The 72,089-nt window shown below is 47.7% G+C and overlaps 1 long non-coding RNA gene across 1 annotated transcript; it reads right to left on the reverse strand.

The window, feature by feature from the left end:
* Window positions 1-38,265: 38,265 nt before the first annotated feature.
* On the reverse strand, window positions 38,266-39,401 carry LOC123041317 (uncharacterized). The gene is made up of 3 exons (XR_006418472.1): window positions 39,229-39,401; window positions 38,904-39,142; window positions 38,266-38,326 (listed from the first exon to the last, which is right to left on the reverse strand). It is a non-coding gene; the product is annotated as an uncharacterized lncRNA (long non-coding RNA).
* Between the last annotated feature and the right edge of the window lie 32,688 nt (window positions 39,402-72,089).

Here is a 72,089-nt window from a genome sequence, read left to right on the forward strand (position 1 = left end):
GCCCGTACCTGGACACAAGGGGCTTAGGGCATTGTTTTGCCCGCTATTGTAAAGACCGAACACCTTCGGGAGTGTTCGGCGTCTCGAGTTAGGCCTTATATGCATCAGCTCCGAATCATGTCTTTGGTCAAATGTTGGGTTTGCCCGGCTCCGGTGTTTTGCTGCCTTACGTTCCGTATCATCGGCTAACGCGGCACCAGGAGAACTACTGTGATTGTGCCCCAGTTCGGCTGGGCGAGCACCTTAGTAGAGAAAGCCGAAAACTGACTGTCATGATGCAGCGAGAGACTGGTCAACCACTCGATCGACCATGGGAATGTTTAGAATTCCTCCACTTTGACGAAGGGCCGTTTCTCGGTCAGGCACATACGCGCCCCAAATTCGGAGAGCGCGATGCCCCCAGGGGCTATGTCGTAGCCCCACCCTCGAACTCCATGGCTAAGTAAAGTGATAAAGCATTATAGTCCGGTTGCCTCGTTTGCTACGCTACCACCTCCTTTACAGGACCAAGACGTCGGATTAAGTGTGAAAACGTGCTATTTTTTGCGAACACCCCCGCACCTTGTGCGTGGGGGCTGAAGCCGACGACTGCCATCTTTCAGGTTATACACACGTATACATGAATGGCCGCATAGGAGATATTCTATTACTTGAACGCACAAGTATAAAAGGCGCTTACATCATAAATATTGTTTTACATCATAAAAACTTTCATTCGAACGTAACATTTTTTGAGCACTGCGACTCTATTACACGAGCACCACGCAGCACTTCACCAAAATAGTGCTCGCCGGGTAACCGGTTATCGTCCGAACCCGGGGTCGCAACAGCGATGGCATCCATCTCTGTCCAATGTGTCTTCACACGGGCGAGTGCCATCCGCGCACCTCTATGCAGGCCGACCGCTTCATTGCCTTCATATGCGGCACCGCCCCAAGAAATTGCTGCAATAAGCCAAAGTAACTCTTCGGCTTGGGCCTATCCGGCCAGACATGGGTCACTATATCCGTCATAGCAAGCCCGGACAACCTATTTAGCTCAGCCCACTCGGCCAAACGGTCGGTCAGCGGAAGTGGACACTCCGGACTATGGAATTGAGACTAAAACAGCTCTTCCGTCTTGTGATCCTTCTGGCTTCGAAAATGCACAACGGCATCCGCCGCACTCGCTGCTAAGTCCATATAAGGGTCCTCTGGACCCCACAGTTGGCCCAGCTGAGCATACTTTGGATCCGTAAACCTTCGGCGCAGCAGAAAAGGCTTGCCAGCTACAATATCTTCGGCCTGGCGCAGCTCTTCCTTTATAGCCCGCATTGCAGAGCGGGCATCCTTGGCTTCGGCGGTGGCCTTCCGCAGGTCTTCTTGCCCCGCTAGGCGCTCCTTCCCAAGAGCCTCATTGCGGTCGGTAGCATCCTTTAACTTCACGGCCATTTCGGCCATCTCTTCCCTGCTCCGGCAGTGTGCGACCCTTTCGGCCGCTAACTCCTCGGCCGCCCTCGAGGCCGCCGCATTACTCCTTCTCGCCTGCTCCTTGGCTTGAGCAAGTTCGGTCCGAAGGCTCTCCACAGCAGCGGCACTATCTGCATTTCACACACATGTTGTAAGGAGCTGGCTTCGGCTCCCTTACCAAGTGACCGCATTAGAAACACTTACCTTGCGACTCATCAAGTCGCCTGTTGACCAGCGTGATGTCCGCATCCGCAATAGCGAGTTGCCGCTTTAGTTTAGCAACTACATCAGTCCGGCTGGCCCCCAGACGACCCGCCACCTGCATCGGCACGGCGGAAATTTAAACCTGCGATTTTGATCCTCGGCACGCTGTCGATTTCGACAACCTACCGAGTCTCAGGGGCTACTATCTATACAGGGCACATTCTATATGCAAAACTGTTAAAAGGTGTGTCATTTTTACGTACCTCAAATCCCGCTAGCAAACTCCTGACGGCATTATGCAACCCGCCTTCGGCGGACGAAATCCTTTCAATCACCATGCTCATCAATGCGTGGTGATCTTCTGAGATAGACGCCTTCTCAAGCAGATCCTTCAGCCGTACACCAGTTGGCGCCGAACTATCCGGCTTTGCCAAACCCGGGGGCTCCCTCCGTGACGACACTTCAGGCTCGTCCGCCCTATCCGATGGTGCCCCGGACGGAGACGTCTCGCTCTCCATCATCTTCGGACGAAGGTCCCCCGAAGACAAGCTCATTTGCGAAGGACGGAGATCCGAACTACAAGGTAAAAACTTTAGTTATCCTCAGAAGCACAAATAGGGATGCCCCTTATTATAAAACTCCTTTCTTTCTACTTACGGCTCGTTGGAGGGCTGATTCTTTAAGGGAGATTGTGCGGCCGGGGACTCCCCGGACGCAGGGCCCTCTGGCGAAGATTTCTTCCCCCGTTTAGGGGCTTTTGCCCCCAGGTCCTCGGAGGCAATCCTCTTCTCCCCTTGGAGGGAGGGATTCTCGATCCCCCCTCTTTCAAGAGCCTCCTTAGGTGAGGCAGTAGCTTTCCTGCTTTCCCCTTCGCCTTCCTCTGGAGGCGCAACCTCAAGCATCCGGACCAGCACAGAATCCGGCACGGTCTTGGGGAGGGGAGCCGGACACGATATCAATTTTTCTTCCGCTATCCACTCCTGTGTAGAAGGAAGTTGGTCATAAGGCAAATCATCGAAAGGCAAACAAACGGTATGTCTGGACTTGGAACTACTTACTTGAGTATCCGGGGGATTGCAGCTTAGGCCAGCATCCTCGGTCAATTCCGGACGCGCCTCTTGCGATCCGAAGAATAATTTGTACATCTCTAGGGGTGTCATGCCCATGAAGTGTTGAAGAATCTGTGGGCCCTCCGGATTGAACTCCCACAGCCGGAGAGGGCGGCGTTTGCAGGGCGGAAGACGCCTAATCAGCATAACCTGCATTACCACCACCATATCAACCTCCCTCGTTTGGAGATCTCGAATCCGGCCCTGCAGTAGGGGCACGTCCTTTGACGGCCCCCAGTTGAGCCCTTGGTTGACCCACGACATCAACCGTCGTGGAGGTCCCGGGCGGAATAAGGGCGGCGGCTTTTGTCTGCGGCCCCTCGGAACGGTAATATAGAACCACTCTTGCTGCCACGGGCCTAGCTCCTCTTGGAAGGAGCCAGCGGGCCACGGGGCATCGGCCCTCCTACTTATGGCCGCCCCGCCGCACTCCGCTTGACGCCCCCCGATCATCTTCGGTGCCACATTGAAGGTCTTCAGCCACAGGCCGAAGTGAGGGGTGACACGGAGGAAGGCTTCGCAGACGACAATAAATGCAGAAATATGGAGGATGGACTCCGGAGCCAAATCGTGGAATTCCAACCCATAGTAAAACATGAGCCCTCTCACAAAAGGATCCATCGGGAAGCCTAAACCCCGACGGAGGTGGGATACAAAAACGACATACTCGCCGGGCTCGGGGGTGGGGATGGTCTGCCCTTCGGCAGGCAACCTGTGCGAAATCTCATAAGCCAGGTACTTGGCCTCCCGCAGCTTTAGCACGTCCTCCTCCGTGACGGAGGAGGGCATCCACCGGCCCTGGAGGTCAGAACCGGACATCGTTGAAGGTCCGAAGCGCTCGAATCTAGAGCTCTAGGTGCTGGAACTTGGAGCGGGGAGAGGATTCGATGGAGGATTGAAGAAAAGAAACGAGCCTTGGTCCCGTTATAAAGAGGGAGAATACCAAGAGCCGTCTCTATGACCGTTTGGGACTCGCCTTCGATAGAGGGGGCGGGGCGACGGGCGCGGTTGGGTTACCCACGTCCGTATTAATGAGAATCCCGGATTAAGGGGGAACACGATCTCTGCTTCGACAAGACGTGCCAAGGAAACCGCTTCGCTAAATGCATTGAGGTGGTAGAGTAAAAAACGATTCAAGTAATGGCTTGGTAGTGGCATGACGTCATGCGGCAAAAAACGTCAGCAGATTGAACTTGTGTATATATTATTCTCTCTACGGTGGAATGTGGAATTTATTTTGCAGAGCCGGACACTATCCTGGTGTTCACAATCTTCTATCATTCGGAGGAGGAACCCGCCTTGCAATGCCAAGCAATATACGCGCAGGACTTATCGTCGTTGAAGCCTGGTTCAGGGGCTACCGAGGGAGTCCTAGATTAGGGGGTGTCCGGATAGCCGGACTACCATCATCAGCCGAACTATCATCGGCCGGACTATCATCATCGACCGGACTCCAAGACTATGAAGATACAAGATTGAAGACTTCGTCCCGTGTCCGGATGGGACTTTCCTTGGCGTGGAAGGCAAGCTTGGCGATACGGATATGTAGATCTCCTACCATTGTAACCGACTCTATGTAACCCTAGCCCTCTCCGGTGTCTATATAAACCGGATGGCTCTAGTCCGTAGGACAACAACAACAACCATTACAATCATACCATAGGCTAGCTTCTAGGGTTTAGCCTCCTTGATCTTGTGGTAGATCCACTCTTGTAAACATCCACAATATCAATATCAATCAAGCAGGACGTAGGGTTTTACCTCCATCAAGAGGGCCCGAACCTGGGTAAAACATCGTGTCCCTTGTCTCTTGTTACCATCCGCCTAGACGCACAGTTTGGGACCCCCTACCCGAGATCCGCCGGTTTTGACACCGACACCACCCTTGTAGGTGGCCAGTCCAGCTCGAACTGGAACCATAAAGGCCGGGGGAAGGTATCCCTCTGCTTGGGGCATCACTAACTCGCTATGCGGGACTGAGCATCTCCTCCAATCTCCTGGCTGAGGACTGGGAGCGCGAGAAGAGGAGCCGCGTCGACTGTCCATGTTGGAATGGATTTTTTGTCAGATGCGCCTCGATGAGTACTTGCGGAAGGAGGATGGTGTGATTTGGATCTGGATCCTCGCCTCTCTTATAGGCAGCTTATTCTCGCAGCTAGGGGGAAAACATAAGAATACCCTGGCTTTTCGCATTCGTACGACACGTGGAAGAAGGCCATTATTGGACGTAGAAGCCAAGGAGTGCAGCATTTATGAAGCAACCGGACACTATCCGGCAAACACATGGAGCGTGAAGAAGAACCCGCCTTGCAAACACCGAAGACCACATACGCGCCGGACTCGTCGTCATTGAAGCCTGGTTCGGGGGCTACTGAGGGAGTCCTGGACTAGGGGGTGTCCGGATAGCCGAACTATCATCATCGGCCGGACTCCAAGACTATGAAGATACAAGATTGAAAACTTCGTCCCGTGTCCGGATGGGACTTTCCTTGCCGTGGAAGGCAAGCTTGGCGATACGGATATGTAGATCTCCTACCATTGTAACCGACTCTGTGTAACCCTAGCCCTCTCCGGTGTCTATATAAACCGGATGGCTTTAGTCCGTAGGATGAACAACAATCACACCATAGGCTAGATTCTAGGGTTTAGCCTCCTTGATCTCGTGGTAGATCTACTCTTGTAACACACATCATCAATATTAATCAAGCAGGACGTAGGGTTTTACCTCCATCAAGAGGGCTCGAACCTGGGTAAAACATCATGTCCCTTGTCTCCTGTTACCATCCGCCTAGACGCACAGTTCGGGACCCCCTACCCGAGATCCGCCGGTTTTGACACCGACAATGACCATCCGCACGTGTCGAGCGAATGCGAGGAGTCGAGGTATTTTTGCATTTGCCACCCTCGATCCTCCGAGCCAACCATATATTTGAAGGGACAGGGGTTCTCAGATCCAAACCTCACTCTCCCCCCTTGAGCTTTCATCCTAGAGCGCTTCACGAAAAGCCATTCCAGCATGGCCGGCCGTCGCAACTCTTCTGCCTGCCCTACTCGCTCTAAGTCGGGGGATTGGGGAGAGTGCTCAGTTCCCCACAGCCGTTTGGTAAAGTTACAAACTCAAGGGTTTCTTCCACCGGCATTCATGGTCTCCGTCCGAGCTGTAATAGCTACTTACGACGGAGGGGAACAAGCGGATGGATTTCCTAACCCATCTCCAGAGGAACGAATATGCCTCATCTCGCATCTGCTGAGGGGCATCGGGTTCCCTATCCACCCGTTTCTCCGTGGGCTCCTGGAGTTCTATGGCCTCCAGCTACACCATCTTACCCCAGCCTCCATTCTGCACATAGCGGGGTATGTCACCCTTTGCGAGCTATTTTTAGGCTACGAACCACACTTCGGATTGTGGAGGAAGCTGTTCTGCCTTGTCCCCCGCGCCCAGGGAGAGTCCTTGTATCAAGTGGGCGGGGCCGAAGTATGTCGCATTGCCGAGACCAGATACCTGTCCGGTACTCCTAAGAATGCACCAGAAAACTGGCCTTCAGAGTGGTTCTATATAAATGACATTCCCCTTCCGGATCCAGTCCGGAGGGGTCTCCCCAAGTTCAGCAACGCCCCATCGAAAGCACGCCTAAGCTGGCGTCCCCGGGGCCCTCAAGAAGAGGACACAAGGGAGATATTCCTCCTGATGAACAGGATAACACTGTTGGCCAAGTCCATACTGACGATTGTTGAGGTCATGGCAATATGCATAAAGTGAGGAGTGCAGCCGCTCCAATATCGAGGGAAGCCCATGTGGCATTTCAACGGGAAAGACGACGCCACCCGCTGCAGTCGCAAGGGTCCGGACTCCGCTGCCGCTTTGGCAAGGATACTGTCCGATTTGTACAAAGGGGAAGAAGAGGAATTCCTTCGCATAAAAACGCGGGACGGATTCTCCATGCACAACCCCCCATCATGGGTAAGTTGCTATTCTTCTCCCAGCTGCACTTACTCCAACATTCTCCTGCTAAGATTACTTGCATCAATGCTTCTGAGCAGGAACTGAGGAGGGTCGTAGAAGGAATCTTCAGCCCCTCCCCGCAACCAGAGGACCCTGGAAGGGCCCTAGATCCGGGACTCAAAGTAGATCCAGATATTACTATGGAGTTTGTCAACGGAGTATTTTATCAGGCGAACTGGGACGGCGCCCTAGTGGCCATTACGGCCGACTCCCCTGGACTGCTTCCCACGTCGCGTGTAAGCTGAGCTAAAAAAACTATCCTCCGAAGAGGACTTTCCCCAGGTATTGTAATTTACCTTTGAGGCATCGCTCTATTTGCAGAAACGACGGCCAGAACGAGGGGCCGAGCCCCTAGGGACTCGTCAACCACGGGCGTCCGGATCAGGCAGGCTCAAGAGGAAGGCGGTGAGGGCCGACACACTGTTGCAGAGGTAAAGTCATAGCCCGTCCTGCTGTCATAGAACTCGAAACCTGACAGCGCCCTTTGTGTCTGGTAGGAAGAGGAATAACCGGGCTATATCCGGAAACCCCACCAACCATGCCTCCACCAGCCGGGTTCCAGAACCGGCTTCGGGGGCGGAGGCGGACACAGGGCCAGCGCCGCATAGCTCCCCGACGGAGGATGCGGATGTGTGTTCGGCCACGAACTCCGAAGTGGAGAGCGCCATGAACCACCGGCGCCGGAGAGCCGTGCTCCGGCACAACATCTTTTCCGAAGAGGCTTTTAATGCCTTCAATTCGGCGGACGCATATGTCCGAGCCACTCAAGGCGGGCTTGCCCAAGCGACAAGCCAGTATACCAAAGACATACGGGTAAGAGATTTTGATAAGTATGCCTAGCAGTAGCCCCTGAGACTTAAAATAGTTGGGTCAACTGTTTGAAGGATCCATATATCCGCAGGTCCTTGTGGACAAGAATGAACAATTGGCGCGGGAGCTGGAGGCCTGCAAGGCCCAATTATCTAATGTGGTAGCCAAGTTAGAGGGATCCCAAAAGGCCCCTGCCGGTAATGTTTGTTTCCATTATACACAAATGTGCGAGTTAGTAGATGGCCGGTGCAGTTAGTCTAACAATAAGTTCTGTAGACAATCCTGGAGTGAATCTGGATGGCGTAGTGGGTGACGACTCACATCTCCAACGGCAACTAAAGGCCGGCGAGCGCATCCTTACGCAGGTGACACAAGAGAAGAACAAGCTTCATGATGCCAATATTCGTCTAGACGTGGAATTAAAGGACATCCGCGCACAACTGGCGGACTCCGTGAAGGAGAACAAAAAACTTCGTCGCGGCATTTATGGTAAGAGTGGCAAGCGAACTGTTTGATAGTTCCGCGAGGAAGTTCATTAAAAAGATTTTTTCTTGCAGGAATGTTAACGGGTCACCTCGAAGAGGAGATGCCCTCATCTGTAGGTGATTTTCTCCAAGAACTATCGCAGATGCACGAGCGTGCCCGGCAGGTGATGCACGGCATTGCTCAGGCCTTGTGGCCATCAAGCCTACTGACGAATGGCATGGGAGAGCTTGAGGACCTGCTCCAAGGAGCCCGGCGGCGCTTTCGTCTGTTGAAGAAATCAGCCTGCCGGCAAGGAGCAAGAGAAGCCTGGGCGATGGTGAAGACGCGCTACACCAAGCTGGACCCTAACCATATGGCCGAAGTGGGACCGGCGGGGCCCGAGAAGTTCCCGTGAGCTTGGTGTATGACCAGGTAGCATTAGCCGCTAAGTATTCTCAGCAGGATTGTAGGTTAGATAACATGTTAGATGGTATAGAGGAGGAATATAGTCATTCTCAGTGACTGTGTAAATTGATTGGCATAAGTAGCCTCTAGCCGGATTGAAATCATTTGTCATGGCGGACCTTTTCGCTTCAGCCCTCGGACCCTATAGTCCGGGGTGTGTCTGAATACCCGCTCGGTTATGCGAAAACCGGGGCATGCTTGGAGACCAGGCGTAGGGGTCATAGGTGCTTGAACAGACAAGTACCCAACTAGTTATGTTATATTGCATGTATAGCAAGAAACATCTTCTAGGGAGAATAGTTCCGTTAGGGGTTCCTTTCCCTAGGTATCCATGTGTCGATGCACATGTCCGGACTACGCGCGATGGCGCAGGATACAAAGCTTTTAGGGTTCTTTGTTGTAACCAACGAATACATCCTTTGTTCACCGATCGAATATTCTCTTAAGGAAACTAGCTTTCGGCTTCACCCAGTCTGAGGTACACATCCGGCTCAACCGGCAGTAACAATCGCAGAGGTGCTCCCCTTATGCCCTAGCCGAATTAACGGGAACGTAGGGCATAAACACAAGAGCTAGGCAACCCAGCTTGGCCACATCTGAAGTCATATCGATGCATATAATGGTGAAGAAAAGGCACATATGGAGAAAGAACGCATATGTGATGGGCAAAAAGCCATTAAAGTAATTATATCTAGCTTCCGAACAGGAAGCCCCCAGATAGAGCTTGCACACATGGTACGGCCGGGATAATCCAGGAATCCGCATTGTATTAAATACTTTGTGTGAATGGAAAGAGGGTCGAGAAAGGAGAGAAACAGTGGTGGAGCATAATTAAAAAAAGGAGGGGTGAGGAGACGAACACTGCGTTCGGCGTTAGGCGTAGAATCTACGGAGTCTAGCCGCGTTCCATGGGTTCAGCTCCAGTCTGTTGTCAGATGCATTACGTAGGCGGTACGCTCCTCCGGTGAGAACTTTGTCGATGACGAAGGGACCTTCCCATCTGGGTTTGAGTTTGTCCTTCTTCTTCTCCGGTAGGCGTAGAACGAGCTCGCCAATATTGTAAGTTTTGGCCCGCACCTCTCTGCTTTGATATCACCGAGCCTGCTGCTGATAGAATGCGGAATGGGCTTTTGCGACATCGCGCTCCTCCTCCAGGGCGTCCAAATTATCCTGCCGATCTAACCCGGCTTCCTTCTCTTCGTACATGCGTACGCATGGCGAATCATGTATTATGTCGCAGGGTAGTACTGCTTCCGCACCATATACCATAAAAATGGTGTGTATTCGGTGGTTCGATTCGGTGTGGTCCGGAGCCCCCAGAGTATGGAGTCGAGCTCCTCTACCCAGTGCGTATCCGATTCTGTTAAAGATCGCACTAATCTGGGTTTTATGTTGCTCATGATAAGACCATTTGCCCGTTCGACCTGGCCGTTTGTTTGCGGGTGGTAGACGAAAGCGTAGTCGAGCTTAATGCCCATTTTGCTGCACCATGCTATTACTTCATCGGCTGTGAAATTTGAGCCATTATTGGTGGTGATGCTATGGGGGACACCGTACCGGTGTACAACCCCGGATATGAAGTCTATTACTGGTCCGGATTCGGCCGTTTTAACTGGTTTGGCTTTGATCCATTTGGTGAATTTGTCCACCATGACCAACAGATATTTTTTCTTATGGCTTCCCCCTTTAAGGGGTCTGACCATATCTAGCCCCCAGACCGTGAAGGGCCAAGTTATGGGGATTTTTTGGAGAGTGGTAGGGGCATATGACTCTGATTAGCGAAGAGCTGGCAGCCGATGCAATGTTGGACAAGGTCCTGTGCATCTGCTCGGGCCGTCGGCCAATAGAAGCATGTACGGAAGGCTTTGCTGACTAGAGCTCGAGCTGCGGCGTGGTGTCCGCCCAATCCGGCATGTATTTCACCCAGGAGTTGCCGCCCTTCCTCTTCGAAGATGCACCTTTGGAGCACTCCGGTCGCGCTTTTCTTGTAGAGTTCCCCTTCGTGGACCTTGTAAGCTTTAGAATGCCGGACTATGCAGTGTGCTTCATTTTGGTCTTCGGGGAGCTCCTGCCTATTTAGGTAGGCCAAGAACGGCTCGGTCCATGGGGCGATTACGGCCATTATTTCGTGGGCCGAAGGTGTTATTTCGGTGGCAGAGCCTCCGATTGGGTCGGATGGTTCGGGATCTGTGGGTGTATTCGGATCCGTGCTGGTATTGCCGGATGTTGGGGAACGTAGTAATTTCAAAAAATTTCCTACGTACACGCAAGATCATGGTGATGGCATAGCAACGAGAGGAGAGAGTGTTGTCCACGTACCCTCGTAGACCGTAAGCGGAAGCGTTAGCACAACGCGGTTGATGTAGTCGTACGTCTTCACGATCCGACCGATCCAAGCACCGAACGTACGGCACCTCCGAGTTCAGCACACGTTCAGCTCGATGACGATCCCTGGACTCCGATCCAGCAAAGTGTCGGGGATGAGTTTCGTCAGCATGATGGCGTGGTGACGATGATGATGCTCTACCGGCGCAGGGCTTCGCCTAAACTCCGCGACGATATGACCGAGGTGGAATATGGAGGAGGGGGGCACCGCACACGGCTAAGGAACGATCCGTAGATCAACTTCTGTGTCTATGGGGTGCCCCCCGCCCCTGTATATAAAGGAGCCAGGGGGAGGAGGCGGCCAGCCAAGGAGGGCGTGCCAAGGGGGGAGTCCTACTCCCACCGGGAGTAGGACTCCCTTCTTTCCTAGTTGGAATAGGAGAAGGGGGGAAATAGGAGGAAGAGGGGAAGGAAAGGGGGGCGCTGCCCCCCTTCCCTTGTCCTATTTGGACTAGGAAGGGGAGGGGCGCGCGGCCCCCTCCTGCCTCCTTCCCTCTTCTCCCTCGAGGCCCATGTAGGCCCAATAACCCCCCGGGGGGTTCCGGTAACCTCCCGGTACTCCGGTAAAATGCCGATTTCACCCGAAACGATTCCGATGTCCAAATATAGGCTTCCAATATATCGATATTTATGTCTCGACCATTTCGAGACTCCTCATTATGTCCGTGATCACATCCAGGACTCCGAACAAACTTCGGTACATCAAAACTTATAAACTCATAATAAAACTGTCATCGTAACGTTAAGCGTGCGGACCCTACGGGTTCGAGAACTATGTAGACATGACCTAGAACTATTCTCGGTCAATAACCAATAGCGGAACCTGGATGCCCATATTGGTTCCTACATATTCTACGAAGATCTTTATCGGTCAAACCGCATAACAACATACGTTGTTCCCTTTGTCATCGGTATGTTACTTGCCCGAGATTTGATCGTCGGTATCCAATACCTAGTTCAATCTCATTACCGGCAAGTCTCTTTACTCGTTCCATAATGCATCATCCCATAACCAACTCATTTGTTCACATTGCTTGCAAGGCTTATAATGATGTGCATTACCGAGAGGGCCCAGAGATACCTCTCCGACAATCGGAGTGACAAAACCTAATCTCGAAATACGCCAACTCAACATGTACCTTCGGAGACACCTGTAGTACTCCTTTATAATCACCCAGTTACGTTGTGACGTTTGGTAGTACCCAAAGTGTTCCTCCGGTAAATGGGAGTTGCATAATTCTCATAGTTACAGGAACATGTATAAGTCATGAAGAAAGCAATAGCAATATACTAAATGATCAATTGCTAGGCTAACGGAATGGGTCATGTCAATCACATCATTCTCCTAATGATGTGATCCCATTAATCAAATGACAACACATGTCTATGGTTAGGAAACACAACCATCTTTGATTAATGAGCTAGTCAAGTAGAGGCATACTAGTGACTATATGTTTGTCTATGTATTCACACATGTATCATGTTTCCGGCTAATACAATTCTAGCATGAATAATAAACATTTATCATGATATGAGGAAATAAATAATAACTTTATTATTGCCTCTAGGGCATATTTCCTTCAGTCTCCCACTTGCACTAGAGTCAATAATCTAGATTACATAGTAATGATTCTAACACCCATGGAGTCTTGGTGCTGATCATGTTTTGCTCGTGAGAGTGGCTTAGTCAACGGGTCTGCAACATTCAGATCCGTATGTATCTTGCAAATCTCTATGTCTCCCACTTGGACTTGGTCCCGAATGGAATTGAAGCGTCTCTTGATGTGCTTGGTCCTCTTGTGAAATCTGGATTCCTTTGCCAAGGCAATTGCACCAGTATTGTCACAGAAGATTTTCATTGGTCCCGATGCACTAGGTATGACACCTAGATTGGAAATGAACTCCTTCATCCAGACTCCTTCATTTGCTGCTTCCGAAGCAGCTATGTACTCCGCTTCACATGTAGATCCCGCCACGACGCTTTGTTTAGAACTGCACCAACTTACAGCTCCACCGTTTAATAAAAACACGTATCCGGTTTGCGATTTAGAATCATCCGGATCAGTGTCAAAGCTTGCATCGACGTAACCATTTACGACTAGCTCTTTGTCACCTCCATATACGAGAAACGTATCCTTAGTCCTTTTCAGGTATTTCAGGATGTTCTTGACCGCTGTCCAGTGATCCACTCCTGGATTACTTTGGTACCTTCCTGCCAAGCTTATTGCTAAGCATACGTCAGGTCTGGTACACATCATTGCATACATGATAGAGCCTATGGCTGAAGCATAGGGAACATCTTTCATTTTCTCTCTATCTTCTGCCGTGGTCGGGCATTTAGTTTGACTCAACTTCATACCTTGTAGTACGGGCAAGAACCCTTTCTTTGCCTGATCCATTTTGAACTTTTTCAAAATTTTATCAAGGTATGTGCTTTGTGAAAGTCCTATTAAACGTCTTGATCTATCTCTATAGATCTTGATGCCCAATATGTAAGCAGCTTCACCGAGGTCTTTCATTGAAAAACTATTATTCAAGTATCCCTTTATGCTATCCAGAAATTTTATATCATTTCCAATTAATAATATGTCATCTACATATAATATCAGAAATGCTACAGAGCTCCCACTCACTTTCTTGTAAATACAGGCTTCTCCAAAAGTCTGTATAAAACCATATGCTTTGATCACACTATCAAAGCATTTATTCCAACTCCGAGATGCTTGCACCAGTCCATAAATGGAACGCTGGAGCTTGCACACTTTGTTAGCACCTTTTGGATCAACAAAACCTTTTGGCTGCATCATATACAACTCTTCTTCCAGAAATCCATTCAAGAATGCAGTTTTGACATCCATTTGCCAAATTTCATAATCATGAAATGCAGCAATAGCTAACATGATTCAGACAGACTTAAGCATCGCTACGGGTGAGAAAGTCTCATCGTAGTCAACTCCTTGAACTTGTCGAAAACCTTTCGCAACAAGTCGAGCTTTATAGACAGTTATATTACCATCAGCGTCAGTCTTCTTCTTAAAGATCCATTTATTCTCAATTGCTTGCCGATCATCGGGCAAGTCAACCAAAGTCCATACTTTGTTTTCATACATGGATCCCATCTCAGATTTCATGGCCTCTAGCCATTTTGCGGAATCTGGGCTCATCATCGCTTCCTCATAGTTCATAGGTTCATCATGGTCAAGCAACATGACTTCCGGAATTGGATTACCGTACCACTCTGGTGCGGATCTTACTCTGGTAGACCTACGAGGTTCAGTAGAAACTTGATCTGAAGTTTCATGATCAATATCATTAGCTTCCTCACTAATTGGTGTAGTTGTCACAGGAACTGGTTCTTGTGATGAACTACTTTCCACTAAGGGAGTAGATACAGTTATCTCATCAAGTTCTACTTTCCTCCCACTCAGTTCTTTCGAGAGAAACTCCTTCTCTAGAAAGGATCCGATTTTAGCAACGAAAATCTTGCCCTCAAATCTGTGATAGAAGGTATACCCAATAGTCTCTTTTGGGTATCCTATGAAGACACATTTCTCCGATTTGGGTTCGAGCTTATCTGGTTGAAGTTTCTCCACATAAGCATCGCAGCCCCAAACTTTAAGAAACAACAACTTTGGTTTCTTGCCAAACCACAGTTCATAAGGCGTTGTCTCAACGGATTTTGATGGTGCCCTATTTAACGTGAATGCGGCCGTCTCTAAAGCATAACCCCAAAACGATAGCGGTAAATAGTAAGAGACATCATAGATCGCACCATATCTAGTAAAGTACGATTACGACGTTCGGACACACCATTTCATTGTGGTGTTCCGGGTGGCGTGAGTTGCGAAACTATTCCGCATTGTTTCAAGTGTAGACCAAACTCCTAACTCAAATATTCTCCTCCACGATCAGATCATAGAAATTTTATTTTCTTGTTACGATGATTTTCCACTTCACTATGAAATTCTTTGAAATTTTCAAATGTTTCAGACTTGTGTTTCATCAAGTAGATATACCCATACCTGCTCAAATCATCTGTGAAGGTGAGAAAATAACGATACCCGCCGCGAGCCTCAACATTCATTGGACCACAAACATCAGTATGTATGATTTCCAACAAATCAGTTGCTCGCTCCATAGTTCCGGAGAACAGCGTTTTAGTCATCTTGCCCATGAGGCACGGTTCGCAAGTACCAAGTGATTCATAATCAAGTGATTCCAAAAGCCCATCAGTATTGAGTTTCTTCATGCGCTTTACACCGATATGACCTAAACGGCAGTGCCACAAATAAGTTGCACTATCGTTATCAACTCTGCATCTTTTGGTTTCAACACTATGAATATGTGTATCACTACTATCGAGATTCAATAAAAATAGACCACTTTTCAAGGGTGCATGACCATAAAAGATATTACCCATATAAATAGAACAACCATTATTCTCTAATTTAAATGAATAACCGTCTCGCATCAAACAAGATCCAGATACAATGTTCATGCTCAACGCTGGCACCAAATAACAATTATTTAGGTCTAAAACTAATCACGATGGTAGATGTAGAGGTAGCGTGCCGACCGTGATCACATCGACTTTGGAACCAATTCCCATGCGCATTGTCACCTCGTCCTTAGCCAATCTTCGCTTAATCCGTAGTCCCTGTTTCGAGTTGCAAATATTAGCAACAGAACCAGTATCAAATACCCAGGTGCTACTGCGAGCATTAGTAAGGTACACATCAATAACATGTATATCACATATACCTTTGTTCACTTTGCCATCCTTCTTATCCGCCAAATACTTGGGGCAGTTCCGCTTCCAGTGTCCAGTCTGCTTGCAGTAGAAGCACTCAGTTTCAGGCTTAGGTCCAGACTTGGGTTTCTTCTCTTGAGCAGCAACTTGCTTGTTGTTCTTTTTAAAGTTCCCCTTCTTCTTCCCTTTGCCCTTTTTCTTGAAACTGGTGGTCTTGTTAACCATCAACACTTGATGCTCCTTCTTGATTTCTACCTCCGCGGCTTTTAGCATCGCGAAGAGCTCGGGAATAGTCTTGTTCATCCCTTGCATATTATAGTTCATCACGAAGCTCTTGTAGCTTGGTGGCAGTGATTGAAGAATTCTGTCAATGACACTATCATCAGGAAGATTAACTCCCAGTTGAATCAAGTGATTATTATACCCAGACATTTTGAGTATATGTTCACTGACAGAACTATTCTCCTCCATCTTGCAGCTATAGAACTTATTGGAGACTTCATATCTCTCAATCCGTGCATTTGCTTGAAATATTAACTTCAACTCTTGGAACATCTCATATGCTCCATGACGCTCAAAACGTCGTTGAAGACCCGATTCTAAGCCGTAAAGCATGGCACACTGAACTATCGAGTAGTCATCAGCTTTGCTCTGCCAGACGTTCTTAACGTCGTCAGTTGCATCAGCAGCGGGTCTGGCACCTAGCGGTGCTTCCAGGTCGTAACTTTTCTGTGCAGCAATGAGGATAATCCTCAGGTTACGGACCCAGTCCGTGTAATTGCTACCATCATCTTTCAACTTTGCTTTCTCAAGGAACGCATTAAAATTCAACGGAACAACAGCACGAGCCATCTATCTACAAACAAACATAGACAAGCAAAATACTATCAGGTACTAAGTTCATGATAAATTTAAGTTCAATTAATCATATTACTTAAGAACTCCCACTTAGACAGACATCTCTCTAGTTATCTAAGTGATCACGTGATCCAAATCAACTAAACCATGTCCGATCATCATGTGAGATGGAGTAGTTTCAATGGTGAACATCACTATGTTGATCATATCTACTATATGATTCACGTTCGACCTTTCGGTCTCTGTGTTCCGAGGCCATATCTGTATATGCTAGGCTCGTCAAGTATGACCTGAATATTCCGCGTGTGCAACTGTTTTGCACCCGTTGTATTTGAACGTAGAGCCTATCACACCCGATCATCACGTGGTGTCTCAGCACGAAGAACTTTCGCAACGGTGCATACTCAGGGAGAACACTTCTTGATTATTAGTGAGAGATCATCTTAAAATGCTACCGTCAATCAAAGCAAGATAAGATGCATAAAGGATAAACATCATATGCAATCAATATAAGTGATATGATATGGCCATCATCATCTTGTGCTTGTGATATCCATCTTCGAAGCACCGTCGTGATCACCATCGTCACCGGCGCGACACCTTGATCTCCATCGTAGCATCATTGTCGTTACGCCATCTATTGCTTCTACGACTATCGCTACTGCTTAGAGATAAAGTAAAGCAATTACAGGGCGTTTGCATTTCATACAATAAAGCGACAACCATATGGCTCCTGCCAGTTGCCGATAACTTCGGTTACAAAACATGATCATCTCATACAATAAAATATAGCATCACGTCTTGACCATATCACATCACAACATGCCCTGGAAAAACAAGTTAGACGTCCTCTACTTTGTTGTTGCAAATTTTACATGGCTGCTACGGGCTTTAGCAAGAACCGTTCTTACCTACGCATAAAAACCACAACGATAGTTCGTCAAGTTGGTGCTGTTTTAACCTTCGCAAGGACCGGGCGTAGCCACGCTCGATTCAGCTAAAGTGAGAGAGACAGACACCCGCCAGCCACCTTTAAGCACGAGTGCTCGTAACGGTGCAACCAGTCTCGCGTAAGCGTACGCGTAATGTCGGTCTGGGCCGCTTCATCTCACAATACCGCCGAACCAAAGTATGACATGCTGGTAAGCAGTATGACTTGTATCACCCACAACTCACTTGTGTTCTACTCGTGCATATAACATCAACGCATAAAACCTAGGCTCGGATGCAACTGTTGGGGAATGTAGTAATTTCAAAAAAATTCCTACGTACATGCAAGATCATGGTGATGGCATAGCAACGAGAGGGGAGAGTGTTGTCCACGTACCCTCGTAGACCGTAAGCGGAAGCGTTAGCACAACACGGTTGATGTAGTCGTACGTCTTCATGATCCGACCGATCCAAGCACCGAACGTATGGCACCTCCGAGTTCAGCACACGTTCAGCTCGATGACGATCCCCGGACTCCGATCCAGCAAAGTGTCGGGGATGAGTTCCGTCAGCACGACGGCGTGGTGACGATGATGATGCTCTACCGGCGCAGGGCTTCGCCTAAACTCCGTGACGATATGACCGAGGTGGAATATGGTGGAGGGGGGCACCGCACACGGCTAAGGAACGATCCATAGATCAACTTCTGTGTCTATGGGGTGCCCCCCGCCCTCGTATATAAAGGAGCCAGGGGGAGGAGGCGGCCGGCCAAGGAGGGCGCACCAAGGGGGGAGTCCTACTCCCACCGGGATCTTTGATTAACACAACCATCTTTGATTAATGAGCTAGTCAAGTAGAGGCATACTAGTGACTATATGTTTGTCTATGTATTCACACATGTATCATGTTTCCGGTTAATACAATTCTAGCATGAATAATAAACATTTATCTGTTGGGGAACGTTGCAGAAAACAAAAAATTTCCTACTCGTTTCACCAAGATCATCTAGGAGTTCATCTAGCAACGAGTGATTAGATGCATCTACATACCTTTGTAGATCGCGCACGGAAGCGTTCAAAAGAACGGTGATGATGTAGTCGTACTCGACGTGATCCAAATCACCGATGACCAGCGCCGAACGGACGGCACCTCCGCGTTCAACACACGTACGGGACGGGAGACGTCTCCTCCTTCTTGATCCAGCAAGGGGGAAGGAGAGGTTGATGAAGATCCAGCAGCACGATGGCGTGGTGGTGGATGCAGGGCGTCACAGCAGCAGGGCTTCGCCGAGACTACAAGGGAGAGACGTAACGGGGGGAGATGGAGGCGCCAGGGGCTGGTGTGAAATCCCTCCTCTCCCCCCCCCCCACTATATATAGGGGTGCCAGGGGGGCGCCGGCCCTAGTAGATGAGATCTACTAGGGGGGGCGGCGGCCAAGGGGAGGTTTCCCTCCCCCCCAAGGCACCTAAGGGTGCCTTCCACCACTAGGACTCCTCCTTGGTGGAAACCCTAGGCGCATGGGCCTATAGGGGCTGGTGCCCTCGGCCCATCTAGGCCAAGGCGCAACCCCTACAGCCCATGTGGCCCCCCGGGACAGGTGGCCCCACCCGGTGGACCCCCGGGACCCTTCCGGTGGTCCCGGTACAATACCGATAACCCCGAAACTTGTCCCGATGCCCGAAATAGCACTTCCTATATATAATTCTTTACCTCCGGACCATTCCGGAACTCCTGTGACGTCCGGGATCTCATCCGGGACTCCGAACAACATTCGGGTTTCTGCATATACATATCTTCATAACTCTAGCGTCACCGAACCTTAAGTGTGTAGACCCTACGGGTTCGGGAGACAAGCAGACATGACCGAGACGACTCTCCGGTCAATAACCAACAGCGGGATCTGGATACCCATGTTGGCTCCCACATGCTCCACGATGATCTCATCGGATGAACCACGATGTCGAGGATTCAATCAATCCCGTACGCTATTCCCTTTGTCTATCGATATGTTACTTGCCCGAGATTCGATCGTCGGTATCCCAATACCTCGTTCAATCTCGTTACCGGCAAGTCACTTTACTCGTACCGTAATGCATGATCCCGTGACCAGACACTTGGTCACTCTGAGCTCATTATGATGATGCATTACCGAGTGGGCCCAGTGATACCTCTCCGTCATACGGAGTGACAAATCCCAGTCTTGATCCATGTCACCCAACAGACACTTTCGGAGATACCCGTAGTCTACCTTTATAGTCACCCAGTTACGTTGTGACGTTTGGCATACCCAAAGCACTCCTACGGTATTCGGGAGTTACACGATCTCATGGTCTAAGGAAAAGATACTTGACATTGGAAAACTCTAGCAAACGAACTATACGATCTTGTGCTATGTTTAGGATTGGGTCTTGTCCATCACATCATTCTCCCAATGATGTGATCTCGTTATCAATGACATCCAGTGTCCATAGTCAGGAAACCATGACTATCTGTTGATCAACGAGCTAGTCAACTAGAGGCTCACTAGGGACATGTTGGTGTCTGTTATTCACACATGTATTACGATTTTCGGATAACACAATTATAGCATGAATAAAGACAATTATCATGAACAAGGAAATATAATAATAATGCTTTTATTATTGCCTCTAGGGCATATTTCCAACAGTCTCCCACTTGCACTAGAGTCAATAATCTAGTTAAATTGTGATGAATCGAACACCCATGGAATTCTGGTGTTGATCATGTTTTGCTCTAGGGAGAGGTTTAGTTAACGGATCTGCTATATTCAGGTCTGTATGTACTTTACAAATCTCTATGTCTCCATCTTGAACATTTTCACGAATGGAGTTGAAGCGACGCTTGATGTGCCTTGTCTTCTTGTGAAACCTGGGCTCCTTGGCAAGTGCAATAGCTCCAGTGTTGTCACAGAAGAGCTTGATCGGCCCGACGCATTGGGTATGACTCCTAGGTCGGTGATGAACTCCTTCACCCATATTGCTTCATGTGCTGCCTCCGAGGCTGCCATGTACTCCGCTTGACATGTAGATCCCGCCACGACGCTTTGCTTGCAACTGCACCAGCTTACTGCCCCACCATTCAAAATATACACGTATCCGGTTTGTGACTTAGAGTCATCCAGATCTGTGTCGAAGCTAGCGTCGACGTAACCCTTTACGACGAGCTCTTCGTCACCTCCATAAACGAGAAACATTTCCTTAGTCCTTTTCAGGTACTTCAGGATATTCTTGACCGCTGTCCAGTGTTCCTTGCCGGGATTACTTTGCTACCTTCCTACCAAACTGACGGCAAGGTTAACATCAGGTCTGGTACACAGCATGGCATACATAATAGAACCTATGGCTGAGGCATAGGGGATGACGCTCATCTCTTCTATATCTTCTGCCGTGGTCAGACATTGAGCTGAGCTCAATTTCATACCTTGTAACACAGGCAAGGACCCCTTCTTGGATTGATCCATATTGAACTTCTTCAATATCTTATCAAGGTATGTGCTTTGTGAAAGACCTATGAGGCGTCTCGATCTATCTCTATAGATTTTGATGCCTAATATATAAGCAGCTTCTCCAAGGTCCTTCATTGAAAAACTTTTATTCAAGTAGGCCTTGATGCTGTCCAAGAGTTCTATATCATTTCCCATCAAAAGTATGTCATCTACATATAATATGAGAAATGCTACAAAGCTCCCACTCACTTTCTTGTAAACGCAGGCTTCTCCATAAGTCTGTGTAAACCCAAACGCTTTGATCATCTCATCAAAGCGAATGTTCCAACTCCGAGATGCTTGCACCAGCCCATAAATCGAGCGGTGGAGCTTGCACACTTTGTCAGCATTCTTAGGATCGACAAAACCTTCCGGCTGCATCATATACAATTCTTCCTTAAGGAAACCATTAAGGAATGCCGTTTTGACGTCCATTTGCCATATTTCGTAATCATAGAATGCGGCAATTGCTAACATGATTCGGACGGACTTCAGCTTCGCTACCGGTGAGAAAGTCTCATCGTAGTCAACCCCTTGAACTTGTCGATAACCCTTAGCGACAAGCCGAGCTTTATAGATGGTCACATTACCATCCGCGTCTGTCTTCCTCTTAAAGATCCATTTATTTTCTATGGCTCGCCGCTCAACGGGCAAGTCAGTCAAAGTCCATACTTTGTTTTCATACATGGATCCTATCTCGGATTTCATGGCTTCTAGCCATTTGTCGGAATCCGGGCCCGCCATCGCTTCTTCATAGTTCGAAGGTTCACCGTTGTCTAACAGCATGATTTCCAAGACAGGGTTGCCGTACCACTCTGGTGCGGAACGTGTCCTTGTGGACCTTCGAATTTCAGTAGGGGCTTGATCAGAAGTATCTTGATCATTGTCATTAACTTCCTCTCTAGTCGGTGCAGGCACCTCAGGAACATTTTCTTGAGTTGCGCCATTTTCCGGTTCAAGAGGTAATACTTCATCAAGCTCTACTTTCCTCCCACTTACTTCTTTCGAGAGAAACTCTTTCTCCAGAAAGGACCCATTCTTGGCAACAAAGATCTTGCCTTCGGATCTGAGGTAGAAGGTGTACCCAATAGTTTCTTTTGGGTATCCTATGAAGACGCATTTTTCCGACTTGGGTTCGAGCTTTTCAGGTTGAAGTTTCTTGACATAAGCATCGCATCCACAAACTTTTAGAAACGACAGCTTAGGTTTCTTCCCAAACCATAATTCATACGGTGTCGTCTCAACGGATTTTGACGGAGCCCTATTTAAAGTGAATGCGGCAGTCTCTAAAGCATAGCCCCAAAAGGATAGCGGTAAATCGGTAAGAGACATCATAGATCGCACCATATCTAATAGAGTGCGATTACGACGTTCGGACACACCATTACGCTGAGGTGTTCCAGGCGGCGTGAGTTGTGAAACTATTCCACATTTTCTTAAGTGTGTGCCAAACTCGTGACTCAAGTATTCTCCTCCATGATCTGATCGTAGAAACTTGATTTTCCTGTCACGTTGATTTTCAACCTCACTCTGAAATTCCTTAAACTTTTCAAAGGTTTCAGACTTGTGTTTCATTAAGTAGATATACCCATACCTACTTAAATCATCAGTGAGGGTGAGAACATAACGATAGCCACCGCGAGCCTCAACACTCATTGGACCGCACACATCAGTATGTATGATTTCCAATAAGTCGGTTGCTCGCTCCATTGTTCCTGAGAACGGAGTCTTGGTCATTTTACCCATAAGGCATGGTTCGCATGTGTCAAATGATTCATAATCAATAGACTCTAAAAGTCCATCAGCATGGAGCTTCTTCATGCGTTTGACACCTATGTGACCAAGGCGGCAGTGCCACAGGTATGTGGGACTATCATTATCAACCTTACTTCTTTTGGTACTCACATTATGAACATGTGTAGCATCACGTTCGAGATTCATAAAGAATAAACCATTCACCATAGGAGCATGACCATAAAACATATCTCTCATAAAAATGGAACAACCATTATTCTCAGATTTAAAAGAGTAGCCATCTCGAATTAAATGAGATCCCGATACAATGTTCATGCTCAAAGCTGGCACTAAATAACAATTATTAAGGTTTAAAACTAATCCCGAAGGGAGATGCAGAGGTAGCGTGCCGACGGCGACCACATTGACCTTGGAACCATTCCCGACGCGCAGCATCACCTCGTCCTTTGCCAGTTTCCGCTTATTCCGCAGCCCCTGCTTTGAGTTACAAATGTGAGCAACTGCACCGGTATCAAATACCCAGGAGCTACTACGGGCACTAGTAAGGTACACATCAATTACATGTATATCACATATACCTTTTGTTTTGCCGGCCTTCTTATCCGCTAAGTACTTAGGGCAGTTCCGCTTCCAGTGACCGCTTCCCTTGCAATAAAAGCACTCAGTCTCGGGCTTGGGTCCATTCTTTGGCTTCTTCCCGGCAGCTTGCTTGCCGGGCGCGGCAACCTCCTTGCCGTCCTTCTTGAAGTTCTTTTTACCCTTGCCTTTCTTGAACTTAGTGGTTTTATTGACCATCAACACTTGATGTTCCTTCCTGACTTCTACCTCTGCTGATTTCAGCATAGCAAATACTTCAGGAATGGTCTTTTCCATCCCCTGCATATTGAAGTTCATCACAAAGCTCTTGTAGCTTGGTGGAAGCGACTAGAGGATTCTATCAATGACCGCATCATCCGGGAGATTAACTCCCAGCTGAGTCAAGCGGTTATGCAACCCAGACATAGTGAGTATGTGCTCACTGACAGAACTGTTTTCCTCCATCTTACAGCTGAAGAATTTGTCGGAGACTTCATATCTCTCGACCCCGGCATGAGCTTGGAAAACCATTTTCAGCTCTTCGAACATCTCATATGCTCCATGTCTCTCAAAACACTTTTGGAGCCCCGGCTCTAGGCTGTAAAGCATGCCACACTGAACGAGGGAGTAGTCATCGGAACGTGCCTGCCAAGCGTTCATAACATCTTGTTCTGCAGGGAGAATGGGTGCGTCACCAAGCGGTGCTTGTAGGACATAATCTTTCTTGGCAGCTATGAGGATGATCCTCAGGTTCCGGACCCAGTCCGTATAGTTGCTGCCATCGTCTTTCAGCTTGGTTTTCTCTAGGAACGCGTTGAAGTTGAGGACTACGTTGGCCATTTAATCTACAAGACATATTGTAAAATATTTAGACTAAGTTCATGATAATTAAGTTCAACTAATCAAATTATTAATGAACTCCCACTTAGATTAGACATCCCTCCAGTCATCTAAGTATTACATGATCCGAGTTTAACTAGACCGTGTCCGATCATCACGTGAGACAGACTAGTCAACGTCGGTGAACATCTTCATGTTGATCGTATCTTCTATACGACTCATGCTCGACCTTTCGGTCTTCTGTGTTCCGAGGCCATGTCTGTACATGCTAGGCTCGTCAAGTTAACCTAAGTGTTTGCATGTGTAAATCTGTCTTACACCCGTTGTATGTGAACGTCTGAATAAAACACCCGATCATCACGTGGTGTTTTGAAACAGCGAACTGTCGCAACGGTGCACAGTTAGGGGGAACACTTCTTGAATTTATTGTGAGGGATCATCTTATTTACTACCGTCGTTCTAAGTAAACAAGATGCAAAAACATGATAAACATCACATGCAATCAAATAATAAACGTGACATGATATGGCCAATATCACATAGCTCCTTTGATCTCCATCTTGGGGCTCCATGATCATCTTGTCACCGGCTTGACACCATGATCTCCATCATCATGATCTCCATCATCGTGTCTCCATGAAGTTGCTCGCCAACTATTACTTCTACTACTATGGCTAACGCGTTTAGCAATAAAGTAAAGTAATTTACATGGCGTTTCTCGATGACACGCAGGTCATAAAAAGAATAAAGACAACTCCTATGGCTCCTGCCGGTTGTCATACTCATCGACATGCAAGTCGTGAATCCTATTACAATAGCATGAACATCTCATACATCACATATAGATCATTCATCATTCATCACAACTTTGGCCATATCATATCACAAACCACTTGCTGCAAAAACAAGTTAGACGTCCTCTAATTGTTGTTGCAAGTTTTACGTGGCTAAATTAGGGTTCTAGCAAGAACGTTTTCTTACCTACGTTAAAGCCACAACGTGATTTGTCAACTTCTATTTACCCTTCATAAGGACCCTGTTCATCGATTCCGCTCCAACTAAAGTGGGAGAGACAGACACCCGCCAGCCACCTTATGCAACTAGTGCATGTTAGTCGGTGGAACCGGTCTCACGTAAGCGTACGTGTAAGGTTGGTCCGGACCGCTTCATCCCACAATACTGCTGAAGCAAGAAAGGACTAGTAACGGCAAGAAAGTTGACAAATCTACGCCCACAACAAATTGTGTTCTACTCGCGCAAGAAGAACTACGCATAGACCTAGCTCATGATGCCACTGTTGGGGAACGTTGCAGAAAACAAAAAATTTCCTACTCGTTTCACCAAGATCATCTAGGAGTTCATCTAGCAACGAGTGATTAGATGCATCTACATACCTTTGTAGATCGCGCACGGAAGCGTTCAAAAGAACGGTGATGATGTAGTCGTACTCGACGTGATCCAAATCACCGATGACCAGCGCCGAACGGACGGCACCTCCGCGTTCAACACACGTACGGGACGGGAGACGTCTCCTCCTTCTTGATCCAGCAAGGGGGAAGGAGAGGTTGATGAAGATCCAGCAGCACGACGGCGTGGTGGTGGATGTAGGGCGTCACAGCAGCAGGGCTTCGCCGAGACTACGAGGGAGAGACGTAACGGGGGGAGATGGAGGCGCCAGGGGCTGGTGTGTGAAATCCCTCCTCCCCCCCCCACTATATATAGGGGTGCCAAGGGGGGCGCCGGCCCTAGTGGATGAGATCTACTAGGGGGGGCGGCGGCCAAGGGGAGGTTTCCCTCCCCCCCAAGGCACCTAGGGGTGCCTTCCACCACTAGGACTCCTCCCTGGTGGAAACCCTAGGCGCATGGGCCTATAGGGGCTGGTGCCCTTGGCCCATCTAGGCCAAGGCGCAACCCCTACAGCCCATGTGGCCCCCCGGGACAGGTGGCCCCACCCGGTGGACCCCCGGGACCCTTCCGGTGGTCCCGGTACAATACCGATAACCCCGAAACTTGTCTCGATGCCCGAAATAGCACTTCCTATATATAATTCTTTACCTCCGGACCATTCCGGAACTCCTCGTGACGTCCAGGATCTCATCCGGGACTCCGAACAACATTCGGGTTTCTGCATATACATATCTTCATAACCCTAGCGTCACCGAACCTTAAGTGTGTAGACCCTACGGGTTCGGGAGACAAGCAGACATGACCGAGACGACTCTCCGGTCAATAACCAACAGCGGGATCTGGATACCCATGTTGGCTCCCACATGCTCCACGATGATCTCATCGGATGAACCACGATGTCGAGGATTCAATCAATCCCGTACGCTATTCCCTTTGTCTATCGATATGTTACTTGCCCGAGATTCGATCGTCGGTATCCCAATACCTTGTTCAATCTCGTTACCGGCAAGTCACTTTACTCGTACCGTAATGCATGATCCCGTGACCAGACACTTGGTCACTCTGAGCTCATTATGATGATGCATTACCGAGTGGGCCCAGTGATACCTCTCCGTCATACGGAGTGACAAATCCCAGTCTTGATCCATGTCACCCAACAGACACTTTCGGAGATACCCGTAGTCTACCTTTATAGTCACCCAGTTACGTTGTGACGTTTGGCATACCCAAAGCACTCCTACGGTATTCGGGAGTTACACGATCTCATGGTCTAAGGAAAAGATACTTGACATTGGAAAACTCTAGCAAACGAACTATACGATCTTGTGCTATGTTTAGGATTGGGTCTTGTCCATCACATCATTCTCCCAATGATGTGATCTCGTTATCAATGACATCCAGTGTCCATAGTCAGGAAACCATGACTATCTGTTGATCAACGAGCTAGTCAACTAGAGGCTCACTAGGGACATGTTGGTGTCTGTTATTCACACATGTATTACGATTTTCGGATAACACAATTATAGCATGAATAAAGACAATTATCATGAACAAGGAAATATAATAATAATGCTTTTATTATTGCCTCTAGGGCATATTTCCAACATTATCATGATATGAGGAAATAAATAATAACTTTATTATTGCCTCTAGGGCATATTTCCTTCACCGGACTCCTTTTCCCATGCTACAGATGGCTTGAACAGCCTTTCCAGGAATATATTAGGTGGGACAGGGTTGCGTTTGGTGCCGATGCGGGAAAGGACATCCGCCGCTTGATTGTTTTCCCGAGCCACATGGTGGGATTCGAGCCCCTCGAACCGAGCTAACATTTTGAGGACGGCATTACGATAGGCCGCCATTTTTGGATCCTTGGCATCAAAGTCTCCGTTTATTTTTGATATTGCGAGGTTCGAATCCCCGCGCACTTCCAGGCGTTGGATGCCAATAGAGACTGCCATTCGAAGACCATGTAATAGGGCCTCATATTCGGCCGCATTGTTGGAGTCTGTGTATAATATTTGTAGGACATACTAGACCGTGTCCCCGGTGGGAGACGTCAGGACTACCCCTGCTCCTAGTCCGGCCAGCATTTTGGAGCCGTCAAAGTGCATGATCCAGTTGGAGTACGCGTCGTACTCTTTAGGGAGTTCGGCTTCTGTCCATTCGGCGACAAAGTCAGCTAATACTTGCGACTTAATGGCTCGCTGTGGTTTGTATGTTATGTCGAACGGCAGGAGCTCGATAGCCCATTTAGCAATCCGGCCCGTAGCATCGCGGTTATTAATTATGTCGTTGAGTGGTACTTCGGAGGCAACGGTAATAGAACACTCTTGAAAGTAGTGGCTTAGCTTCCGAGATGCCATAAAGACTGGGTATGCTATTTTTTTTATAGTGCGGGTATCGGGATTTACATGGGGTGAGGACCGTTGATACGTAGTAAACCGGCTTTTGAAGCGGGAATTTTGTATCCGTCCGCCTCTCATTCGACGACGAGCACTGCGCTTACCACTTGAGGTGTTGCTGCTATGTATAGGAGCATAGGTTCGCCGATGTTTGGCGCTTTTAGGACCGGATTACTGACCAATAAGGTCTTTATCTCATCGAGTCGGCCGCGGCTGCATCCATCCATACAAAGTGTTCGGTGCGCCGAAGGAGGCGGTAAAGAGGCAACACCTTTTCTCCTAGCCTGGATATAAAGCGGCTCAAAGCGGCCACGCATCCCGCTAGCTTCTGGATGTGCTTGAGGTCTGTTGGTATGGCCAACTGCGACAGGGCTCGGATTTTTGCTGGATTCGCTTCTATTCCTCTGTTGGAAACAATGAAGCCCAGGAGCTTCCCCGAAGGGACACCAAAAACACATTTTTCCGGATTCAACTTGATGTCGTATGTCCAGGGGTTATCGAATGTGAGCCTCAAGTCGTCTATTAGGGTTTCGACGTGTCTGGTTTTTATGACAACGTCGTCCACATATGCTTCCACTGTTTTGCCGATTTGTTTCTCCAGGCATGTTTGGATCATGCGTTGATAGGTTGTGCCGGCATTTTTGAGCCCGAAGGGCATAGTGTTGAAGCAAAAAGGGCCATATGGCGTTATAAAAGCTGTTGCAGCTTGGTCAGACTCTGCCATCTTTATTTGATGGTATCCAGAGTATGCGTCGAGAAAACACAGCTAGTCGTGTCCAGCTGTGGCATCGATGATTTGATCGATGCGAGGGAGGGGAAAGGGATCCTTGGGGCAAGCCTTGTTGAGGTCTTTGAAGTCGACGCATAGGCGCCAGGATTTGTCCTTTTTTGGCACCATTACCAAATTCGCCAGCCAATCCGGATGTTTAATATCTCTGATGAATCCGGCCTCAAGTAGCTTGGCTAGCTCTTCCCCCATGGCCTGCCGTTTGGGTTCTGAAAACCGCCTTAGGGTCTGTTTGACCGGTTTGTATCCCTTTAGTATGTTTAGGCTGTGTTCGGCCAGCCGGCGTGGGATGCCTGGCATGTCCGAAGGGTGCCAGGCAAAAATGTCCCAATTCTCGCGTAAGAAATCTCGCAGTGCGGCGTCCATCACGGGGCTCAATTGTGTTCCGATGGATGCTGTCTTCGTGGGATCCGTTGGGTGGACCTGGAATTTGGCTATCTCGTCTGCAAGTTTAAATGAGGTGGACTTGGGTCGTTTGTCGAGTATCACGTCGTCCCTGTCCACGGTGGCCCGTGGTGTTGTTAACTCTTCGGCTGCCAGGGCTTCGGATAGTTCTTCCAGGGCTAGTGCTGCGGTTTTGTTTTCGGTGCGGAGTGCGACGTCCGGATCACTGGCTAGAGTGATGATTCCGTTGGGCCCGGGCATTTTAAGCTTCATGTACCCGTAATGGGGTACAGCTTGAAAGCTTGTAAATGCGTCCCGCCCTAGAATGGCGTGGTATCCGCTGCTGAAAGGAGCCACTTGGAATGTGATTTCTTCGGACCTATAATTCTCCGGAGTGCCGAATACCACATCGAGTGTGATTTTTCCCGCGCACCGCGCTTCCTGAGTAGGGATGATTCCCCTAAAGGTGGTGCCGCTTTGCTCAATGCGGCCTTTATCAATCTCCATTTTGTTGAGTGTTTCTTCATAGATCAAGTTTAACCCGCTTCCGCCGTCCATGAGTACTTTGGTTAGCCGGAAGCCATCCACGATTGGGCTAAGGACCAGAGCGGCCGGTGCCCGAACAGTCTGGAATCGAGGTTCATCACTGGCATTGAAAGTTATAGCCGTGTCGTTCCAGGGGTTCATCTTTGCCACATGGCAAATTTCCGTAGAGCTTCGGTGAGCCCGCTTGCGCCTGTTGTTCGAGGCGAAAGTCTCGAAGACTGTTAGTACCGTATTGTGTCTGCGGGCAGGATATTGTTCCGCTTCATGGCTCGCGAGAAGATCCTCGCCACTTTTTGCCACCTGCCGGAGTATCCAACATGCCCTAAGGCTATGAGTTGGCGTTGTATCCGGCGTACTGTGGAGCTTACATAGCCCGTCGAGCCATTCTTCCAATACGGATTCCCGCCCTGGGGTGGGCTTCAGTTTCTTGGGGATTGGATTGGACGTCTTACGAGAGTTCGTCCGTTTGGTTCGGACAAAGGTCTTAGTGAGAGTGGTACTATCCCAAAATTTTGTTTGGGGTCTTCCAAGCGCTCTCCATTGCACAGTACTTACGTACTATGGTTGCCAAGTCCGCGAGACGTATTACCTCGCGGCGGCTTATAGCATTGAGGAGCCCTTCATCTGTGCAGTTTTTGCAAAAGAGTGAGACCATGTTCTCCTCGCGGCAGTCCTTAACCTTGTTGAGTGCAAGGAGGAATCTGGCCCAGTAATGATGTACCGTCTCCTGGGGCTCTTGCCTGATGCGGGAGAGACAGTTTAAGTCCAAATAAGTGTTGTTAGCAGAATCCGGATTTTGATCTGATCTAACGCCCAGGGGCGCGGCCGGTTCCGAGCCCAACAGCTCGGAATCCGGGATGATACCCGATTCCTTCGGCCTGATGCCCGATCCTAAGTCCGGGACCTGGGGCAGGTTGTCCTCTGAGCAGATTTTCGGCTCAAGGAGTTCGGCGACCCGAACATAATTCGTCCTTAAAGCTGGGGGACGATCCGCGCGTGGTTCTTCCACGATCGCTACCTCATGGGTGGCTGGCGGGGATCTGATGTCCCTTCGGTCGGGTCTAAGCCCAATCCGGTCGTAGTTCGTAGCGACTCACAGAGCGGCGATGCGGTCCCAGAGTTCATTAAATGAGGAGAGCTCCATTGGATCCATCTGTTCGGCAAGTTCCGAACTGATCCAAAGGTTATGATTGATGAGCCGAGAGGCCGTTGTCGGCTCTGTTGCCGACGGGGCGGCCATGATAAAGCCGCCGAGCCGGAGCGTCTGGCCTACAGCCAGAGCTCCCTCTGAAGTAATGTCATCCTTGAAGACGAGTCGAGCCATCAAGCCTTACGGTGACGTCACAGAGGACCTCTCAATGAAAGCACCAATGTCGGTGTCAAAACCGGCGGATCTCGGGTAGGGGGTCCCGACCTGTGCGTCAAGGCTGATGGTAACAAGAAGTAAGGGACACAGGTGTTTACCCAGGTTTGGGCCCTCTTGATGGAGGTAAAACCCTACTTCCTGCTTGATTAATATTGATGATATGGGTAGTACAAGAGTAGATCTACCACAAGATCGTAGAGGCTAAACCCTAGGAGCTAGCCTATGATGGTATGAACGTAATTGTGATCGGCCTTCTAAGGACCAACCTCTCCGGTTTATATAGACACTGGAGAGGACTAGGGTTTACATGGAGTCGGTTAAAAGGAAGGAAATATAATATCCGGATCGCCAAGCTTGCCTTCCACGCCAAGGAAAGTCCCATCCAGACACGGGCCAAAGTCTTGAGTCTTGTATCTTCACGCTTCAATAGTCCGGACGTTGTACACAGTCCGGCTGTCCGGATACCCCCTAATCCAGGACTCCCTCAGCCTCACCATCGTCCTCCGCCTTGATTCGCTCACCGCGACGCCGCCCTCCGGTGTTGTCAACATGGTCAACAACCGAGAGGAATAAGGAGATGACTGTACATGGTGAGGATGACAGTAGGGACCCAGCAGCGCGCGCAGTAATTTTGTTTTTTCGGGACGGAGAAGGGTATCAACTGGGTTGTGCGGGACCCGTGGCCCATCTAGCCCAGGCTTTTATTTCATATGTTTAGCACATGACCAGCCCAGTTTGTTTTTTTCCTTTCTGAAAAATGGCTAGCCAGCTATTTTTTGTTTTGCAGAATAACCAACATAGGCCTACTTGCTTTTCTACGCCCTGTTGGGTTGGAAATCTTTCAAGACGAGGAGGGATGCATTTTTCCTGGAAAATGGGCTATAAGTAATAAGAAATGGGTTATAAGTAATAAGAAATGGGCTATAAGTAATAATAAATGGGTTGTAAAATGAAAAAAATACAGCAAACAGGCAATTAGTTCCAAAATACTGTTTTCTTTCAGATTTTGATATTTTAAATTTCATTGTTTTTGTGCGGGTAAAATTTCATTAAATTTAAATTAAGGTATATTTAGATTTAAAATTAATTTGAATCTGGCTAGAAATTTCGGGTTGTATGCTGTTTGGCACAGATTTGGAGGCTGACTTGTGGGCCTACTAGGTTAACGTGTACTTTGGCTTTGTCAACTTAGTCCACAAACGATTCTAGCAGCAGTGACCATTGGATGTTAATCCAATGGCCGTGTTGCTTCTTCTATATCTGATCTTCTTGCTCCAGCCGCCCAAACCAGCTCCGGTGGGACTGCCTGCTCCCGCCTCCCGTGGCCGGCTGTGCTGCCGCACAGGCCGCATCGCCCCACCCTACTTCATTGCGGGCCAGGCCATTCCTCTACTCACCCACACCTCCTGTTATTTTCCGGCGACGGTAGCCGGACCAGTAAACCCTCGTACTCCCCACCGCATGGGCAACCATTGTCGAGTCTTCCCCGGCTCCGTGTCGTTCCCTTCCTAGGACTGGCCGTCGTCCACCGCCATGGTGCTCTCGGTGCGGCCTGGTCAACGTGGTTAACGAACGACATCCATCGGTCGTGGACTGTACGCGCAAAATAATGATTCCTCCACCTGACAGCTGGGACCCACCGGAAGGGCCTCTGTATTTCGTGAAAAAAACGTTCCCTCCGCCGACATGTCGGACCCACCAGATATATCTTCGCACGCAAGGAAGTGCCTCCTTATTACGCACAAAAAAATGAATACCCCCCTGCTAGCTGGGACCCACCCTAGTGGGAGGATGACTTGTGGGCCAACTAAGTTGACGGGGCGGAGGGCTTTGTCAACTTAGTCAATATGAACAATTCTAGCTCCAGTGACCATACGATGTCCATCCAACTGTCGTAGTGCTTCTTCAACCTCTGGTCTTCTTGCTCCATCCGCCCAAAGCAGCGCCGGTTGTGCCGCATGCTCCTGCCTCCCGTGGCTGGCTGTGCTGCCGCGGAGGCCTCACCGCCCCCTACTATTCCCACCGCTGGCCAGGCCCTGCGGCGACGGCAGCCTCACACTGCAGCCGAACCAGTGAAACCTCGTACTCCTCTCCGCGCAGGCTTCCACTGCCGCGTCTTTCCCAGCTCCGCGTCGTCCCCTTCCTAGGCCTCGCCGTCGTCCACCGTCGTGGTGCTCTCGGCGCGGTCTGGTCAACGTGGTCAAGGAACGACTTCCATCGGACGTGGACTGTACGTGGAGAGGCTGACAGCTGGGTCCACGTGTAACGACCCGAACTTGATAAGATTCGATGTCTCTGTGCTTACTGTGCTAGTCCCTGGATCGACTCGCTAGCATACACAGTACATATGAATATCAAATAACAAGTGCATCATTTACTATAACGTATGATCCAGAATTTATAAAGTATTACAAACTGAATAGCACATGGCTCACCTATTCAATAATAACAGCGGAAATGTAGCATAATAGATGATGAGTCCCGTCAATGCCCACTGGCGAAAATGCTGAGTGAAGACTCGCGACCCTACTGTATCTCACTGATCATCTGAAAATGCTGCAACATGATAAGTTGCAGCCACAAAGGGTCAATACATTGAATGTATTGGCAAATCACACAATATGATATAGCAAACCTACATCCACAAAGCAATGTATGACACACAAGTTAGTTTGGAGAAGAATGTCTTCACCTACCTCCACTAACTGAATTACAATCGCCTCTAATTTTAATCGCCCAAGATAACCCAAAGATTCTAAGTAAGCATGACAAGACTTCAGAAGTATCTCAAGTGCGCTCTGTCGGTGACGCATTCTCTAGGAACCATAGAGTGCTCTGCCAAGGACGCATTCACCTGATTTAAGTTCCGAAAACTATACCACGCCTCAAGTGCGCTCTGTCAATGGCGCATTCTCTAGGGACAATAGAGCGCTCTGCCAGTGACGCATTCACCTGGTTGATAATCCCGAGCCTACGGCTATAACACTCACCACTTCCACGGATCACTCGACACATGCCCACGTCTAACATAGCAAGTTGATCACACCAACACATAATACAATCAATAACAAAACATGACAACATGCACATATCAGGCCAATCATATATCATAGCATAAAACCACACACGCATAGCAGAATATAGGATGAGCAAAATCAAAAGTGCAAACTTGCCTTGAACAGTGCTGAAGTACTCTAACGCTCAATTCCGATCCGCTTCACACTCCGGACAATCTATACGATTAACGAATGCACCGATAAATAAACCGTACTCACATAAAAATCACAATAAAGCCAAGAGCAAAGAATTCAAATATAACCTAAATAACTGAACATAAAATTAGGTAAATATTATCTACATGCTAGTAGGATCATAATGCAAAAATAATCAACTAATTTGGATCTATGGTTTGAAAGATATGGCCTGCGAAAGATTGAATTCAAATTTGAGCAAATTCAAATTTAAACAGTTCAAAAATGTGAAGTTTTGGTTCTATGGTATTCTCCTGGTCTCTATGAGTACACAGGAAAAAGAATATCTGAATTTAGAGTTACGGATCTCAAGATAAACCTAAATGAAAATTTGATATGGAATCTGCAAAGCAAAAATATGCCAGGATAGCGTTCCGGGAAGAACTGCCGCGGCTGCTGTGGTGTTGCCACGTGGCACTACGTGAGTGGCCAGATGGTGTTTGCTGCTAGGCTTAAACGACAGTCCGCTGCTATTTAGTGCATACTGCTTCAAAAAAAACCAGAACATGATCTAATCTGGGCTGTCCATCTTAGATCAGACGGACGGGGATGGCTCACCGGAAAACAGAGGGCTGTGTGGTCGCCGGAGTTGGAGAAGAAAGGCGCGGGCGGCTCGGTGGAGACGACGGCGGCGGCTACAAGCAAACTCCGGCGACGGCGGTCCGACCAGAGGAAGAGGCGCACAACGGCAGGGAGATTGGAGGCATCCGGGGCGACGGGGGTGGCCTCTGCTGACTGCGGTTCTCCAACAATGGCTCGGCGGCGTCGGAGAACTCCGGCGGAACTCAGACCTCGTCGTACAAGTCCTCCGAGCAAAGAAACAACTTAGGCTGGCGAGGAACATCAGTAAAGACGAATCTACATCGAGGATGGGGATCGTAACCTCCTGGTGGCGACGGAACACACCGGCGATGAAGCTCCTGGACTGGAACTCCGGCGAGATCGGGGTGACGCCCTAGGGCACGGGAGAGAGGGATTTTGCCAAAAATCGGCAGAGAAGAACCTGTAGAATGTTCATAGAGTGGATACCGTGGCCTAGGGGCAAATACTTGGCCGAACCGGAGAGGATTTGGATCGGCAGAAAGAACTCGTGAATGAACAGGAGTTCGTCCTGAGGAAAGAGACGACCTGGCGGGGTCCAGTGTCAGCGGGACTTGGGTGTGGAGAAGAAGAAAAAAACAAAAGGGAAAAGGGTCGTGGCCTGCGGTGCTGCTGCTGGGCTGGCCTGCTAGCTGCTCGGCTGCATGGCGCGCGAGGGCGAAGGGATAGCTGGGCCGCTGGTCGCGCACAGTGCTGGGCTGCCGCCCAGTAAACAATAAAAACTGTCTAAAATATTTATACCGCACAACAAATAAATATGTCTAAAATACAAAATACCTAATGCATTCCAAAATTAATACAAACACACAGTAAAAAATTATTACCACTATATAAAACAGCTAACGTTTTTACAACACAAATTAAATTTGGGAAAAATATTTTATGCAACAAAAGCGCATAAAGAGCAATATATAACAATTATAAAATAAATTTGAGTTTCTATAAAGACAAAATAATTTAGGTAGACACCAGAATATATTCTTAGTGTTTTCCAAATATAATTAATATGGGAGAAGTCATATAATCTCCACTCCAATTATATTGCCTTGAGTTGGAAAACACTTTGAATATTCAGAAAATTTCAATAAGCATAGAAATCACGATGGCAAAAACAATGACCTATTAACATTCCAAATCTAAAAATTTGGGATGTTACAAATCTACCACCCTTAAAATGAATCTCGTCCTCGAGATTCAAAGAGGCTAGAAAAAAAGGTTTGGTTTGGGATTCTCCTTGAATTTCCATCGATCATTCGAGAGAGTGGGGTGCTACACCCTTAGAATTAGAGTCACCGGGTCTTCGAGAATCCTACTCCTTCGATAATATCATTCATGTGTATGCACTACACTCCTTTGAGATCTTGAATTCCATGTCAAAAGAGTGGTCTTCCATTACCTTCACGGTTGACAGGTCTTGCACCAAAACTAAAGAAAAATCAATACCCTCATGGTGGTCATCAAGAATGGTTCCTGCATAAAAAGAGTCTTGATTTATTCTCACCATACAACCTACTACAAGGGATCAAATATCTTACCATTCTAAGGTTCAGGCTTGACAACGTCGTCACTCTACTATAGGTAAGTCACTCTAGATTTACCATTCCATATAGCAAGAGCGAATAATAAGAGTAAGCCGGCATGGTGATCAATCCATTCCGCACCCAAATCATTACCTTGTATATGGTTTAGAAAATATCGCATTCTAGCACTCGGGCATCCTCACAAGCATTGCAAAAAATTCTCTTATTCACGGACTGGGTTCGGATAATTCCATTGGTTCTGCATGCCAAACAAAACATCTATCATTCTTGACAACTCTCAGGTTTGCGCCAACTACTATAAAACATCTACTAATGAACTATAGCTTCCTCTAGGGTTCTTCCTTCAGCAAGATTGTGCTTTCTTCTTGTCGGATCATGGTGCATGTGGTTAAACTTGAACTCGTCACTGGGTCGCAGCAGAGATTAGGATATACATAGAATAATGATCTAAGGGGAAAACACTACCCATATGCTTATGCTAGCAACTAAAACTCCAACAACAACAAAAGCAAACACTAAATTCACATAAGTCACCCAAACTACCCTAAATTAATCACATCAAAAGAGCACATGTGATCAATCAAAGCACCCAATTGAATAATACAAACAATCCATAAAATATGATAACACGGAAAGCAATGACCAACCAAACATATGACATATCGCACAACACAAGCAAAACCTACAGGTAAGGTCATATCCACAAGAGATATGATCTCATCATACTACCGCAAATCGTTTATTGAACACAACTTAGGAATGGTGGTCTGCCAACTAAACTCCTTAAATAACACTAATATAATTCCAGGGGTCATCTATATTTGAAAAGTAAAGATATGAGTACAAGAGTATGAACTAACAAGTAGACAACAGGTTGTAAAGTAAGTTTTTCACTCTTATGGCTTTTCTAATCCATTTTCTAGGGTCACGACCTACAGTCAACACACTGCTCTAATACCATCTGTAACGACCCGAACCTGATAAGATGCGATGTCTCTGTGCTCACTGTGCTAGTCCCTGAATCAACTCGCTAGCATACACAATACATATGAATATCAAATAACAAGTGCATCATTTACTATAACGTATGAGCCAGAATTTATAGAGTATTACAAACTGAATAGCACATGGCTCACCTATTCAATAATAACAGCGGAAATGTAGCATAATAGATGATGAGTCCCGTCAATGCCCACTGGCGAAAATGCTGAGTGAAGACTCGCGACCCTACTGTATCTCACTGATCATCTGAAAATCCTGCAACATGATAAGTTGCAGCCACAAAGGGTCAATACATTGAATGTATTGGCAAATCACACAATATGATATAGCAAACCTACATCCACAAAGCAATGTATGACACACAAGTTAGTTTGGAGAAGAATGTCTTCACCTACCTCCACTAACTGAATTACAATCGCCTCTAATTTTAATCGCCCAAGATAACCCAAAGATTCTAAGTAAGCATGACAAGAACTTCAGAAGTATCTCAAGTGCGCTCTGTCGGTGACGCATTCTCTAGGAACCATAGAGTGCTCTGCCAGGGACGCATTCACCCGATTTAAGTTCCGAAAACTATACCACGCCTCAAGTGCGCTCTGTCAATGGCGCATTCTCTAGGGACAATAGAGCGCTCTGCCAGTGACGCATTCACCTGGTTGATAATCCCGAGCCTACGGCTATAACACTCACCACTTCCACGGATCACTCGACACATGCCCATGTCTAACATAGCAAGTTGATCACACCAACACATAATACAATCAATACCAAAACATGACAACATGCACATATCATGCCAATCATATATCATAACATAAAACCACACACGCATAGAAGAATATATGATGAGCAAAATCAAAAGTGCAAACTTGCCTTGAACAGTGCTGAAGTACTCTAACGCTCAATTCTGACCCGCTTCACACTCCGGACAATCTATACGATTAACGAATGCACCGATAAATAAACCGTACTCACATAAAAATCACAATAAAGCCAAGAGCAAAGAATTCAAATATAACCTAAATAACTGAACATAAAATTAGGTAAATATTATCTACATGCTAGTACGATCACAATGCAAAAATAATAAACTAATTTGGATCTATGGTTTGAAAGATATGGCCCGCGGAAGATTGAATTCAAATTTGAGCAAATTCAAATTTAAACAGTTCAAAAATGTGAAGTTTTGGTTCTATGGTATTCTCCTGGTCTCTACGAGTACACAGGAAAAAGAATATCTGAATTTGGAGTTACGGATCTCAAGATAAACCTAAATGAAAATTTGATATGGAATCTGCAAAGCAAAAATATGCCAGGATAGCGTTCCGGGAAGAACTGCCGCGGCTGCTGTGGTGTTGCCACGTGGCACTACGTGAGGGGCCAGATGGTGTTTGCCGCTAGGCTTAAACGACAGTCGGCCGCTATTTAGTGCATACTGCTTCGAAAAAAAACCAGAACATGTTCTAATCTGGGATGTCCATCTTAGATCAGACGGACGGGGATGGCTCACCGGAAAACAGAGGGCTGTGTGGTCGCCGGAGTTGGAGAAGAAAGGCGCGGGCGGCTCGGTGGAGACGACGGCGGCGGCTACGAGCAAACTCCGGCGACGGCGGTCCGACCAGAGGAAGAGACGCACAACGGCAGGGAGATTGGAGGCATCCGGGGCGACGGGGGTGGCCTCTGCTGGCTGCGGTTCTCCAACAATGGCGCGGCGGCGTCGGAGAACTCCGGCGGAACTCGGACCTCGTCCTACAAGTCCTCCGAGCAAAGAAACAACTTAGGCTGGCGAGGAACATCAGTAAAGAGGAATCTACATCGAGGATGGGGATCGTAACCTCCTGGTGGCGACGGAACACACCGGCGATGAAGCTCCTCGACTGGAACTCCGGCGAGATCGGGGTGACGCCCTAGGGCACGGGAGAGAGGGATTTTGCCAAAAATCGGCAGAGAAGAACCTGTAGAATGCTCATAGAGTGGATACCGTGGCCTGGGGGCAAATACTTGGCCGAACCGGAGAGGATTTGGATCGGCAGAAAGAACTCGTGAACGAACAGGAGTTCGTCCTGAGGAAAGAGACGACCGGGCGGGGTCCAGTGTCAGCGGGACTTGGGTGTGGAGAAGAAGAAAAAAAACAAAAGGGAAAAGGGTCGTGGCCTGCGGTGCTGCTGCTGGACTGGCCTGCTAGCTGCTTGGCTGCATGGCGCGCGCGGGCGAAGGGATAGCTGGGCCGCTGGTCGCGCACAGTGCTGGGCTGCCGCCCAGTAAACAATAAAAACTCTCTAAAATATTTATACCGCACAACAAATAAATATGTCTAAAATACAAAATACCTAATGCATTCCAAAATTAATACAAACACACAGTAAAACATTATTACCACTATATAAAACAGCTAACGTTTTTACAACACAAATTAAATTTTGGAAAAATATTTTATGCAACAAAAGCGCATAAAGAGCAATATAATAACAATTATAAAATAAATTTGAGTTTCTATAAAGACAAAATAATTTAGGTAGACACCAGAATATATTCTTAGTTTTTTCCAAATATAATTAATAGGGGAGAAGTCATATTATCTCCACTCCAACTATATTACCTTGAGTTGGAAAACACTTTGAATATTCAGAAAATTTCAGTAAGCATAGAAATCACGATGGCAAAAACAATGACCTATTAACATTCCAAATCTAAAAATTTGGGATGTTACATCACGGTCGCAGTAAGGAAGTGCCTCCTTTTTACGCGGAAAATAATGATTCCCCCGCCTGATAGCTGGGACGCACCGGACGGGCCACTGTATTTCGCGGAAAAACGTTTCCCCTGACTGCTGGGACCCACGAGCTTCATCTTCGCATGCAAGGAAGTGCGTCTGGGCAAAAAAAAAAACGATTCGCCCCCCTCACTGCTGGGACTCACCAGCTACACCTTCGCACGCAAGGAAGTGCGTCCGGGTAAAAAAAAGATTCGCCCCCCTGACTGCTGGGACCCACCAGCTACATCTTCGCACGCAAGGAAGTGCCTGACAGTCGGGACCCACCTGGTTGAAGCGTACGTAGCGTTGTCATCCTGGTCGCGAACGTGTATGTATATACTGGTCAATGTAGAGGCGCACACGTGTCGTAGTAGAGGCGCGCACGTGTCGTAGTAGAGGCGCGCACGTAGCATGTATACGTACGTACAGCAGCCAGGGTGCAAGAAAGAAAATACGGCCACGTATGTGTACATACGGGTGGAGTCTCGAACGCCTACTCGTGCATACGTACATGTCTGGGTCAGAACGAAGAAACAACGTCATCGTCGTGTTCATGGGGAGCCAACCGGCTGGGTCGGAACGGAATGCGTGCTCGTGTTCATCGGGAAGGCTTGGAAGGAACATGCGATGGAAACGAGGCCTGGCATACCGCACAACAGAGGAAATGACCTTGTGTTCGACCGGCCACGTTCGAAACGGGATCCTGTTCATCGGGAGGGGTCTGGCGTACCGCAAAACGGAGGAAACAGACCTCCTACGGTCGAAACGGGGGTCCTGTTGATCGGGAGGGGTGTGGTGTACCCCAAAACAGATGAAACGGACCTCCTACGGTCAAAACGGGGGTCCTGTTGATCGGGAGGGGTGTGGCGTACCGCAAAACGGAAGAAACGGACTTGTGTTGGAGCGCTACGGTCGAAACGGGGGTCCTTTTCATCGGGAGGGGTGTGGCGTACCACAAAACGGGACTCCACGGGATACTGTTCATCTCCACCATCGACCTCCTCCAGCCTCCATGGGCTACCGTCGACCTCCTCTAGCCTCCACGGGCTCCTGTTCATCCAGCCTCCACCGCACGCTATTCCACCGGCTACTATTCAACCACCCCTCCACGAGCACCCCTCACCGTCTACTGTTCATCCAGCCCTCCACACTACGGGGTCCTGTTCAACCACCCCTCCATGGGCACCCCTCCACCGTCTACTGTTCATCCAACCCCCCACACCACGGGGTCCTGTTCATCCAAAGGCAACACCATCGCTCACTGTTCATCCACCCCCCGCAACGCTCACTGTTCATCCAATCGATCGGCTTCAGTTAGCAGGAGTAGCGAAGGAATTGCTCGATCGGGTTCAGTTAACAGCCATCGATCGATTGCTCGGGTTCAGTAACGCGTACCCTGCAGTGCAATCGCTCAGGTTCAGTTAGAGCCCAACGCCTCGCTCGGGTTCAATTAGAGCCAACGCCTCGCACATGTACGAGAGAAACGCGCATCGCTCGGCCCCCGACCTCCCACCGTAACCGGCAACTCCCTAAAATTTTCCTCCCCCTCGCTTCTACCACGGTTTTTTTCGTCATGGATGGCCCAAAGAATGTCATGCAACTGCGGCTCCGGCCCGCCCAGGACAAAAAGACCATTTTCTGTCATGATTTTTTGTCATAGAAGTAGGATCCCACCACATCTATGATGATACCGGGTTTTGTCACAATTATCGTCATAGAAGTGTCATATGTATGACAGAAAAAAAATTTCGTTTGGCCGAAAATGTCACGGATGTGTCTTTTTTTTGTAGTGATGTCTTCGCCTTATCCCGTTTCCAGGCACCGGCGATGTCTTACTGGCTCCCACAATGATAAGCCACCCGTTGGCATATGTCGCACCTATCACCCGACAAAGGGCATGTAACACTTTCCAAGAAATAAAAATAAATTGCCAATTGAATCTATTATGAGAGCTACTTACGGATTGCTTACCAAAGATGACAATACCTAGATCTATGTTTTATGCCTAGCTAGGGGCGTTAAATAATAGCGCTTGTTGGGAGGCAACCCAATTTTATTTTTGTTCTTTGCTTTTTGTTCCTGTTTAGATTTGAATAATTCATCTAGCCTATTGTTAGATGTGGTTTTGTGTTTTAATTAGTGTTTGTGCCAAGTAAGACCTTTGGGATGGCTTACGGTGATAGTTGTTTTGATCTTACTGAAAAGCAGAAGCTTTTGCACCCAGGAAAATAGTTTTCATAATTCACAGAAGCATGATTTTGATCTGATTCGTCTTGCACAAGATTGGTACACAAATTTCCCAGGTTTTCCTATTTTTTCAGAACTTTTGGAGTTACAGAAGTATTCTAGAGTTCCAGGTTGCTACAGACAGTTCTGTTTTTGACAGATTCTATTTTCTATGTGTTGTTTGCTTATTTGATGAATCTGTGGATAGTATCGGGGGGTATGAACCATGGAAAAGTTGGAATACATTAGATATTCCACCAATATAAATAAATAATGAGTTCACAACCGTACCAAAAGTGTTGATTTATTTTCTTATACTAATGGAGCTTATGAGACCTTCTGTTGAGTTTTGTGTTGTGAAGTTTTCAAGTTTTGGGTAAGGATTTGATGGACTATGGAATAAGGAGTGGTAAGAGCTTAAGGTTAGGGATTCCCAAGGCACCCCAAGGTAATATTCAAGGACAACCAAGAGCCTAAGCTTGGGGATGCCCCAGAAGGCATCCCCTCTTTCGTCTTCGTCCATCGGTAACTTTACTTGAGGCTATATTTTTATTCACCACATGATATGTGTTTTGCTTGGAGCGTCTTGTATGATTTGAGTCTTTGCCTTTTAGTTTGCCACAATGATCCTTGCTGTACACACATTTTGAGAGGGACACGCATGAATCATGATTTATTAGAATACTCTATGTGCTTCAGTTATATCTTTTGAGCTCGGCAATTTTGCTCTAGTGCTTCTCTTATATCTTTTTAGAGCACGGCAGTGGCTTTATTTTATAGAAAATGTTGAACTCTCATGGTTCACTTATATTATTTTGAGAGTCTTTTTAAACAACATGGTAATTTTCCTTGGTTATAAATTTAGTCCTAATATGATAGGCATCAAAGAGGGATATAATAAAAACTTTCATATAAAATGCATTGAATACTATGAGAAGTTTGATTCCTTCTGATTGTTTTGAGATATAAAGATGGTGATATTAGAGTCATGCTAGTAAGTAATTGTGGATTGTAGAAATACTTGTGTTGAAGTTTGTGATTCCCGTAACATGCACGTATGGTGAACCGTTATGTCATGAAGTCGGAGCATGATTTATTTATTGATTGTCTTCCTTATGAGTGGCGGTCAGGGAAGAGCGATGGTATTTTCCTACCAATCTATCGCCCTAGGATCATGCGTGTAGTACTTCATTTCAATAACTAATAGATTTTTGCAATAAGTATGTGAGTTTTTTATGACTAATGTTGAGTCCATGGATTATACGCACTCTCACCCTTTCACCATTGCTAGCCTCTCTAGTACCGCACAACTTTCGCTGGTACCATACAACCACCATATACCTTCCTCAAAACAGCCACCATACCTATCTATTATGATATTTCCATAGCCATTCTGAGATATATTGCCATGCAACTTTGCACCGTTCCGTTTATTATGACATGCTTCATCATTGTCATATTGCTTTGCATGATCATGTAGTTGACATCGTATTTGTGGCAAAGCCACCATTCATAATTCTTTCATACATGTCACTCTTGATTCATTGCATATCCTGGTACACCGCCGGAGGCATTCATATACAGTCATATTTTGTTCTAAGTATCAAGTTATAATTCTTGAGTTGTAAGTGAAAAAAAGTGTGATCATCTTCATTATTAGAGAATTGTCCAATGTGAGGAAAGGATGATGGAGACTATGATTCCCCCACAAGTCGGGATGAGACTCCGGACGAAAAATAAAAGAAAGAAAAAAGAGGCCAAAAAAATGAGAGAAGGCCCAATAAAAAATGAGAGAAAAGAGAGAAGGGGCAATGTTACTATCATTTTACCACACTTGTGCTTCAAAGTAGCACCATGATCTTCATGATAGAGAGTCTCCTATGTTGTCACTTTCATATACTAGTGGGAATTTTTCATTATAGAACATGGCTTGTATACTCCAATGGTGGGCTTCCTCAAATTGCCCTAGGTCTTCATGAGCAAGCGAGTTAGATGCACACCCACTTAGTTTCTTTTTGAGCTTTCATAAACTTATAGCTCTAGTGCATCTATTGCATGGCAATCCCTACTCACTCACATTGATATCTATTGATGTGCATCTCCATAGCTAGTTGATACGCCTAGTTGATGTGAGACCATCTCCTTCCTTTTGTCTTATCCACAACCACCATATTCTATTCCACCTATAGTGCTATGTCCATGGCTCACGCTCATGTATTGCGTGAAAGTTGAAATTTTTTGAGAACATCAAAAGTATGAAACAATTGCTTGGCTTGTTGCTACCTCTTGAGCTTGCGTTGGTTTTTTCCTTGAAGAGGAAAGGGTGATGCAGCAAAGTAGAGTAAGTATTTCCCTCAGTTCGAGAACCAAGGTATCAATCCAGTAGGAGACAATGCACAAGTCACCGAATACCTGCACAAACAATCAACAACTTGCACCCAACGTGACAAAGGGGTTGTCAATCCCTTCACGGTTATTTGCAAAAGTGAGATCTGAGATAGATAAACAGTAAAGTAAAATATTTTTGGTATTTTTGGTTTATAGATCGGAAAGTAAAATATTGCAAAATAGTAGATCAGAAACTAGTATGATGTAAAAGAGAACTTACATGATGGAAAAGAGATCCGGGGGGCATAGGTTTCACTAGTGGCTTCTCTCACGATAGCAAATATTATGGTGGGTGAACAAATTACTGCCGAGCAATTGATAGAAGAGCACAAAGTTATGACGATATCTAAGGCAATGATCATGAACATAGGCATCACGTCCGTGTCAAGTAGACCAAAATGATTCTGCATCTGCTACTATTACTCCACACATCGACCACTATCCAGCATGCATCTAGAGTATTCAGTTCATAAAGAACGGAGTAACGCATTAAGTAAGATGACATGATGTAGAGGAATTAACTCAAGCAATATGATGAAAACCCCATCATTTTATCCTTGATGGCAACAATACAATACGTGCCTTGCTACCCCTACTGTCACTGGGAAAGGACACCGCAAGATTGAACCCAAAGCTAAGCACTTCTCCCATTGCAAGAAAAACCAATCTAGTAGGCCAAACTAAACCGATAATTCAAAGAGACTTGCAAAGATATCAAATCATGCGTATAAGAATTCAGAGAAAAACCAAAGAATATTCATAGATAATATGATCATAAATCCATAATTCATCAGATCTCGGCAAATACACCGCAAAAGAATATTACATCGAATAGATCTCCAAGAACATCGACGAGAACATGGTATTGAGAATCAAAGAGAGAGAATAAGCCATCTAGCTACTAGCTATGCACCCGTAGGTCTGTGGTAAACTACTCACGCTTCATTGGAGAGGTGATGGTGTTGATGTAGAAGCCCTCCGTGATCGAATCCCCCTCCGGCAGGACGCCGGAAAAGGTCCCTAGATGGGATCTCATGGGTACAGAAGGTTGCAGTAGTGGAAAAGTGGTTTCGTGGCTCCCCTGGATGTTTTCATGGTATAAGAGTATATATAGGTGAAGGAACTAGGCCAGGAGACCCACGAGGTGCCCACGAGGTAGGGGGCGTGCCCTACCCCCCTGGGTACACCCTCTACCCTCATGGCTGCCTCGTTGTGCCTACGACTTCATCTCCAAGTATCCTGGTTTGCTTCTGGTCCAAGAAAAATCATCGCGAAAGTTTCATTCCGTTTGGACTCCGTTTGGTATTCCTTTTCTGCGAAACTCTAAAACAGGCAAAAAAACAAAAACTGGCACTGCGCTCTAGGTTAATAGGTTAGTCCCAAAAATAATATAAAATAGCATATTAATGCCTATTAGACATCCAAAACAGATAATATAATAGCATGGAACAATCAATAATTATAGATACGTTGGAGACGTATCAAGCATCTCCAAGCTTAATTCCTGCTCGTCCTCGAGTAGGTAAATAGTATGCTACCTAACATATTTATCCATGTAATTCTCTTTATTGTGGCATGAATGTTCAGAACCGAAACATTCAAAACAAAATTTTAATATTGACATAAAAACAATAATACTTCAAGCATACTAACAAAGCAATTATGTCTTCTCAAAATAACATGGCCGAAGAAACCTTATCTCTACAAAATCATATAGTCTAGCTATGCTCCATCTTTGTCACATAAAATATTCAAATCATGCACAACCCCGGTTTCAGCCAAGCAATTGTTTCATACTTTAGTATTCTCAAACTTTTTCAACTTTCATGCAATACATGAGCGTGAGCCATGGACATAGCATTATAGGTGGAATAGAATGGTGGCTGTAGAGAAGACAAAGAGAGGAAGATAGTCTCACATCAACTAGGCGTATCAACGGGCTATGGAGATGCTCATCAATAGATATTAATGTCAGTGAGTAGGGATTGCCATGCAACGGATGCACTAGAGCTATAAGTGTATGAAAGCTCAAAAAAAGAAACTAAGTGTGTGTGCATCAACCTTGCTTGCTCATGAAGACCTAGGGCATTTGAGGAAGCCCATCGTTAGAATATACAAGCCAAGTTCTATAATTAAAAATTCCCACTAGTATATGAAAGTGACAAAATAGGAGACTCTCTATCATGAAGATCATGGTGCTACTTTGAAGCACAAGTGTGGAAAAAGGATAGTAACATTGCTCCTTCTCTCTTTTTCTCTCATTTTTTTATTTTTTATTTTTTATTTGGTCCTTCTCCCTTTTTTTATATGGCCTCTTTTTTTATTTCCTCACATGGGACAATGCTCTAATAATGATGATCATCACATTTCTATTTGCTTACAACTCGAAAAATTACAACTCAATGCTTAGAACAAAATATGACCCTATGTGAATGCCTCCAGTGGTGTACCGGGATGTGCAATAAATCAAGAGTGACATGTATGAAAGAATTCTGAAAGGTGGCTTTGCCACAAATATGATGTGAACTACATGATCATGCAAAGCAATATGACAATGATGAAGCGTGTCATAATAAACGGAACGGTGGAAAGTTGCATGGCAATATATCTCGGAATGGCTATGGAAGTGCAATAATAGGTAGGTATGCTGGCTGTTTTGAGGAAGTTATATGGTGGGTGTATGCTACCGACAAAAGTTGCGCGACACAAAATAGGCTAGCAATGATGGAAGGGTGAGAGTGCATATAATCCATGGACTCAACATTAGTCATAAAGAAGTCACATACTTATTGGAAAAATCTATAAGTCATCAAAACCAAGCACTACGCGCATGCTCCTAGGGGAAGGGTTGGTAGGAGTTAACCATCGCGCGATCCCGACCTCCACACAAAGGATGACAATCAAAGAGATACTCATGCTCCAAATTTGTTACACAACGATTCACCATACGTGCATGCTATGGGACTCACGAACCTCAACACAAGTATTTCTCAAATTCACAATTACTCCACTAGCATGACTCTAATAGCACCATCTTCATATCTCAAAACAATCATAAAGAATCAAACTTCTCATAGTATCCAATGCACTTTTTATGAAAGTTTTTATTATATCCCCCTTGGATGCCCATCATATAGGACTAATTTTATAACCAAAGCAAATTACCATGTTGTTCTAAAAGACTCTCAAAATAATATAATTGAAGCATGAGAGTTCATTAATTTCTATAAAATAAAGCCACCGCTGTGCTCTTAAAAAGGTATAAGTGAAGTACTAGAGCAATCTTGCCTAGCTCAAAAGATATAAGTGAAGCACATAGAGTATTCTAATAAATCACGATTCATGCGTGTCTCTCCCAAAAGGTGTGTACAACAAGGATGATTGTGGTCAACTAAAAAACAAAGACTCGGATCATACAAGACGCTGCAAGAAAAACACATATCATGTGGTGAATGAAAATATAGCCTCAAGTAAAGTTACCGATAGACGAAGACGAAAGAGGGGATGCCTTCCGGGGCATCCCCAAGCTTAGGCTTTTGGTTGTCCTTGAATATTACCTTGGGGTGCCTTGGGCATCCCCAAGCTTAGGCTCTTTCCACGTTTTATTCCATAGTCCATCAAATCCTTACCCAAAACTTGAAAACTTCACAACACAAAACGCAACAGAAAATCTCATGAGCTCCGTTAGTATAAGAAAATAAATTACCACTTTAAGGTACTCTTGCAAACTCATTCTCTATTTACATTGGTGTAATATATACTGTATTCCAACTTTTCCATGGTTCATACTGAGGGAGTTCTGGACTAGGGGGTGTCCGGATAGCCGAACTATCATCATCGGCCGGACTCCAAGACTATGAAGATACAAGATTGAAGACTTCGTCCCGTGTCCGGATGGGACTTTCCTTGGCGTGGAAGGCAAGCTTGGCGATACGGATATGTAGATCTCCTACCTTTGTAACCGACTTTGTGTAACCCTAGCCCTCTCCGGTGTCTATATAAACCGGATGGCTGTAGTCCATAGGATGAACAACAATCATACCATAGGCTAGCTTCTAGGGTTTAGCCTCCTTGATCTCGTGGTAGATCCACTCTTGTAACACACATCATCAATATTAATCAAGCAGGACGTAGGGTTTTACCTCCATCAAGAGGGCCCGAAAACATCATGTCCCTCGTCTCCTGTTACCATCCGCCTAGACGCACAGTTCGGGACCCCTTACCCGAGATCCGCCGGTTTTGACACCGACATTGGTGCTTTCATTGAGAGTTCCTCTGTGCCATCACCATCAGGAAGGATGCCTTTTCCCGTCTTTAAAGACGGCTCCGTCGTCAAGGGAGCTTTGGCCGCCGGCCAGACTATCCGGCTAGGCGGTTTTCTCATGACCGCCTGTTCGGCCACCGCCCCGACAATGACCTCTCAAGTCATTAAAAGCGATCTTCACGCCAGCTCGGAATTCGCCGAGCAGCTAGATCCGATTGAGCTCTCCTCCATAAACGAGCTCTTGGATCGCATCGCCGCCCTAGGAGTCGCTATCGACTACGATCAGATTGGGCTTAAAACCAATCCGAGAGAAATTAACTCTCCCCAGGTTACCCACCACGTTGTCGTGGTAGAGGAACAATGCGGCGACTCTTCTTCTATGTTAAAATCCAACTATGTCCGGATTCTGGATCCCCCCATGCCGGATTCCCGCGAAGGGACGGACGCTAATCAAATACTGAACCTAAAGTCAAGCATCGGACCAGATTTGTTGGAAAACGCTCAGCAAACCAAGCTTCCGAATCCGAAAGCTTCTTGGCCTTTGAGCCTCAGATCGGGCGGGGTTCCGAACTTAATTCCACCCGCCCACCCAAACATAAGCGATCTATCTCAAATACGGCAAGAGCCCGATGAAACAGTATATAATTACTAGGCCAGATTCCTCCTGGTTATGAACAGGGTAAAGGACTGTCGTGAAGAAAGCGCGATCTCAATCTTCTGCAACAATTGCACGGACAAGGGAATCATAAACGCCATCAGTCGTCGCGAAGTTTCACGCTTCGCCGACCTAGCGACCATTTACAAAAATACTGCACAATGGAGAGTGCCTGGAAAACCGAAACTAGGTTTTGGGACAATCCGGCCCTGAATACAAACCCAGTCCAAAATAAAAGGGTGCTTCATACTCAAGCACCTGGGTTAAAAACCAAAAAGCAAAAACCCCCTAAGGGGTACGGAACCGTACTGGAGGGATGGCTCAACGGACCCTGCAAAATCCGCAGTACAGAGGGCGCCACTCCAACACATAGCCTTCGAGCGTGTTGGATACTACGGCAGGTGGCCAAAAATGGCCTAGGCTTTTTAGCCCCGGGCAACCAACCCAGCAGTACTAGTACGGTATTAACAATCTTCGAGACTTTCGCATCAAATACCATGCGGAAACGAACAATCCGCAGCCTCGCCGAAGTCTACCAAGTAGCAACAACAAATCCATGGAGCGACACGGCTATCACCTTCAACGCCAGCGACGAACCTAAATTCTGAACAGCTAGAGCACCAGCCGCATTGGTCCTCAGTCTGATAGTGGACGGTTTCCGTCTTACTAAGGTACTCATGGATGGCGGCAGCGGATTAAACCTCATCTATGAGGAAACCCTTCAAAAAATGGAAATTGACTGGAGCCGCATTGAGCGAAGCAGCACAACCTTCAAAGGGATAATCCCTAGTCGAGAAGTACGCTGCACAGGAAAAATCACACTATATGTAGTGTTCGGCTCACCGGACAATTACAGGTCCGAGGAGGTCACGTTCCAAGTGGCCCCATTCGGCAGCAGATATCACGCTTTGTTAGGGCGAGAGGCATTCACAATCTTCCAAGCTATACCCCACTACAGGTACATGAAGCTCAAAATACCCGGACCCAATGGGATAATCACTCTCGCCAGTGATCCAGATACAGCACTCCACGCTGAAAATAAGACAGCCGCACTGGCCCTAGAGGCATTGTCCGAAGCCCTAGCGGCAGAGGAACTAACTACGCTGCGCTCCATGGTGGATAGGGACGATGTGATACTCGATAAGAGGTCCAAGTCCACCTCTTTTAAACTAGCAGACGAAATAGTCAAATTTCAGGTCCATCCAATGGACCCCACAAAGACGGCCTCCATTGGGGCACAATTAAGTCCTGATGTCGAAGCCGCACTACGAGAATTCCTTCGGGAAAATTGGGACATTTTTGCCTGGAACCCTTCAGACATGCCAGGAATCTCACGCAGGCTGGCAGAGCACAGCCTAAATATCCTAAAAGGATTCAAGCCAGTCAAACAAGCTCTTCGGTGATTTTCTGAACCCAAAAGACAGGCAATGGGAGAGGAGCTAGCCAAACTCTTAGAAGCCGGATTCATCAGAGATGTAAAACATCCGGACTGGCTAACCAATCTAGTAATGGTACCAAAAAAGGACAAATCATGGCGCCTCTGCGTCGATTTTAAAGACCTTAACAAGGCCTGTCCAAAGGATCCTTTCCCCCTCCCTCGCATCGACCAAATCATCGATGCTACCGCAGGGCACGATTCATTGTGCTTCCTCGATGCATACTCCGGATACCATCAAATCAAGATGGCAGAAAAAGACCAGGCCGCAACAGCATTCATTACTCCATATGGGCCATTCTGCTTCAACACAATACCCTTCGGACTCAAAAACGCCGGCGCAACATATCAGCGCATGATTCAAACATGTCTGGCTACCCAGATAGGCAAAACAGTAAAGGCATACGTAGATGATGTGGTCGTCAAGACCAAACACGTCGAAACTCTAATAGAAGACTTGAGGGTGACATTCGATAACCTCCAAGCATATGACATTAAGCTCAATCCGGAAAAATGCGTCTTCGAGTGTACCAGCCGGAAAGCTCTTGGGCTTCATCGTATCCGGTAGAGGAATTGAAGCAAACCCGGCCAAAATCCGAGCTCTGTCACAATTGGATATTCCAAAAGACCTCAAGCAGATACAAAAACTAACTGGATGCGTAGCGGCCTTAAGTCGCTTCATCTCCCGTTTGGGAGAAAAGGCTTTGCCCCTCTACCGCCTCCTCTGGAGCACCGAAGATTTCGAATGGACGGATGCTGCCACAGCCGGACTCGAAGAAATAAAGGCCATACTGGCAACAAATCCGGTCCTGGCCGCGCCCAACCTGGGCGAACCTATGTTATTATATATCGCAGCAACACATCAAGTTGTCAGCGCGGTACTTGTCGTTGAACGAGAAACAGAAGGGCACAAATTCCCTCTTCAAAAACCAGTGTACTACGTATCCACTGTTCTAACTCCATGCAAATCCCGGTACCCACATTATCAAAAGATAGCGTATTTGGTGTTCATGGCATCCCGGAAGCTGCGACACTACTTTCAAGAGTGTTCTATAACAGTGGCCTCCGAAGTACCTCTCAACGATATTACAAACAATCACGACGCAACGGGCAGGATTGCAAAATGGGCTATCGAGCTCTTACCATTTGACATAACCTACAAACCACGGCGAGCTATAAAGTCGCAGGTTTTGGCTGACTTCGTCGCCGAATGGACCAAAGCCGAACTCCCTAAAGAGTATGGCTCGTACTCCAACTGGATCATGCATTTCGACGGATCCAAAATGTTGGCTGGCTTGGGGGCTGGCGTCGTCCTGACATCCCCAACTGGAGACACAATCCAATACGTACTTCAAATAATGTACATGGACTCCAACAACGCAGCCGAATACGAGGCCCTTCTACATGGCCTCCGGATGGCAATCTCCATGGGCATTCAACGCCTAGAGGTGCGCGGGGATTCAAACCTCGCAATATCCCAAGTAAATGGAGACTTTGACGCCAAAGATCCAAAAATGGCAGCTTACCGCAACACCGTCCTAAAAATGTCAGCTCGGTTCGAAGGACTCGAATTCCACCATATAGCCCGGGATAATAACCAGGCAGCAGACGTGTTAGCACGCATCGGCGCGAAAAGAGATGCCGTCCCTCCAAACATCTTCCTGGAACGGCTCTTTAAGCCATCCGTATTATGGGAAGAGGAGTCCGGAAATAACAATCCGGAGCCAGCTGCATCACCTAACTCAGACCATTCTGACACAATCGGCGGCTCAGCTAATGAAATAACACCTTCAGCTCACGAAATAATGGCAGTAATTGCCCCGTGGACAGAACCATTCCTAGCCTACTTAATTCGGCAGGAACTTCTCGAAGACCAAAATGAGGCCCCCTACATAGTTCGGCGATCTAAAGCCTACAAGGTCCATGAGGGAGAACTTTATAAGAAAAGCACAACCGGAGTCCTTCAAAGGTGTATCTCCGAAGAGGAAGAGCGAAATCTCCTGGCTGAAATTCACGCCGGACTCGGCGGGCACCACGCTGCAGCCCGGGCCCTTGTAGGCAAGGCCTTCCGTACAGGATTTTATTGGCCGACAGCCCGGGCAGATGCTCAGGACTTAGTCCAACGATGCGTCAGTTGCCAGCTCTTTGCTAATCAGAGCCACATGCCACCCACCGCCCTCAAAACTATACCCATTACCTGGCCGTTCGCGGTCTAGGGGCTTGACATGGTTGGACCCCTTAAAGGGGGAACCCACAAGCACAAATACTTATTGGTCATGGTGGACAAATTCACCAAATGGATTGAGGCCAAGCCGGTTAAAACGGCAGAATCTGGACCGGTGATAGACTTTATATCCGGGGTAGTACACCGTTTTGGCGTCCCCCACAGCATCATCACTGATAACAGCACGAACTTCACGGCCGATGAGGTTAAACTCTAGTGCAAAAACATGGGCATCAAGCTCGATTACGCTTCAGTCTATCACCCCCAAACTAACGGTCAAGTCGAGCGGGCAAATGGTCTAATCATGAGCGGCATCAAACCCAGACTAGTGCGGCCCCTCAAGGAATCTAACACGCACTGGGTAGAGGAGGTCGACTCCGTACTCTGGGGGCTGCGGACCACGCCAAACCGAACTACTGGATTCACACCATTTTTCATGGTATACGGCGCAGAGGCAGTTCTGCCCTGCGATATAATTCATGACTCACCTCGTGTGTGCATGTACGAAGAAAGAGAAGCCGAGTTGGATCGGCAGGACAATTTGGACACCTTAGAGGAGGAGCGGGACGTGGCAAAGGCTCGTTCCGCATTTTATCAGCAGCAGGCTCGAAGATATCAAAGCAGAGAAGTACGGGCCAAAACTTACAATGTTGGCGAACTCGTTCTACGCCTGCCGGACAAGAAAAAGGACAAACTTAAGCCCAAGTGGGAAGGTCCCTTCATCATCGACCAAGTCCTGACCGGCGGAGCATACCGTCTACGTAACGCATCTGACAACCGACTCGAGCCGAACCCATGGAACGCAGCCCGTCTCCGAAGATTCTACGCCTAACGCCGGACTCAGAGTTTGTCTCACTCCCCCGTCCACCTTTTTATATTTTTTACTGTCTCTTGTCCCCCTCCTTCTTCCCACCTTTTTTTCCAATACCTTTGATAGGTTGATTTGCGCTTTGTTCGCACACACTTGATGTGCTCCTAGCACTCATTATACCTGGGGGCTTCTTTAATAGAAGCTTATTCATATGGGCTTCACTCCCAATACATGTGTCATACTTCCGCATGTACCTTTTATTCACCATTGTATGCATCGATATGACTTAAGTTTTGGCCAAGCTGGGTTGCCTGGCTCCTGTGCTTACCCCTACATTCCCGATTGTTCGACTAGGAGGTAAAGGGAGCACCTCTGCGATTGCTACTGCCGGGTCAGCCGGATGTGTACCTCAGACTGGGTGAAGCCGAAAGCTAGCATTCTTAAGAGAATATTCGGTCGGTTACTTGAAAGATGATTTATTACTTACTTATTTATCTGCCCCCAGATGCTTTTTCTGCTATTTTCGCAGTCCGGCATTGCACTTTAGGGCATGCCTCCCAGGGAAAGGAACCCTTAACGGAACTATTCTCCCTGGAAGATGTTTCTTACTAACCATGTAATATAACATAGCTAGTTGGGCACTTGTCTGATAAAGCAATTATGACCCCGACGCCTTGTCTCCATGCATGCCCCGGTTCTTTTATAACCGTAAGGGTATTCGGACACACTCCGGACTATTGGGTCCCGAGGTTGAAGCGAAATGGCCCGCAAAGACAAACGATCTACAATCCGGCTAGAAGGCATTTTACATGTCATTTCAAATTACATCATCAAACCGACTGATTGTACTCCTCCTCAATCCCATCTAACAGGCTGTCTAATTTACAGTCCTGTTGGGAATATTTTGCGGCCAGTTCTACTTGGCCGTATATCAAGCTCACAGGGATCTCCTTCCCATCAGGCCCCGCAGGTCCGACCTCGGCCATGTGGTTTGGGTCAGCCCTCAGGTAACGCATCTTCACCATGGCCCAGGCCTCCCTGGCGCCCTGACGGCAGGCCGATATCTTCCACAAACGGAGGCGTCGCCGTGCTCCCTGAAGCTTCTCAGCAAGCTCACCAAGGCCCTCGGGTAGGGAGACGGATGGCCATAAAGCCTGAACGACGCCACTCATCGCATGCCGAACACGTTCAAGCAATTGCACCAGCTCGGAAAGTTGGTCACCTGTTGACCCAGGCATTTCCTCCGTAGGGCGACCTGTGGGCACACCTAAAGACATATTTCTGTCAATCGACTTCCTCGCCGAATTCTTCTTTTCAAAGGAATTTGCTCAAGCACTTACTATAAATGCCGCGACGAAGCCGCTGATTCTCCTTCACGGAGCCAGACAGCTGGGCCCGAACACCTTTCAGCTCTTCTCCTAGCTGGGTGTGGGCATCTTGGAGCTTGTTTCTCTCCTGCTGCACCTTCATAAGCACCCTCTCACCGGCCTTTAGCTGATGCAGTAGTTGTTGCTTGTCCGGATCTAGTCCGGCGCCCTCTGCAATATTATTGTCAGATTCACGCCGCACTTTGTTAATTAATTATCTTTTCAAAGTACGTCTTACCAGCGGGGGTCTCTGTGGCTCCCCCTGTGGCGGCCAGTGCGGCCTCAAGTTGGGCCTTGCACTCTTGGAGCTCCTGGGACAGATGGGTATTCTTCTCCGTAAGATCCTGCATGATAATTAATCCTTAAATCAGTTATTTTAACTATTTTAAGTCTCGGGGGCTACTGGCATATATAACTATTAAAATTACTTACCCGTATGTCTTTCACATACTGCTCCGTGGCTCTGGTTAACCCATCTTGAGCGGCACGGAGGTGCGCGTTTCCCGCATCAAAGGCATTTAATGCCTCCGGGGAGAAACACGCGTCACGAAGAACTGTCCGGCGACGCCTGTGATTCATGGCGCTCTCCACCTCAGACTGGGTGGCGGACAGCCTGTCGGCATCCTCCGTCGGAGGAGCGTCCGGCTCATGCCTTGTATTCACCTCCCCTCCCGGACCATGTGTTGGAGCATGGCTGGCGGAGGCTTGATTGGCAACCTCTCCGGACACTGTCCGGCGAGCGCTCTTTCTAGAAAAGTTATGAGCATTAATATACCTCCTGGGGATCCTTCCCTTAAAAATAGCGGTGCTTCGTACCGTTGCAGCGACGTTTCGGTTCGCGTCGCACTCCTCTTCCGCCTGCTGGGCCGGACTGACCCTTGTTGGTCGGCCGCCGCGGGTTTGGCTTCCCGCCTTAAAGGCACCTCCTGCGATGCACCATCAGTATGGGATGGTCAGAATTGAGCGCGGATCAAATGATGGTGTCAAGACCTCGGTCGTAGTCACCTGGGAGGCCGGAAACAAACCGGGGTAGTCAGCCGTAATGGCGACTAGGGCATTGTCCATGCTAAGTTGGTGGAACACCCCGTCAATCAGCTCCACCTTTATGTCCGGATCCTCTTTGGAGGTTGGATCAAGGGATCGTTCCGGATCCTCGGGCTGTGGAGTTAGGCTTCGTATGCCCTCCACGTCCCGGCGCAGCTCCTGCGTCGAAATCACAGAGTAAGATACTTGACTTTGAAAGTATGGATCGGGTAGATGAACATCCGCTTACCCAGCTCCGAGGGTTATTCATAGAGAATCCATTCAACGGATTCGTGTGGAGGAAGTCCTCCTCCTCTCCCTTGTACAAGCCGGACAGGATCTTTGCCAGATCGGCTGCCGAGCCTGGCCCTTTGCGGCCATGACGGGTGGCGTCATCTCCCCCGTTGAAATCCCACATAGGGTGGCCCCTATATTGGAGTGGCTGCACCCCTCGCATAATGCACGTGGCCATGACTCCAATCATGGTCAATCCAGAGTGGGCCAGTAACCTAATCCGGCCCATCAGATAATGGACGCTCCTATCATCTTCCCGTTGAGGGCTCCGCGGGCGCCAACTCAGGCGTTTCTTCAAGGGAGCATTGCTGAACTCCGGGAGGCCGATCCGAACTGGATCCGGCAGAGGGGCGTCCTCCATGTAGAACCATTCCAAAGGCCAGTCTTCGGACGCCTTCTTCGGGGTGCCGGATAGATATCCGGTCCCGGCGATGCGCCATATTTCGGCTCCACCCACTTGATATATCGACCCCTCATGAGAACGGGGTACGAGGCAAAACAATCTCTTCCATAGCGCAAAATGGGGCTCGATGCCCAAGAATAGCTCGCAAAGAGCTACCAAGCCCGCGATGTGCAAAATGGAGGCGGGCGTGAGGTGGTGAAGCTGGAGTCCGTAGAACTCTAGGAGCCCCCAAAGAAACGGATGTATGGGAAATCCGAGTCCCCTTATTAGATAGGGGACAAAGCATACCCGCTCCCCTTTGGAAGGGTTGGGGACGCTCTCCGCCTGCTTTCCACCCTTGTAGGTGGCTAGTCCGGCTCAAACCGGAACCATGAAAGCTGGGGGAAGATATCCCTCGGTTTGGAGCGCCACTAGCTCGCTATGTGGAATTGAGCATCTCCCCCAATCTCCTGGCTTAGGGCTGGGAGCGCGAGAGGAGGAGCCGCGTCGACTATCCATGATGGAATGGATTTTTGTCAGAGGCGCTTCGATGAGAACTTGCGGATGGAGGATGGTGTGAGCTGGATCTAGATCCTTGCCTCTCTTATAGGCGGCTCGTTCGCACGGCTAGGGGGTAAAATGTAAAAATACCCTAGCCTTTCACATTCGTACGACACGTGGAAGAAGGCCATTATTGGGCGTAGAAGCCAAGGAGCGCAACATTTATAAGGAAGCTGGACACTATTCGACGGGAACATGAAGTTTGAGGGAGAACCCGCCTTGCAACGCCGAAGAAAATATATGCGCCGGACTCGTCGTCGCTGAAGCCCGGTTCGGGGGCTACTGAGGGAGTTCCGGACTAGGGGGTGTTCGGATAGCCGAACTATCATCATCGGCCGTACTCCAAGACTATGAAGATACAAGATTGAAGACTTTGTCCCGTGTCCGGATGGGACTTTCCTTGGCGTGGAAGGCAAGCTTGGCGATACGGATATGTAGATCTCCTACCTTTGTAACCGACTTTGTGTAACCCTAGCCCTCTCCGGTGTTTATATAAACCGGATGGCTGTAGTCCATAGGACGAACAACAATCATACCATAGGCTAGCTTCTAGGGTTTAGCCTCCTTGATCTCGTGGTAGATCCACTCTTGTAACACACATCATCAATATTAATCAAGCAGGACGTAGGGTTTTACCTCCATCAAGAGGGCCCGAACCTGGGTAAAACATCGTGTCCCTTGTCTCCTGTTACCATCCGCCTAGACGCACAGTTCGGGACCCCCTACCCGAGATCCGCCGGTTTTGACACTGACACATACCCCCCGATACTACCCATAGATTCATCACAATAAGCCAACAACACGCGAAAACAGAATCTGTCAAAAACAGAACAGTCTGTAGTAATCTGTAACTCTCGAATACTTATGTAACTCCAAAAATCCAGCACAATTAGGAAAACCTGAGAAGTTTGTGTACCAATCCAGAACAACAAGAATCAGATCAAAAGCAAGTTTCTGTGAATTATCAAAACTAATTTACTGTGCGCAAAAGTTTCTGATTTTCAGCAGGATCAACATGTTGGGGAACGTAGTAATTTCAAAAAAAACCTACGCACACGCAAGATCATGGTGATGCATAGCAACGAGAGGTGAGAGTGTGTCCACGTATCCTCGTAGACTGAAAGCGGAAGTGAGGGAGTCCTGGATTAGGGGGTGTCCGGATAGCCGAACTATCACCATTGGCCGGACTCCTAGACTATGAAGATACAAGATTGAAGACTTCGTCCCGTGTCCGGATGGGACTTTCCTTGGCGTGGAAGACAAGCTTGGAGATACGGATATGTAGATCTCCTACCATTGTAACCGACTCTGTGTAACCCTAACCCTCTCCAGTGTCTATATAAACCGAAGAGTTTTAGTCCGTAGGACGAACAACAATCATACCATAGACTAGCTTCTAGGGTTTAGCCTCTCTGATCTCGTGGTAGATCTACTCTTGTACTACCCATATCATCTATATTAATCAAGCAGGAGTAGGGTTTTACCTCCATCGAGAGGGCCCGAACCTGGGTAAAAACATCGCATCCCTTGTCTCCTGTTACCATCCGCCTAGACGCACAGTTCGGGACCCCCTACCCGAGATCCGCCGGTTTTGACACCGACATTGGTGCTTTCATTGAGAGTTCCTCTGTGTCATCACCTTTAGGCCCGATGGCTCCTTCGATCATCAACAACAACGTGGTCCAGGGCAAGACTTTTCTCCCCGGACAGATCTTCGTATTCGGCGGCTTTGCACTGCGGGCCAATTCACTCGGCCATCTGGAGCAGTCGAAAGCTACGCCCCTGGCCATCAGGTCAGGTTTGGGAGTTTGAACTACACGACTAACATCCGTGGAGACTTGATCTTCGACGGATTCGAGCCACAGCCAAGCGCGCCGCACTTTCTCGATGGGTATGATCTAGCTCTGCCCCTGAACAGTGTCCTGGAGGTCGCACCAGCGTCCGCCCTGACCCTTAGCTCCGAGCCGACTTCGCCGATCGAGGACGAGTGGCTGGACACCGCCTCGGGGGCTACGATCTCTACGGCGATGGAGCCGAACACCATCCCTGTCCTTTGCAAAGCCCGTGACTCCGAGGTGCCGGACTCCTCTCCGGACTCCGAACCTCCCGCGCCTCTGCCAATCAAATCCGATCGGGCGCCGGTTATGGAGTTCACTGCCGCGAACATCTTTCAGCACTCGCCCTTTGGCGACATCCTGAATTTACTAAAGTCTCTCTCTTCATCAGGAGAGCCCTGGCCGGACTATGGTCAAGAAGGTTGGGATGCGGACGACGAAGAAATTCAACGCCCACCCACCACCCACTTCATAGCCACTGTCGAAAGTTTAAACGATGTGCTTAACTTTGATTTCGAAGACATCGACGGTATGGACGACGATGTAGGAGATAACCACGAACCAGCACCTACAGGGTACTGGACAGCCACCCCATCTCACGATGTATACATGGTGGATACACCTAAAGGAGGTGACAACGAGGAACAACGGGACGCTACGAAGGATAAATCCCTCGAAAAGCAATCAAGACGGCGACGAAAGCGCCACACAAAGTCCCGCCTCGACAAAGACGGCGGCCATACAGACCCAGCCATAGAGCAGGTCGAATTGGTGGTCGATGAACACGCCATTGAACAATCGTTCGAACAGGACAACTTGGATAAACAACCCGTCCCCGGCAAGGATAACAGTCCGGACGATCTCACACCGGACAAGTTGTTGGAGCAGAAGAACCTCCACAAAAGGCTCGTCGCCACTGAGCATAGCCTGAAAAAGCAGAAGCGGAAGCTCAAAACAGCGGAAGATGCACTCAGAATCAGATGGAGCAAAGTACTCAACACCGCAGACAAATACGGCGACAGTCGCCAAACAAAAAGCTACCCTAAGCGCAAACTACTACCCGAATTCGATGAGGAGGCCCTAGAGCCCCCGCAATCAAAGAACAAAGAGGCCGCCCGGTCGGATGGACGACCACATGGAAAGCATAGAGCGGCAAGCGGCGCCGCACACAAACCGGCACACGATCCGCATAAGGATTCACATCAAAAGGATGGCCCAGTTCGGTCCATCTACGGGCCAAGAAAGCAAGCTCTGCAAAGCAATGCAACATGCCAAATATCCGGACATCACGGCACACCCAAATATAGGGGAGCCGCACACCCCCTATGTTTCACCGATGAGGTGCTGGATCATGAATTCCCAGCGGGATTTAAACCCGTAAACATAGAGGCATACGACGGAACAACAGACCCAGGAGTCTGGATAGAGGATTACATCCTCCACATACACATGGCTAGAGGAGATGATCTCCATGCCATAAAATACTTACCCCTCAAGCTCAAAGGGCCAGCACGGCACTGGCTTAAAAGCCTCCCTGAAAATACCATTGGAAGTTGGGAAGAGCTCGAGGATGCTTTTCGGGCAAATTTTCAAGGGACTTATGTCCGCCCTCCGGATGCAGACGATTCAAGTCACATAACTCAACAACCCGGAGAGTCAGCCCGCAAATTCTGGAACAGGTTCCTCACCAAAAAGAACCAAATAGTTGACTGTCCGGACGCCGAAGCCTTAGCAGCTTTCAAACACAACGTCCGAGACGAATGGCTCGCCAGGCACCTTGGCCAGGAAAAGCCAAGAACAATGGCCGCACTAACAAGCCTCATGACCCGCTTTTGCGCGGGAGAGGATAGTTGGCTGGCAAGATGTAGTACTAGCGACCCAAGTACATCCGAAGTCAGAGATGGAAACGGGAAACCACGACGCAGCAAGGACCAGCGCCGGACAAGGGGAAACAGTCCGAAGAGCACGACAGTCAACGCCGGATTCAAAAGCTCTCGGCAGAATCATAAAAAACTGCCCCTCAAGGATAACAGCCATGAGCTATCCAACTTAAACAAAATCTTGGGCAAAATATGCCAAATCCACAGTACCCCCGGGAAGCCTGCAAACCATACCCACAGAGATTATTGGGTCTTCAAGTAGTCCGGCAAACTCAATGCCGAACACAAGGGGCTTGACACACCAAGCGAAGATGAAGACGAACCCCACAAGCAGAGCACCGGAAAACAAAAGAATTTCCCACAAGAAGTCAAAACAGTAAACTCACTTCAAGTGACAAAAGGGAAAATCAGAACGATGCCCATAGAAATACGCGCCGCATGGCCTATCCCGGCGGAGTCCCGACATTGGTTGTCAGAACCAATCACCTTTGATCATCAGGATTACTCCGGACATATCCGGAACGCGGGATGGACTGCCCTGATATTAGATCCTATAATCGACGGACTCCAATTCATAGAAGTCCTAATGGACGGCGGTAATGACCTAAACCTGCTATATTAGGACACAATCCACAAAATGGGGATAGACCCAACCAAAATTCGCCACAACAACACCTCCTTCATGGGGGTAATGCCAGGCCTATATGCCCATTGCACGGGCTCCTTACCGTTAGAAGTTGTGTTCGGCTCATCTGACAACTTCCGCCATGAAAAGTTAACCTTCCATATCGCCCCATTCAAAAGTAATTATCAAGCACTATTGGGACGTGAAGCTTTCACCCGCTTTAACGCAATACCGCACTATGCATCTCTTACACTTAAAATGCCCGGTCCACGCGGCATCATCTCATTAAAGGGAAATATCAAGTGTTACTCGAGCGCGGAAGAATGTGAGACTGCTTGGACAGTCACACACTAATCCGGCTCCACTAAACCAAGCACCCGAACAGGTCATTCGGACCCCGGACACGGCTAGACGAGTCCGGCGTAAACATGTGAAGACCTACTAGCTGCACACCCCCGTACAAGGGGCTGCATGCATGTACAACAAGAGACAATAAAGCTCAATTTTATTCGCTTTTAGAATCATACTCTTTTTATTTAATATAAAGTACATTTTTCGCACGATCTTTCTTCAACTAAGTTCTTCTCCTTTATAGATGAACACCGTGCTACACCCGTCCAGGATATGGCACAATGGAGACACAGGCGCAGACGTGCAGTAGGGACCCATTGCAAGGATTCTTTTCAGATTAAGACCCTGCGTAAACCTTTTTTACTGTCTCTTGTTGATACACATCCCCCGGTTTCTTGCTATAACAGAGGAGGAAGCTGGCGTTTTGGCATCGGCCGCGTCAGAATTTTTTGCTCGTACCTGGACACCAGGGGCTTAGGGCATTGTTCTCCCAGTTTTCATAAAGACCGAATACCTTAGGGAGTGTTCGGCGTCTCGAGTTAGGCCTTATATGCATCAGCTCCAAATCATGTCTTTGGTCAAATGTTGGGTTTCCCCGGCTCCTGTGTTTTGCTGCCTTACGTTCCGTTCTATCGGCGAAAGCGGCACCAGGAGAACTACTGCGATTGTGCCCCGGTTCGGCCAGGCGAGCACCTCAGTAGAGAAAGCCGAAAACTGACTGTCATGATATAGTGTGAGACTGGTCAACCACTCGATGACCCACCGGAATGTTTAGAATTCCTCTGCATTAACGAAGGACCGTTTCCCGGTCAGGCACATACGCGCCCCGAATTCGGGAGAGCGCGGTGCCCCTAGGGGCTATATAGTAGCCCCACCATCGAACTCCTATGGCTAAGTGAAAGTGATAAAGCATTATAGTCCGGTTGCCTAGTTTGCTACACTATCACCTCCTTTACAGGACCAAGACATTGGATTAAGTGTGAAAATGCGCCTTTTGCAAACACCCACGCACTATGTGCGTGGGGGCTGAAGCCAATGACTGCCATCTTTCAGGTTATATACACATATACATTAACGGCCGCACAGGAGGTACTTTAATACTTGAACGCACAAGTATAAAAAGCCCTTATATTATATTGAAACATTATTTCACAAATCATACATGTCATTTGAACATAATACCCTTCGAGCACTGCGTTTCTATTAAACAAGCGCCCTGCAGGACTTCCTCAAAATAGTGCTCGGCAGGTACTCGGCTTTTGTCCGAGTCCTGGGATGCAACGTTGGTGGCCTTCATCTCTGCACAGTATGTCTTGACACGGGCGAGAGCCATCCGCGCACCCTCTATGCATGCTGACCGCTTCATTGCACTAATATGCGGCACCGCACCAAGGGACTGCTGCACCAAGCCAAAATAACTCTTCGGCTCGGGCCTCTTCGGCCACAAATGAGTCACGACAGACTTCATGGCAAGTCCAGACAACCTATTCAGCTCAGCCCATTCAGCCAAACGATCGGTCAATGGAAGCGGACGCTCTGGACTATGGAATTGCGACCAAAAAAGCTCTTCCATTCCGTGATCCTTTTGGCCTCGGAAGTGTTCGGCCGCGTCCGCGGCACTCGCCGCCAAATCCAGATAAGCATCCTCCGCACCCCACATCTGACCCAACTGAGCATACTTGGGATCCATGAATTTTCTTCACAGCAGAAAAGGCTTTCCAGCCGCAATATCTTCAGCCTGACGTAGCTCCTCTTTCATAGCTCTCATTGCAGAGCGAGCATCCTTGGCCTCAGCAGCGGCCTTTTTCAGGTCCTCTTGTTCCGCTCGACTTTCTTTTTCAAGAAGCTCGCAACGGTCGGTCGCATTCTTCAACTTTACGGCCATCTCGACCATTTCTTTCTTGCTTCGGCAATGAGCAGCCTGTTCGGCTTTCAGCTCTTCGGACGCTTTTGAGGCAGCCGCATCACTTTTTCGGGCTTGCTCCTTGGCTAGGGCGAGTTCCGCCCGAAGGTTCTCCACGACAGCGGCACCATCTGCGTCAAGCATACAAGTTGTAAGGCACATACATTAAGCTACCTTACTGGGTGTCCGCAGAGAAGCAACATACCTTGTGACTCGTCAAGCCGCTTATTGACAAGCGCGATGTCAGAATCCGCCATGTCAAGCTGCCGCTTTAGTTCGGCAAATTCATCAGTCCGGCTTGCCACCAGACGCTTTGCCACCTACATAGGAAGAGCGCATATTATACCTGGGATTATGATCCTTGGCGCGCTGTCATTTTTGACAACGCACCGAGTCTCAAGGGCTACTATCTATACAGGGCGCATTCTATATGCCAAACTGTCAGAAGGTACATCATTTGCGTACCTCGAAACCCGTCAGTAAACTTATGACGGCTTCATGCAATCCGCTTTCAGCGGATGAAATCCTTTCAATCACCATACCCATTAGTGCACGGTGATCTTCCGAGATAGATGCTCGCCCGAGCATATCTTTCAGCTCCTCCGACAGGACACCAGTCAGTGCTGGACTCGTCCGAGGGCCTTTTTCGAAGGCCGGACGCGGAGGGCTTCGAGGGGACATACGACTGCCTTCGAGCGCCGCCGGATCCGGAGAAACCCTCCGTGACGACACCTCAGGGTCACTCACCTCGCATGACGGTACTGCAGGCGGAGGCGTTTCACTCTCCATCATCTCCGAATCAAGATCCCCTGAAGACGAGCTCTGCTGAGAAGGGCTGAGGTCCGAACTACAAAGAAAAAAATTTCAGTTATCTTCAGGAATAGAACAGGGATGCCTCTCATTTTAAGAAGACGCCCCCCTTTACTTACGGCTCGCTGGAGGGCTGATCTCCTTGGGGAAATAGTGCGGCCGGGGCAACCCCCGGCGCAGGACCCTCTGGCGAGGATTTCTTCCCCCGCTTCGAGGCCTTGGTCTCCGGACCTTCAGAAGCGGTCCTCTTCTCCCCTTGGAGGGAGGGATTCTCAGTCCCTTCCTTCTTGATAAACTCCTTCGCGGAGACGGTAGCTCCCTTGTTCCCCCCTTCGCCTTCTTCAAAAGGCGCAACCTCTAGCATCCTGGGTAACACAGGATCTGGCGTGGTCTTAGGGAGGGGGGCCGGACACCAAATCAGTTTTGCTTTCGCTATCCACTCCTGTTCAAAGGACAACTCTTTTAAGGGCAAGTTTATTATAGATACATAGATAGCATGTCCGGGTACAAGACTACTTACTTGAATATCCGGGCGATTGCAGCTTAGACCTGCGTCCTCGGTCAATTCCGGACACATTGCTCGTGATCCGAAGAACAGTTGGTACATCTCCACGGGCGTTACACCCATAAAATGTTGGAGAGCTCATGGTCCCTCCGGATTGAACTCCCACAGGCATAGGGGGCGGCGTTTGCAGGGCAGGGTGCGACGAATCAGCATGACCTGCGCTACTATGACCAGATTGATCTCCCTCTCTAGGAGGTCTCGGATACGGCCCTGTAACAAAGGCACGTCCTTGGACGGCCCCCAGTCGAGCCCTTTGTTGACCCATGACGCCAGCCGCGGTGGAGGACCCGAGCGAAAGGCAGGTGATGCCACCCATTTGGTGCCCCTGGGAGCGGTGATATAAAACCACTCTTGTTGCCATAATCTGAGCTCCTCTTGAAAAGAGCCCTCGGGCCATGGAGCGTCAACATTCTTGCTTATAACAGCCCCTCCGCACTCTGCCTGCTGCCCCCTGATAATCTTCGGTTCCACTTTGAAGGTTTTGAGCCACAACCCGAAGTGAGGGGTAATGCGGAGGAAGGCTTCACATACGACAATAAACGATGAGATGTGGAGGATGGACTCCAGATCCAAGTCATGAAATTCCAGCCCATAATAAAACATGAGCCCCCTCATGAAGGGGTCCATCGGGAAGCTTAACCCCCAAAGGAAGTGAGGCAGGAACACCATGCTCTCACCAGGCTTGGGAGTGGGAATAACCTGCCCTTGGGCAGGCAGCCTGTGCGAAATTTTGCTGGTTAGATACCGGGCGTCTCTCAGCTTTAGCACATCTTCTTCCGTGATGGAGGAAGGCATCCACCAGCCTTGCAGGTCGGAGCCGGACATCCTTGGAGGTCCGAAGCGCCTGAATCTAGAGCTTTGGGTATTGGAACTCGAGGCGAGGGGAGGATTCGATTGAGATTGAAAGAAAGGAGCGGGCCTTGGTCTCGTTATAAAGAGGTTGAATACCAAGAGCCCTCCCCGTGACCATTCGGGACCTGCCTTCGATAGAGGAGGCGCGCCAACGGGCACGACTGGGTTACCCACGCCCGTATTAATGAGAATCCCGGAATAAGGGGACACGATCTCTGCTTTGACAAGACGTGCCAAGGAAACTGCCTCGCTAAATGCGCTGAGGTGGGACAGTAAAAACGATTCCAATAAAGGTTCGGCCGTGGTGTGACGTCGCGCCACAGAATACGTCAGCAGATTGAATTTGTGTAAAGTTTATTCTCTCTACGGTGGTATGTGGAACTTATTTTGCAGAGCCGGACACTATCCTTGTGTTCAAAATCTTCTATGAAATATTCAGAGGAGGAACCCGCCTTGCAATGCCGAAGACAATATGCGCGCCGGACTCGTCGTCATTGAAGCCTGGTTCAGGGGCTACTGAGGGAGTCCTGGATTAGGGGGTGTCCGGATAGCCGAACTATCACCATTGGCCGACTCCTAGACTATGAACATACAAGATTGAAGACTTCGTCCCGTGTCCGGATGGGACTTTCCTTGGCGTGGAAGACAAGCTTGGCGATACGGACATGTAGATCTCCTACCATTGTAACCGACTCTGTGTAACCCTAACCCTCTCCGGTGTCTATATAAACCAAAGGGTTTTAGTCCGTAGGACGAACAACAATCATACCATAGGCTAGCTTCTATGGTTTAGCCTCTCTGATCTCGTGGTAGATCTACTCTTGTACTACCCATATCATCAATATTAATCAAGCAGGAGTAGGGTTTTACCTCCATCGAGAGGGCCCGAACCTGGGTAAAAACATCGTGTCCCTTGTCTCCTGTTACCATCCGCCTAGATGCACAGTTCGGGACTCCCTACCCGAGATCCATCGGTTTTGACACCGACAGGAAGCGTTAGCACAACGCGGTTGATGTAGTCGTACGTCTTCACGGCCCGACAGATCAAGCACCGAAACTACGTCACCTCCAAGTTATTGCACACGTTCAGCTCGATGACGTCCCCCGTACTCTGATCTAGCAGAGTGTCGAGGGAAAGTTCCGTCAGCACGACGGCGTGGTGATGATGATGATGTTCTACCGTCGCAAGGCTTCGCCTAAGCACCGCTACGATATTATCGAGGAGGACTATGGTGGAGGGGGGCACCACACACGGCTAAGAGATCAATGATCAATTGTTGTGTCTATGGGGTGCCCCCCTCCCCCGTATATAAAGAAGTGGAGGAGGGGGCCGGCCAAGGGGGGTGGCGCGCCCTGGGGGGAGTCCAACTCCCACCGGGAGTAGGACTCCCCCCTTTCCTATTAGGAGAGGGAGAGGGAAGGAAGAGGAAGGAGGGAGGAAGGAAAGGGGGGCCGGCCCCCCTCCCAATTCAGATTGGGCTTGGGGGGCGCGCCCCCTCCCTTGCTCCTTTCCCCTCCTTTCCACTAAGGCCCAATAAGGCCCATATACCTCTCGGGGGGTTCCGATAACCTCCCGGAGCTCCGGTATTGTCCCAATCTCACCCGGAACCTTTCCGTTGTCCAAATATAGTCGTCCAATATATCGATCTTCATGTCTCGACCATTTCGAGACTCCTCGTCATGTCTGTGATCACATCCGGGACTCTGAACAACCTTTGGTACATCAAAAAACATAAACTCATAATATAACTGTCATCTTACTTTAAGCGTGCGGACCCTACGAGTTCGAGAACAATGTAGACATGACCGAGACACATCTCCGATCAATAACCAATAGCGGAACCTCGATGCTCATATTGGTTCCTACATATTCTACGAAGATCTTTATCGGTCATTGTTCCCTTTGTCATCGGTATGTTACTTGCCCGAGATTCGATCGTCGGTATCTCAATACCTAGTTCAATCTCGTTACTGGCAAGTCTCTTTACTCGTTACGTAATGCATCATCTCGTAACTAACTCATTAGCTACATTGCTTGCAAGGCTTATAGTGATGTGCATTACCAAGAGGGCCCAGAGATACCTCTCCGACAATCGGAATGACAAATCCTAATCTCGAAATACATCAACTCAAAAAGTACCTTCGGAGGCACTTGTAGAGCACCTTTATAATCACCCAGTTACGTTGTGATGTTTGGTAGCACACAAAGTGTTCCTCCGGTAAGCGGAAGTTACATAATCTCATAGTCATAGGAACATGTATAAGTCATGAAGAAAGCAATAGCAACATACTAAACGATCAAGTGCTAAGCTAACGGAATGGGTCAAGTCAATCACATCATTCTCCTAATGATGTGATCCCGTTAATCAAATGACAACTCATGTGTATGGTTAGGAAACTTAACCATCTTTGATTTACGAGCTAGTCAAGTAGAGGCATAGTAGTGACACTATGTTTGTCTATGTATTCACACATGTATTATGTTTCCGGGTAATACAATTCTAGCATGAATAATAAACATTTATCATGATATGAGGAAATAAATAATAACTTTATTATTGCCTCTAGGGCATATTTCCTGCAGTCTCCCACTTGCACTAGAGTCAATAATCTAGATTACACAATAATGATTCTAACACCCATGGAGACTTGGTGTTGATCATGTTTTGCTCGTGGAAGAGGCTTAGTTAACGGGTCTGCAACATTTAGATCCGAATGTATCTTGCAAATCTCTATGTCTCCCACCTGGACTTGGTCCCGGATGGAATTGAAGCATCTCTTGATGTGCTTGGTTCTCTTGTGAAATCTGGATTCCTTTGCCAAGGCAATTGCACCGGTATTGTCACAAAAGATTTTCATTGGACCCGATGCACTAGGTACGACACCTAGATCGGATATGAACTCCTTCATCTAGACTCCTTCATTTGCTGCTTCCGAAGCAACTATGTACTCCGCTTCACATGTAGACCCCGCTATGACGCTTTGTTTAGAATTGCACCAACTGACGGCTCCACCATTCAAAATAAACACGTATCCGGTTTGCGATTTAGAATCATCCCGATCAGTGTCAAAGCTTGCATCGACGTAACCATTTACGACTAGCTCTTTGTCACCTCCATAAATAAGAAACATATCCTCAGTCCTTTTCAGGTATTTTAGGATGTTCTTGACCGCTATCCAGTGATCCACTCCTGGATTACTTTGGTACCTCCCTGCTAAACTAATAGCAGGGCACACATCAGGTCTGGTACACAGCATTACATACATGATAGGGCCTATGGCTGAAGCATAGGGAACTTCTTCCATTTTCTCTCTATCTTCTGCAGTGGTCGGGCATTGAGTCTGACTCAATTTCACACCTTGTATTACAGGCAAGAACCCTTTCTTTGCTTGATCCATTTTGAACTTTTTCAAAACTTTATCAAGGTATGTACTTTGTGAAAGTCCAATTAAGCGTCTTGATCTATCTCTATAGATCTTGATGCCTAATATGTAAGCCGCTTCACTGAGGTCTTTCATTGAAAAACTTTTATTCAAGTATCCTTTTATGCTATCCAGAAATTCTATATCATTTCCAATCAATAATATGTCGTCCACATATAATGTTTGAAATGCTACAGAGCTCCCACTCACTTTCTTGTAAATACATGCTTCTCCAAAAGTCTGTATAAAACCATATGCTTTGATCACACTATCAAAGCGTTTATTCCAACTCCGAGAGGCTTGCACCAGTCCATAAATGGATAACTGGAGCTTGCACCCTTTGTTAGCATCCTTTGGATTGACAAAACCTTCTAGTTGCATCATATACAACTCTTCTTCCAGAAATCCATTCAGGAATGCAGTTTTGACATCCATTTGCCAAATTTCATAATCACAAAATGCGGCAATTGCTAACATGATTCGGACAGACTTAAGCATTGCTACGGGTGAGAAAGTCTCATTGTAGTCAACCCCTTGAACTTGTCGAAAACCTTTCGCAACAAGTCGAGCTTTGTAGAGAGTAACATTACCATCAGTGTCAGTCTTCTTCTTGAAGATCCATTTATTCTCGATGGCTTACCGATCATCGGGCAAGTCAACCAAAGTCCACACTTTGTTCTCATACATGGATCCCATCTCAGATTTCAAGGCTTCAAACCATTTTGCAGAATTTGGGCTCATCATCGCTTCCTCATAGTTTGTAGGTTGTCCATGGTCAAGTAAGATAACCTCCAAAATAGGATTACCGTACCACTCTGGTGCGGATCTTACTCTGGTTGACCTACGAGGTTTTGTAGTAACTTGATCTGAAGTTTCATGATCATCATCATTAGCTTCTTCACTTATTGGTGTAGTCGTCACAGGAATCGGTTTCTGTGATGAACTATTTTCCAATAAAGCAGCAGGTACAGTTACCTCATCAAGTTCTACTTTCCTCCCACTCATTCTTTCGAGAGGAACTCCTTCTCTAGAAAGGATCCATTCTTGGCAACAAATGTCTTGCCTTCGGATCTGTGATATAAGGTGTACCCAACAATTTCCTTTGGGTATCCTATGAAGACACATTTCTCTTATTTGGGTTCAAGCTTATCAGGTTGAAGCTTTTTCAGATAAGCATCGCAGCCCCAAACTTTAAGAAACGACAACTTTGGTTTCTTGCCAAACCACAGTTCATAAGGCGTCGTCTCAACGGATTTTGATGGTGCCCTATTTAATGTGAATGCGCCCGTCTCTAAAGCATAACCCCAAAACAATAGCGGTAAATCAGTAAGAGACATCATAGATCCACCATATCTAGTAAAGTACAATTACGACGTTCGGACACACCATTACGCTATGGTGTTCCGAGTGGCGTGAGTTGTGAAACTATTCCGCATTGCTTCAAATGTAAACCAAACTCATAACTCAAATATTGTCCCCCACGCTCAGATCGTAGAAACTTTATTTTCTTGTTACGATGATTTTCAACTTCACTCTGAAATTCTTTGAACTTTTCAAATGTTTCAGACTTATGTTTCATTAAGTAGATATACCAATATCTGCTCAAATCATCTATGACGGTGAGAAAATAACGATATCCGCCGCGAGCCTCAACATTCATTGGACCACATACATCAGTATGTATGATTTCCAACAAATCAGTTGCTTGCTCCATAGTTCCGGAGAATGGCATTTTAGTCATCTTGCCCATGAGGCATGGTTCGCAAGTACCAAGTGATTCATAATCAAGTGATTCCAAAAGTCCATCCGTATGGAGTTTCTTCATGCGCTTTACACCAATATGACCTAAATGGCAGTGCCACAAATAAGTTGCACTATCATTATCAACTCTGCATCTTTTGGCTTCAACATTATGAATATGTGTATTACTACTATCGAGATTCATCAAAAATAGACCATTCTTTAAGGGTGCATGACCATAAAAGATATTACTCATATAAATAGAACAACCATTATTCTCATATTTAAATGAATAACCGTCTCGCATCAAACAAGATCCAGATATAA

The sequence above is a fragment of the Triticum aestivum genome, chromosome 2B (assembly GCF_018294505.1).
Source record: "Triticum aestivum cultivar Chinese Spring chromosome 2B, IWGSC CS RefSeq v2.1, whole genome shotgun sequence".
NCBI lineage: Eukaryota > Viridiplantae > Streptophyta > Magnoliopsida > Poales > Poaceae > Triticum > Triticum aestivum.